Below are 60948 nucleotides of genomic sequence, written 5' to 3' on the forward strand. Positions count from 1 at the left end.
AATTAAAAATACAATATTTTTACATTAAAACATTTTACAGCAACATACACATTGGTGAGCAGGATTATGGATAGCACTGGCTGTAACCTGAGTTCATTTGAACATGATCTCATGCCTGCAAGTTAACAGTGACAGAATTACCATCACTGCAAGCTGTTATTTCTATGATTGACAAGCAGTGGTATTTGTGGTATTTTTTTGAACACTCTGGCAGGAGATGCCTGTTCACTTCTAAAGAGATGTGACATGCTGCTGGGCAGTTCATAGAATTACACTTGGAAAATGATAGCTTTTAGGATAGTCATCTGGTCACACAGACTTGGCATTTTTGAAAGACAACAATGCAGAGTTTGTGATGTGTTTAAATGTTGAGGTCTTGTCATATGGGTCCATGTGTGGTTTTTTACTATTTGGGAAACTTAGCAGTTTCTTTCCTGGCAAGCAGGACTTCAGAGTTTAGAGCATGGCTGCCTGTGGCCATGGGAAACCTTTTGCAGGTCTTGAGGGATGTGTGGTCAAATATGGGAAGTTATTTCATTTGGTGAATTCATTTGGAAGTTTCTCATAATAATTCTCTACATTGTGTGGGATGTTCTAGTTGTCATTAGAATGTATCAGCTGTAACTCCAAAAGTTGTGAATTCTCAGAATTAATGGGAACTGGCAAATGCAACTTTGCTGTTCCAAAGTTCCATTACTCAAGATAAAATCTCAAGGGAAGAAGACCTGGTAAGGATAACCCAGTGTGTATTTCATGTTTGGAACTATAGAGCTTTTAGGGTGCTGCAGAGCTGACCTATGTAGGTGGTACTCACATCTGCATTATTCCAGGCTCAAATCTAGTGAATGATGGAAAAATCAGTGTTGGACTTAGTCATGAGTATGAAGTAAACAGTTGTACTTTGTTTCCAGCTATCTGTATAAGAAAAAAATGATTTTGCTGGCAACAGGGAGAGAAGTGTGAAAGGACAAAACCCCAGAACTTTTGGGAAAATTATTTAGAAGATAAGCACAGATGTTTTTGCACAAGACAGGTCCCTGGAAAACATGGCTTTGTAGATTGAGTCCAAATGTTGTGAACTAACAGCACAGCACGTTAAGAGTGCTAAGCTTAACTTTACTATCCTGACTGGGAAGAATAGGTAAACAATTGTGAGGTAAAATATTAAAAAGAGGTAAAGTGTTAATAACTAAAATAATTTTTTCCTCTTAGGAACTGAGAACAGCTTTATAACAAGACACTGTAACTGTATGGCTTGTCACTGTTAGTGCCCCCACTCCCTGGTCTCATTCAAACAACAGTGCTCAAATTTTGGTTTAATCAGTGGGACTTTGGATACTAACCATGATACTCAAGCCATCATCATTTTTAGTACAGTTTGATGACACAGAATTGGACTTCAAGCAATTTTAAGCCTGTGAGGGGAAGGAGAATAGTGAAAGCTGAAATTACATTCTGATCCTACAGATTGATGGTCCTCCTTTACTCTGCAAGTTTTGAGTGTGTATGTATAACCTCCCTGATGGTAGGGAATTTTTGGGATCTGGAATTTTTATTCAAGGGCTAATTTGTTGTTACTTTGTATAATTATTTGCTTTCAATAATGCATCTCCTTTGGTTGAAATGGAAGTAAATTATTTTGCTTCTTAACTTTTTTTAAAGAATAAACTTTGAATTCTTTGGTTGTTTCTTTCGTGGTAGTGATCTGGGCATGGGATCCATAAGTGGTTTAAGGAAAGTTTATAATAGTGGTACATGATTTCTCTACAGGATCTAGTTCAGCTCAACTGGAGCAAAAAACTAGTATCAACAGGGGTCTGGCATGCATCACTCACTTTCCAGCTGAAAAACAGTGGGAAGGGAGGGTGTTTGTATCCAGAACTTAAGTTTAAAGAGGCTATAGATCTAATGTTGTCACAGTGTACACAAGCTTTACTCATATTTCTACTATGAACATGTGACCTAAAGCCTAAGTTAACTACGCAATTTAAAAAGCCAGGGATCAAGAGATCTCTTGAGGAAGGTGACCTCTGTGCCCTAAGGGTTATTTTTGGTTTCACATAGATCTCGGTATATCCAGAAAGGTTAGAGTTCAATAGGAGAGAGCAAACAAACATGACCCAGTTTCTTACTGACCATAAATTAAATGTTTAAGCAATAGTGTGGTGTGGAAATTCAACAAAATGAAGTAAGAAAAAGAATAATTCAGAAACTGAAGACATCAACAGTAGAGAGGAGATTAAGTGTTAGATCAAGACTGTACCAGTGTCCTAGCTTTGCCCTGTTGACTGCACCCCAGCATTTTTGGGGAGGGACTCAATTTATATTCTTGCAGAATATCTGGAAGTGGGACTGAAATTCCCTGAGTTTTGGAGAATCTAATTGTAACCCAGCATCTTCTGAAGTTTTGCACATCCTGTGGTGCTCTGGATGCTCTGCAGCAAGAGGCTCATCTGACTTCACTTAGTTGTGCTATGGGCTTGCTGTGCACCTATGGACAAAATCTATGACTTGTTCATAGTTCTGTATGTTACACAATTAACTCACTTATTCCAGCTGCTTTCTGGGGAAGGCCTTTTCTTAGCTGTTCCTACAAAATATAGCTCAGGAAGCTGTTACATGTGTGTATAATTCCAGACAATGTTGTCTTTTCCAGGGGTTCTCCTTTTTCTGTTCCCTTCAGTGTTATGACCAAAGTACTCTCTTAAACAGACAGCAAAGCTATAGCCTGAACGCTTTGCTTGTCTTGCCCTGAGTTCAGTGCAGCTTTTTCAGTTGGTGAAAAAGTGAAATACAAACAGGAAAAGACTTTCAAATCAAAACTATTGTATCCTTCTGACCTGTTTAGGCTTTACACTTCCCACCAGGAAGCTGAGTCAGAAGCTCAGTTATCCTGGCAATGTGCAGTGCTCATTTTCTTCAGACAGGAGCTGTTTTCTGACTTCCTGTAAGAGATCTGAAGTAGATTTGAGGAGACTCTAAAGGGAGGGGTACAGCCCTCAATACCTGTATGCTAGGAAGCATTAAACAGGCAGAAAAGTACTTCCAAACTGATAACCTGCTCTGCCAGATCCAAGACACTGTGTATAGCTTATGGGAGGAGTTTATTGCCACACCTCAGTTTGTACTAAGTGCTGGGCTCTGTAAAATATGCCTTGAGTATGGCTCACCACATACAGAACTGAGTACCACCTTACTGTTTTGATGCAAAGTTTTATAAAGACAGTTCCTGAAAGCCTTAGAAATAAAATATAGCTTCCTGATCTTTCTTTTGTTGTTGTTGTTGCTGCTGTTATTGTTTGATTGATTTGGGAAGATATGAGGAGATCTGTGCAACTCCTGTAGCTAAAATCCAGTCTTTCAAGTAGATCTCTCAGGAAAAATCTTCTCTGAATAGTACACTGGTGAGAGCACATAATTTGTACTTATCCACAACTCCTGTTCTGATGAAAACGTTAGCCCTGTGCCTTTGTGTTTTGCTTTAAACCATTAGTTCAGCACAGAAGACCTCTGCCTGAGTCTCTCTTAAGCCAGACTTCTGCTGTCCACTTCACAAAGGTGCAGCTGTCTGGGAAGCAGCAACCTGAGCAGATGACAGGTGAAACTAATAAACGTAAAGTGAAAGCCTAACTTAAAAAAGAAATTAAATACGAGCCCTGGTTTCACCTGTTTCTGTGCAAGTGCTTGTGGTTGCACTTTAAATAGTCTTAGTTGTACTTTAAATAGTCCTATAGTTGATCTCAATTCTCCTTTTAGACTAGAAGAGTCTAATTACGGGGGAGGGAAAGCAGTAAAGTTAGTGTTAGGTTGTGGTGCCATCACTCAGCCACTTGTGCTCTGTTACAGTAGGGTGTTACCTGAGGCTCCGCAAACTTGCTGCAAAGATGTCACGAATTTCAGGTAGGTCTGAAAGCAAATAGTGAGAGAAGAAGCCACAGGGCAGGCTTGTTAGCCAGCAGCCTCTGGGATTTTGATGGTATGGTATCTTGGCAGTCCAGGGGACCTCCTGGGGTTTGAGCAGATTTCTTCCTGCTTGCAGACATTCTTGATAGTGTGGCAAAGACATAGCATTATTGTTTAAGTCTTGCTCTGCTTGCACTGAAGAAAAATACCATCCCTCCCACAGTGTAATGGATTGTGTAAATATATCCTGTAATTATAGCCATGAAATCACACTGGAATTGGTCAGATGGAATTTCAGGAGTCTCTGGTCAGCACTAAGCTTAGAAAAAGTGAGGTGCTGCCACCCTGAAGGGATGGGGAACACAGAATGGCTAAGCAGCAGGAGTAGGGCCAGCCAGGCTTTACAGAACAGTATAGACAGAGATGAGACTGCCATTACAGAGGCCTGAAGAATACTGGCACCAGACAGTTCTGATAAGAGCATGTTCAGAATTGCAGTGCTGTGTGCGATAGGTAGTGTCATAGAACATGAAACGTGGCCCTCCAACATCAGTGGGAGTTTGTTTGCCTTCATGAGTGTAACTTGCATCCACTAAAAAGAGGAAAGGTCAAACTTGGCATTTCTGAGATGCTTAGTTTGCAAATGAATCTGTGGAGTTCAAATACCAGAAGAGCATGTTTTGCAGGCTGGGCTTTAGGAAGTCAGCAGCTGGTGACTTGTGATGCCAGAGCTCTAGCCTAAATTTTCTGGATGGAAGGGGCATGAGTTGTACCCCCAAAATGTTGATGCCACACTGTCTAACCAGGAGTGAAGATCTGTGGAACTGCAGTGTCTCAGCTGTGTGATCCTGTTAGTGAACAAGAGACTTGACCATAGGGAGCAGGAGGATTAAACTTGGTGTATCTGAAACGCCCATCCATCCTGACCTTCGCAAGAGATAGGGAGTCACGGACAAAAAACCATGAAAGTAGTTCCAGTGTTACAAGTCAGTAAAATATTTGCTCTTTTATTAAAGCAGAAGAATGCTCTTCTGCCCGATTAAGTTGTTCCTGTGTGCTTCTGATCCGTGCACATGGACATAGCTTCCAAGACAGCTCGGTTTTATTGAATTACTAGGTATCTGTTAGTTGCTTGCACTGTTAACTGAGGTGATCTAGGTTCTTGCAAATGCTGTTCCCCTTGGACAGCAGCATGGAAACCCAGAGACTGCTGTAAGGCAGAACCTCTGCCAAAGAGTCTCAGGTTGGGTGGCACCTGCTATGTGTTTGATTTATGTGTGCACCACTGACACAGAATCATGGAACAGTCAGCCCTGAACTTAACATCTTTATATTGTGCAAAGTGACAGGTACTGTTCTTTCTTCTGAAAGTGGAAGGCTTTGACTAAACTTGTACCTTACTAGTCTCTTTTTAATTACTGATGATTAGTCAAAAATAACTTAGATTTTGGAGGGCTGATTATATTTTAATTTTGTTTTATCTCAGTAGGATACAAAGGTGAGTACTGCTAGGCATTTTATTTGGTCTGCTGTGTTACTGCTAGATATAATTATTGGAAACAAAGAGCAGTAACAGGAGCATGGTGATATTTCAGTAGTTTGACAAGATGGTTTTTTTCTCAGCAGTCCCATCTGTGCCCCTCCTTGTTTTGTGGAATGGTTCTAGCTTTTTGGTCCCTTGATAAGAAGCCCACTTCTGCCATGCATGTCAGTTCTTTCTGCTTTGGTCCTCATCTGCTGACCACGTTCTTTCTGAAAAGTTGTTGGTGTGGTCTATCTTTCAGCACTGATCCTCACTACAGTTCATGCTGCACTGCCAGCTGCTGGCAAAACCTAACTGATTAGTGTCACCATGTTGCTATGCAAATGATTTTTTTTCTGGGAGGTGTTGCTAGAAGACTTCTTGTTTTATGGTATTTTGTTGGAAGCCAATCTTGTGTCAATGGCAGCTTACATAGGGCTGTATTCAGCATGCTACATGTATGTGATGGGCTGGGAGGGGTGCAGTCCATCAGTCCCTAGCTCAGAGCTCTTCAGCTGCACTGTAATGGTGGCAACTCAGCACATGGGCTGCCAGCTCTGTATCTGTCTATACCTCTGCTTTTGTCCTGTCTGCATGTCTGGTGGAGCAACTGGGTCGTGGGCTTCTTAGAGCTGTAAGGGTTCTGCTAATCTTCCCCTCTGATGCATGGTCTCATAAGTGCCCTTCCCAAGGACCCTCTTCTTCCTGCCTTTTTGTGCTACTCTTGGACTAGGTTGTATTTACCTTTTCTGGTGTTCTGGGGGTATCTAGTTATGTTTCCAGTCCACTGTGTGTGGCTCAGGCTCTTTAAGCTTGTTGCAAATTTTGGAGGTTGTTCAGAGCCTTCCAGGCAGTGTAGAGATGTAAAGAAATGAGAGCTGAGCATTGAGCTGGCAAGGAGCACCTGGCCATCCAGGTGGCTGGGGACCAGATGCCTGTGTGACCTTGCACTCTGCTCCTGCTTCTTGCAGAGGTGGATGAGGCACTGCGCTCCTTCGCAGAGAAGGTCTTTGCTTCTGAGGTGAAAGATGAGGAGACCAGGCGAGAGTTCTCTCCTTTTGATGTGGAAGAGATCTGCCCCATCTCACGTGAGGAAATGAGAGTGCACATGATGCTTCGGGAGACCTCTGCCACAGCAGAAAAGCGGTGAGCAACACCCAGGGCAGTTGGGGGAAGGGGAGAAGCACTGTCTGCACACACCCAGCCAGGGATGGAAGAAAGCAGGGGCAACATGAGCCTTTCATGAGCATAAATGTCATGATATTTGGCCTGAGAAAACAGCTCACCACACCCATGGGATAAGTCCTTGGTAATCCCAGGGCATCTGTCAGGTACTTCAGGGTTTCCTCTCCAACTGTTCCCACTCCTGGACAGAAATACACCATTGGCCTGTTCCCTGGGTTACAGAATGCTGATGGCTTCAGAGGTCTTGGAGAGGCAGACTTGGAGACCTTTCTCTGGAGAGGTGTGACTTCCAAAGCCCATGCTTAAAAGTCTGGGGCTACTTTGTGTGTTATGGCCTCTACTCTTGGCAGTGTCTGTTTAAGGTGCTCAGAAAGCACCAGTGAGATGATTCACATACTGCTCAGTTGGACTGTGTCTATGGTAAGTACCCCTGACCCTGCAACCTTGTGTGGCTGTGGAGTTGAGGCTGTTTGCCTGAGGCTTTCCTCCCTGCAGGAGGAAGCGCCTGTTTCACTTGAAGACAATTGCACTGGCAATCCCTGTGGCTCAGAAATCCACAACCAGACTGTCTGATATTGATGAGGTTATCTCTACCTCCCCCGTGTATCAGACTGTACCTCACTTCCAACGGGTACAGATCACAGGGGATTATGCCTCTGGGGTAGGTACTTGCATGACTATACCTTTCATGTGCTGACTATCACTCACCTAGCCACTGCCTATCCCCCCAGTAGTGCCCAGTGTCATGCGAATCAGTACTGGGTGCAGTGGAGATAGCCTGTGTCTTCCAACTCAGTCTGTGTCTCCTGAACATCTGCTGGTGCTCTTCTGCATCCCTAGAGTGGGGTGGGGTGCTGTATGCTTCCCATAGGATTCTTTGAACAGGGCAGAGGGAAGGGCAGAGCAGGACAGGCTACGCTTATTCTGTCACAAGCTGCTTCTGCTTGCACACAGCTGTATGTCTGAGATCTGTGCACAGCACAGGATGGTGGAGGTTGGCAGGGACAGTCTTCTATTACATTTGTGCTGCTTCTGAGATGCTGCTGGCAGGTTGCTCCCTCCTGGGCTGGAGCAGGCTGCTCAGCTTGGAGCTGCATCGCAGAAGAGCAGTTATGGCACAAGTCACTCTGTGCACAGATACATCCCTTCTGCCATGACTAGCTGCATAGTATTCTCCCATGCTGCTCCAGTCTCATCTCTCAACTTCCTTTTGCCATGGTTATGACTTTGCCAATCACCCCTTCATTGCCCTGCTCAGGCTGAGCATTGGGAGGGAGGGGATTATAAGGTGAACAAAATTGTCCTCTTTACATCTTAGTACACCAGGGTATCTCTCAAACAGCTAGGTTCCAGTTGTGTGGTTGTGTTCAGCAACAGTCCTCTTGCAGGTGGCAGTTGAAGATTTTGAAGCTGTCTGCAAAGGGCTGTACCGTGCCCTCTGCATCCGGGAAAAATACATGCAGCAGTGTTTGCAGAGGTTTCCCAGGACCCCATCTCAGTACCTGAGTGCTATTGAAGGCAAAGTCTGGAGGGCGAGTGACACTGGCCCAGGTACATCTAACCACCTGGAGGGTATTCCTCTCTGGCTTCAGTGTGGGGTGGTGGGGTTCAGAAAAGGGTTGCAGAAGCACTCCAGAGGGGAGTTGGAGTTGCTTTCCCTGGCCTCCTCTTTAGCATCACATCCATGGGTCTGTCCTTGTCCCCTGCCTGGAGTGGAGGAGCATAGCAGGTTTATGGGGTTTTGCCTGGCATCCTATGCCTCACAGTGTTTTTCCTTTTGGTCTAGTGTTCACCCCACCAGTGAAGGATGGACAGGATCCCTTTGAAACTGGGAATCTTGCTGAGGACCTGGGATACCACCTCCAGATGAAGGATGGGGTGGTGTACATCTACGAAGATAAAGCAGCAGCTGACAGAAACGAACCAAAGGACCTGCCCTACCCCAGCCTTGAGTCCTTCATTGCTGACATGAACTTTCTGTTGGCTCTGATAGCACAGGGGCCTGTGTAAGTGCACAGCCCAGCACTGTTGGTGCAGCCAAGCAGCTCCTTTGGGGGGTCAGGGCAAGCCAGGGTTGCCCCCTCCTTTTCCTGGGAGGAACCTGCTGATGACATACCTGTAGCCTGCTGGCTACCAAAGTGTCCTTGGCCTTTGCCAGCTATTTTGACTGGGGGCTTAAGCAAAGTCAGCATTCAGGGATTGGGAACATAACCTGCTGGTATGCTTACACCTGGCCAGGCCTTCCTTTGAGGCTTTGTCATAGAGCCAGGAGAAGCACCTTAGGGAAGCAGGATAGGCCAGCATGAGCTGCTCCACTCAAGGTGAAAGCTGCATCCCTGTGTTTGATGGGCCATGTCTCTGTATTGTGTAGGGAGCCCAGTCACTGTTCCATCTTTCCTTTTCTCTAGTAAGACCTATGCCCATCGGCGCCTGAAGTTCCTCTTATCCAAATTCCAAGTGCATGAAATGCTAAATGAGATGGAGGAGATGAAAGAGCTGAAGAACAACCCCCATCGGGACTTCTACAACTGCCGGAAGGTAAATGGCAAGGTTTACAGCCCTAGTGGCTCTGAAGATGAGCTGTCTTGGTGCCTTCCCCTCCCTGAGAATTGGGTATTAGAGTCAAGATCTGTGGCACCTACATTGTTCCTGCTAATGGGATGGTGCTGACTGGGCTGCCCTTGACCCAGTCCTATTGTGTTCATCTGCAGGGCTGAGCTCCCCACACAACTCGGGCTGACCTAAGGGGTTTATTAGCCTCCCTGTGACAGTACCTGAGCATTCCAACTTGAAGCTATATAGCTGTCCCTCTGGTTTCTCAGGTGGACACACACATCCATGCTGCAGCCTGCATGAACCAGAACCATCTTCTGCGTTTCATCAAGAACTCGTACTGTGTGGATGCTGACCGTGTAGTTTACGATGCCACAGGCAAACAGCTCACCCTGAAACAGCTTTTCAATAAGCTCAATATGCACCCCTACGACCTGACAGTGGATTCCCTGGATGTCCATGCTGTAAGTAGTAGGACATTTACCATAGGACCACTTTTTTTGTGACTCTCATCCACCTCTGTAAGCGTGGCTTTTCCCCTTCCTGTGTACCCATGTCGTGTTGTGCAACTTTGTGTTTGTGGCAGGATGCAGCAGCTCCTGGCTTTCTCATTTTTGATTGTGCCCTCACTCAGCAGTTGTACTTGGGCCCAGTGTGTGTGTGTGTCTGTGTGTTGTATTTGCCCCTGATCCTCCCTCCTCCAGGGCCGGCAGACATTCCAGCGCTTTGACAAATTCAATGACAAGTACAACCCTGTGGGTGCCAGCGAACTGCGTGACCTCTACCTGAAGACAGACAATGCAATAAATGGCGAGTACTTTGCTACCATCATCAAGGTGAGAACACAGGGAAGGAGAGCTCTGTTCATCTGTGGTGCTGTTGTGCCCAGCGGCTAGAGGGCCCCTGTGCATCTCTCTGTTCTGGTGTGCAGGAGGTTGGCTCTGATCTGGAGAAAGCCAAATACCAGTATGCCGAACCTCGTCTCTCAATCTATGGGCGATCAGCTGAGGAGTGGCACAAGCTTGCCACTTGGTTCAACAAACATCGGATCTATTCCCCCAACATGAAGTGGATGATCCAAGTACCCAGGATTTAGTATGTGCTGTGGGTCTGGGAGAGCACTGTGCCTTATAGTGCACAGTACCTCATTTTTTATTCTGATGAGATTATGGGGACAGTGGACTATGTTGTTCCTGTTAGAAGCTAATCCCCATCTCTGTCCATAGTGATGTGTTCAGGTCTAGGAATTTCCTCCCACACTTTGGGAAGATGCTGGAAAATCTATTTATTCCTGTGTTTGAGGCAACTATCAATCCTCAAGCCCACAAAGAGCTGAGTGTCTTTCTACGCCATGTAAGTATCACTTGATAACTTGTCATGGTGTGGTGACCACTCATGTTCCTGTTTGTGCAAAGGAAATGGAAAATGTCATCAGTGGACTAGTCCTACTGCCATGCTCTGGGATAGGGCGTGTGTCCAGAAGTGCTGGGAGGGGTCAGACTCCCTGAGATGGCTGCTGTGGGGCTGTGAGAAATGCTGTCTGTTCATCTTCTGGAGAAGTGGTTTGGCGTGCGCCCTTGATAGAGCCTGGGGGTTTCTGAGGAGCAAGGTCTGCAGCCTTGCCACAGTCCCTGATTTTGGGTTGGGCAGGGGTTCAGGCTACAGCTTGGCTATGGCAGGCTGCAGTGGGCAGGACAATCCAGTCTGCCTGGGCATGATGAGGTGCACATCTTTGAGATGCATCTCTTTTGTTACCTTGTCAAACAGATCACTGGCTTTGACAGCGTGGATGATGAATCAAAGCACAGTGGACACATGTTCTGCACTAAAAGCCCAAAGCCAGAGCAGTGGACTTCTCAGAAGAACCCATCCTACAGCTACTATTTATATTACATGTATGCCAACATCCTAGTGCTTAACAACCTACGCAGGTGAGGCCCGGGATTTGTTAAGGGACCTGTGATGGGCTGTCAAAAGGGGGTTTGCTTCATGACCTGTCTCAGGTCTTTGTTGGTGTGGAAGAAGTGGGGCCCTCCTTGCTCTGCCACCAGTGTAGTTTGGCTCGTGTCCCAGAGCAATCCAAACACTCCTTGGTAGAAAGTGTAGGGTTTAGGATTCCAGGGAGGCATCTACTGCGTGCACAGAGGAGAAAAGAGAACAAGAAATGTGCTCCTAGGTCAAGCTGGATTATTGGGGATCACTTGTGGGCACAGAGCTGGACATGAAGTGAAGGAATTTTGCATCCTGTGCTACCTAACCCTGTACCTTGCCTGCTCTGAGTCCTTCTTCCTTGTACCTAGGCAGCGTGGAATGAACACGTTCCTCTTCCGTCCACACTGTGGAGAAGCTGGGGCCATCACACATCTCCTGACAGCTTTTATGACAGCAGATAATATCTCCCATGGTCTGAACCTCAAGCAGGTAATAGGGGTGGTCTGACCCAGAGCAGCCCAGGGGTGGCAGAGGAGGAGAACATGTTCACAGCTGGCCTCCACCGTAGCTGTTAATGGTGCCTCTGCTCTAGACTGACATGAACAGCCTGGGGAATGTCACATTAGCCTCTGGGTTTATCCAGGAATGTTTGGGGATGTAGATGAAAAACATTCAGACTTCAGGGGTTCAGTCTCACTATCACTAGATAGGCCTGTTATCACTGGAGCCAGCAGAGTTCTGAAATCAGACAGGTTTGAACTCACTTGGCCTCTTTTGTTCCATGTGGGCCCTGGAGGACTGCTAGCTTGCCCAGTTATTTTCTTGCACGCATGAGCTCTGCGCACCAGGCTTCCTGGCTAGGGCACTGCGTTGATCTGAGGAGTGACCCAGAGAGATGGAGACTTTATCTCTAACCTTACAACCTTGCTTGTCTTTGCAGAGCCCAGTGTTGCAATATCTGTACTTCCTTGCCCAAATTCCCATTGCTATGTCCCCGCTCAGCAACAACAGCCTCTTCCTGGAGTATGCAAAGAATCCATTCCTTGACTTCCATCAGAAGGGCCTCATGTTGTCCCTTTCTACAGATGACCCCATGCAGTTTCATTACACCAAGGTACGGTGCAAGCTTATCACCTGCTGTCAAAGCACTGAGGTGGGACTGTGTGTGCCTCTTATTTCAGGGAAGCCAGCAGCATCTGTAGAGGGCTCGGCATGCTGGGTCATCTCTGTACAGCCCTTCCAGCACGGGCTATACCGCAAAAGCTGCTGGCTTCTAACACAGCCTGTGGCTCTAGGAACCCCTGATGGAGGAGTATGCCATCGCTGCCCAGGTCTTCAAGCTCAGCACCTGTGACATGTGTGAAATTGCCAGAAACAGTGTCCTACAGAGTGGCATGTCCCATGAGGTGGGTGTGCTGGGTCCTACCAGCCGAAGAAGGGACCAGGGCAGCAGCTGTGTCTGTGTGCTCAGGGCTGGGTGAGACCTCGAGGAAGCCCGGCACAGCCAGCGCTTCCCCCGGGTGCTGCCCGCGGGGTCTCCGAGGTTTTCACCGCTGCTCTTGTCTGTGGCAGGAGAAACTCAAGATCCTGGGCGAAAACTACCAGGAGGAGGGGCCCCAAGGCAACGACATCCGGAAGACAAACGTGGCGCAGATCCGCGTGGCTTACCGCTACGAGACCTGGTGCTACGAACTCAATCTCATCGCTGAGGGCCTCAAAGCCGACTAGGCGTGCGGCCGAGCTCCTGGGCTTGAACCGCGGATGGGAGGAGCGCCCGGGCAGCGGGGCCGGAGCCGCTCGGACTGGGGATGACCGGGTGGTGTGGGTGCCTCGGGGTCGTGGCGGCCGCGCAGTAAAAGCGTCTGTGAGAGCAACGTGCCCCTGGGCCAGGCCCCGCCTGAGTGACCGCAGCGCCAGCCACGGGGCGGAGCGAGACCGGGAGCGTCCTGCGGGGCGGGGCGCGGGGCGGGTCCGGGCAGGTCTCCCGCTCCCGTCGTACCGGCGTCGGGTACGCAGCGCGGCCAGGGGGTGACTTTGGGGCTTCCCACGAGGACGAGGCCGGGCTCGGGGCTTCTAGCCGGGCTCGGTGCTGCTGGGGAGCCCGGTACTGCCCTGCTTCCGGGATCCGGTAAGAAAGCGCTGCGGAGGCGTTTACCGGCTCTGGGCGCGGGGGCGAGCGGTGCCGCGGAGCTCTCGGGCGCCCGTGGCGGAGCGGGCAGCCCGGTCCTCAGCGGGCTCCGCGACCCGGCCTCCGGCGGGGGGGAGCAGCGGCGGGGCCCTGTGCCCGCTGGGGCGGGAGGCGGGCGGCAGCTCCATCCCACCGGCTGCCCGCGGTGAGTCACCGGCCTGGGATGCTGCCACCGTCCCGCCTGCCCGGTCCGGAGAGAAGGCGCAGGGGGGTCTGATGGGTACGCGCAGATGCCGGCAGGGAGATGCTGCAGATGCCGGCTGACCCTGCCAGGTTCGACCCAGTGAGGGGACCTGAGGCCGAGGACACAGAGTGACACACGGGAGGTTCCCCCTGACAATCAGGAAACACTTTTTCACTCTGAGGGTGACTGAGCACCTGGACATGATCCTGGGTAACCAGCTGCGGGGGGCTTCTGGTGGGTGGGCTTGACCTCAGCATTTTAATCTCCAGCAGCATTGACAGCTTTCTCTCCTTGAACATGTGGCCTCAGGAAATGGAATTTTCTTCAGACTTGTCATGGAAAATACTTAGTGTACTCCCTGGCTTTCAGAAATAGAAGAAGAGTCAGGCCTGCACTCTCTGAGAATGGACCTAACTGGAAAGATGAGCAGGGCTACTCAGTCTGCTCTGTGCAGTAGTTTGTTTTCTCTGGTGGATGCTGCAGGTGGATGTTCTGCTAGACTGCTGGTCTCAGCCCAGGGGAGCTGATAGCTGGGGTACTCTAATGCCAGGGCTGTTGGGAAACAAGGGAGGCTTTGGTGCTATCTGGGGGCTTGCTGTCAGTGTCAGTGTGTGCTCCATGAATGCATAAGCTGGTGCTGAAGTGTTCAGTTCTGTGCATAAGCCCATTGCTTTACTCTGTGAGGTTCTTCAGGGGCCTGTCTTTGTGCAAGTGCTGCATCCAGTGGTCCTGAGTTTGAAGACCTGGCAGGGAGTAAAGGTGCCTCATCTGAAGCTGTAGTGGCTGAGAAGAGGCTGTTTCACCCCTGGCTTTTCCCATCAGAGCTTTTGCTTCTCTGCCAGCTGGTGTTTCAGGTCCCTAGGAGTGGCCCTGAGCTCTTTTGCTGTGGATAAGTCATAGTGGCACAGGAAAGGGGAAAGTTGCTTTCCTGTCTGCTAATCAGGGCTATGCAGACAGGGGCTGAGGAAGGATGGCTGTGCTCTGGCTCAGGATGTGTTGGAAACTATGCCTATTAATAGGAGTGGGCAGGAGCCCTGGCTGCCTGTGTCAGACGGGCTGTACAGCAGAGGGTCTGGCATGGGGTACTGTGGAGGCTACTTTCTGTCTTCGCTGTCATTCTCAACCTATTCTGCTGTCTCCCTGCCCTGTGAGGGGATCAGCAGCTCTCTTCTGTGTGCTCATCCCCTGCCTGCACCTTGCTGCTGGCCAGAGTGGGAGAGATGATGTGCTGTAGCTTCACCCCCAGCTGCACAGGGGTAGCTTCACCTCACTGGCCTGCATGGGCACCAATGAGCAGCAGAGGGGCTGGCTGAGAGCTCTCCTGCAGACAGGCCACACTGCCATATTCCTGTGCCATTAAATAATTTCCTTGAGTTTGGGCCCTTGGGATCCCTGGCTCTCCATTGTTTCTGTTGTGCTTTGTTTGGTTTTTAAGCCAGTGAGACCTCTTCTTCCTTTGTTAGCCCTCCCAGATGTGTACTACAGAAACAGACTTTGTGGAGTGTGCCCTGGGAGCCAGTTTTGAACATGTGATGTGGGGAGGGACGTTCTTCAGCAACGGCCAGAGAGCAGCTCGGAGTTCCTGGCCATCTGTGTGGTTGGAGTGCAGCTGATGGGTCTTTTCTTTTTGTCTGCAGGTTGTGCTAGCTGGCAGTCCTTGCAGAGCTGACACGCTGGGGCTCTTGGACACCACTGAGTGCTTTGGAGTCTTATGCCAACTTGATGTGTGCAGGACAGAAGTGGACCTGGATGCAGCTGGAGATGGAGTGTTTGTAAGCACATTGTCACTTGCCATGCACCCAACAGGGTCAGCAGACAGCAGCTTCTCCCGCTCTGCTGTGCAGACCCTCTCCCGCAGCCACTGCCGCAACATCAAACAGAAGATATCCCAGTGGGAGGGGAGGACACAAGGGTGCTCCAGCAAGGAGAAACAGCAGCTGAAGGACTTTGGGGTAAAGTATGATCCCAGCTGCAATGCTCTACCCAAAGTGAAGCCAGAACACACAGAGAAGAGCAGAAAGAATGGGTCCAAAGATCCAAAGAGCCTGGGTTTGGACTTCAGGGAAGATGCACAGATCTGCTTACAGACTGCAGACAGTGATGATGTCAAGCCCTGTACATGCAGCCCAGCTTCCCAAGCCAAGGAGAAAGGAGAGTGCCAAGCAGGCTCTCTGGACCCAGGGGCACCACTGCCTCCAGAGAACTTCTATACCTTTCAAGCTCCATGGAGGAGAGTAGTTCCCCTTCTGACTGGCAAATCCCCGCCAGTTCCCTCAAATCTTCAGCTGAAGTGTAGGAACTGTGGTTCTACAGAAAGAGAACTTAAAGGAGTGGACTCTCTCTGCAGGACAGAGAGGAACTTGAAAAACATTTACTCAGAGGCTGAGGGGCAAGAGGAGGAACCAGCTTCTGTCCCACCACCCAAGCCCCGTAGGACCTTCCGCTATCTTGCAGAAAAGGGTACTAGTAGCTGTAACAATGAAAGTACTACCAGGGAAGCTCCCCTGCAAAAGCAGCATGGAGGAGACATGTTGTCATCCTCCAACAATCCTGAGAAGAGAACAGTCAGCAGGAGAATCAAAGGGAGAGCTCAGAGGTACATAAAGTCATCTCTTGTGTCTGAAATGTGTTTCCTTAAATCAGTTTCTAGATGGGTTTAAACAGCTTGCCTGCCATGATATCCTTGTGGAGGTGGTAGTACTGATTATGCCTCTGTTGATGGAGAGAGGATATTTCTGGATAAAAGTATCCCCTTTCCAGCTTTGTATATACACTGTTTTTGCTGATGATAGTCTTGCAGAGAAGGATAGAGTTGCAAACAGATGTCAGTCCCAAACCTTAAAACAGAGATGAGTGACAATAAGCTAGCCCAAGGGAGAGTGCTGTCTCCATCTTGTCCTGAGCTTCTCCTGAGCTGCAATTTGTGTGTTACAGAATAGCTGTCTCTTGGGACAGTATGGATGCTAAGTGTTCCAGCTATCCTATGAACAAAAGATTCTCTTGTTGCTTAAAGCCGGTGTCTGTCAGCTGGGGGTACCCCTGTTACAGTAGGTTTGGCTATTCTTCCCTCTTTCCTGTATGTAGGCCTCTGTTACAGAGTAAAAAATCTCTCAACAAGCTTGATGCTAGCTCTGCTTGCAGCTGAGTTGCTTTGGGCTGCTGTGCTAGAGGGTGGTGTGAACATTACAGGTGGAGATGTGGCTAAGAGTCCTGAAACGTTCTGTCACTGTGGCAAAGCATGCAACAGCAAATTTCCTGATGACAGGCTAAAGCACTCCCAGCTCCTTTGTGATCTCTGTATTGTAATTTTTAAATAGAGACCAAGTGTATGAAAATACAAACTCACAAATGCCTTAATACCCTTAGCAAGAACAGTAGAGGAGGTTGATTATAAAGCAGTGCCCTAATTCTGAGTACTGCTGCAAGAGCTAAGTCTGCAAAACGTGTTTTGGGTTCTTGCCTCTGTGACAGGATGGGACTCACCATATCTGCTTGGAGTGTGCTTGGCCATGGAGCCTCCAGCTTCATTTGTAGTTTAACAATCTTCTAGAGTAAAGTGAGTAGGACTCTCTTCGTGTGCTGGCTTTGGCTGGGATAGAGTTAATTGTCTTCATAGTACCTTGTGTGGTGCTGTTTTGGATTTGCCATGAAAATAATACTGATAACACACCAGTGTTTTTACACAGCTCAGGCTTTTTCTGCTTCTTGCACCACCCCACCAGTGAGCAGATTGGGGGGCACAAGGAGCTGGGAGGGGACACAGCCTGGGCAGCTGACCCCAGCTGTCGAAAGCAATATCCCAGACTGTATGATGTCATGCATGGCACTAAAACTGGGGAAAGAAGGTTGGGGGGCATTTGGAGTGATAGCATTTGTCTTTCCAAGTCACCATTACATGTGGCAGAGCCTGCTTTCTTGCAGATGGCTGAGCACCTATCTACCCATGGGAAGTGATGAATGAATCCCTTGTTTGGCTTTGCTTGTGCATGCAGCTTTTAGTTTGCCTGTTAAACCATCTTTACCTTGACCCCTGCATTTTCTCACTTTTACCCTTCTGATTCTCTTCCCCATTCCCCTCGGGGGGAGCGAGAGGCTGGTGTTAAATCTCAACATTTGGAAATCAGAGTCCAGAGTGGATCGTTCATATGCTTGATGGCCCCAAGGAGGACCATACTCTGTGTGGACTGGAGACAGCAACTCAGTGGTACCTGTAGGTGCCTTTAGAAGAAGTTACACTGGTTTTCCTCTAGGAAATCTTTTGAGTTTGAGGACATCCAGGGCTTCCGCAATCGGATGGCAACCAGCAACTCCCACAGACTGCGAGAAGAGACAAATGGCACCACAGGATCCAGGCTCATCTACACACAGTCAGAAGACAACATCTACGAGGACATTATCTGTATGTGCCTGTGCTTCTGGGGGATGCACTTACTTTGTATCAGGGCAGCAGATTTGCTGGGGAGGGAGGACTGAAGAAGAGAATACACTGAGGCCCTTTCCAGCTCTGTGACTTTTCAGGTCCTCCCCATCTGAGGTTCTTTGTTGATGCTGTAGCTATCTGCATGTGAACAGCCCAATTTCAGGTGTCTTGGAAAGTCCCTAGAATTGGCATGTGCTAAACTGATTTCTACATTAGCTCTTCAAATGCTTTGCTCAAGTGCTGCACAAAGATCAGTGTGAACACTGACAAGATCAGCTGCTTTGCAATAGTGCTACTTTCTCTGCAGTTGTAGAAATGTTTTGTTTTGCTGTGTCTGTGTACAGTTTGCCAAGTTGATGGTACTGGGTTAGAAGGATCTTTGAGTGGAGGGAACTTTATCTTAAAACAGCTCCCTCTCAGACTCTGTTAAAGCTTGGCAGATAACTGTGCACGCTCTCTGCTTACATCCCATGCAAGAATGCAGGGCTTCATCTCCTTTCAGAAAACCTCCATCTAATGCTTTTTCCAGGTCCTGCAAAAGAGAACCACTATGAAGATATTAGAGCACTGCCTTTGCCCCTGTGGAAGGTCCCATCTGTCTGGAAGCTTCCACCCTCCCAGAGCACCAGTAGGGCTCCCAAGGTAGGGTGAGGGACTGAACTGTCACACTCTTACAGAGAGTCATCCTCCCAAGGGCCCTATCTTGTGCTCTGGTTGTCCTTATTTTTTATTGTTTGTTATTAGTGTAAATGCTAATGAACAGTCCTGGCAGTGGCAGATGATTTGGCTGCTAAGGAGCAAAAAAGAAGGAGCAAGAAAGTATTGATGAGATGTTTGAGTATGTTAGGGTGGGGAACTTGGTATGACAGGAGGCTTCAGTAATTTTGTCATTTGTAATGTGGCTCTTTTGACTCTGAGCTTGGGTTAAAACTTAACCATCTCTTCTGACTCTTGTTTTATAGCCTCCCCCTAAACCTCCCTTCCTCAGTTTCAAGTCTCTTGAGCTAAAGCCCTCCCAGACAAGTTTCCAAAGGAAGATGGTGAAGGACACTGCCCTGCCTGTCACACTGAATGAGTGGAAGCTGTTCCAAGCAGTAGAGGCTGCCAGCAGGAGAAAGAACTTGCCTGGGGTGAGATTTAAGCATGAAACATTCCTTCTTGCATGGTATTTCAAAATCTTGCTGCTTTGTCGAGCATCTTCTAAGTGAAATAAATTGAAATAAAACTGAGATAGAGTTGAGCAGCTGGAAATTGCTTTTCAATGTTAAGTACTTTAGAAAAACAAGCAACTTCAGTTTTGTTTTGTTTTTTACAGTTTTTAAACAAATTGTGGCCTGATGTAAAACCAGGAAGGTGATAGTAAGATTATAAAAATGCTGTTGTGGGGAGTATCTTTCATTTGGAGAGGAAAAATAAAACATTCTCCAAAAGCAAACCTGTTCCAAAAATCTGGTAACAATTTACATGCAGGAAGAATGCTTTATTCTTTTTGCTTATAAGGAACTGAGCCAACATTGCTTGAGTGATTGAGAAAAGAACTGAAGACTAAAAAGAAAAAAAAATTAATGCTTAAGAATCACATAGCTGCCTTAAACACACCCAACATCTTCCACTGGTGACTCAACTGCACAAAAATCAGAACAGAAATGGAAGTCCTCTAGGCAGTGCTGGATGACAGAGGGCAAAGAAGGCAGATTGTGCAGAAGAAGCAGTGCTTCCTGCTGCAGGCTGTTTTCTGCCTTTTGGCCTCATCTTGCTGGGAGAACTGGCTAACCCAGAAAATGAGGAGAAATAGATCTGAAAAGGAGAAGAGCCTGTGTATAGTTTTCTGAGTTGTGGATAAAGGCTTGAGATGAAAAACAGGTTCTCTTGCTGGATATCTTCCTTTTTATGCAATATTTGTGGTGACAAATGGCTGAGCCCCACCCTCCTACATTCAGTAGTAGATTTTAATGAATTCTTAACTGGAGACAAGAATGAACTTGACCTGCTCAATGCATTGAGCATAAATCCCTCTTCATGATGAAGTGATAGCTGTCTTGGACATGTGAAATCAAGGGGTCACCTGCAGCATTGTACCTGGCAGCTGTGGAGAGTGGCAGGGGTAACAGAGAGCATCAGGACTTGGGTGTCAGAGCCTTTCACAAGTGGTGTGGTGCTAGATGAGTTGGCTGCAGTCCTGTTGGCACCTGGACCCCTACATTAACCTCTGCTTCTGCTTTGGATTCCAGCTGGTGCTAAAAATACGAGATATCTTTGATTCTAAGCGTGGAAAAAAGAGGGTGAAGTTGCTCAGTCCTGCTGGGAGAGAAGCATCTCCAATGAAAGGTAAGGAGGTCCCTGGCACCCTTCTCTCTGCTGGAAACCTCTTGAGCAGCACAGCCCTGTCCATCACAGGGCTCTGCTAGCGGGCCAGGCACCAACACCTCCCACAGCTCCTGACTCAGCACTACAAAGCTTCCTGTCTGGGAGCAGGAATTGTTGAACTTCCAGCAGCACTAGGATGGGGAACACTTGCATAACCTGAGTTTAACCCTGTCACAGAACGGGAGATTCTGCTATGATCTGAGTGTGAAGAGCTGGGCTACTGCTTATAGTGGTGCTTTTTCTAAATATCAGGAAAAAACCCCAAATTCCCAGCAAAACCACTTGACACAAGATCTACCTCTGACTAGTCCACTCATCACTTTTGTGCCTCTTGAGTGATATTCTTCCATTCTTCTGATTCTGTAGCTGTGGTATGCTCTTTATTTATAGTATATTCTGTTTAGCAACTTGGTTAACTTTTATTGCAACATCAAATAACAACCAGATTTCTATTTGCCTGTGTTCAGCTGACCTAGAGGTGATGTACTGGAAACAATGACTTGATATTGGTTCCACTTCTTGAAATTTACTCTTGTAGCATGTTTTTCTGTCTGTCTGTTCTTTACTGATGCTTTGAGGAGGATGGGTGTACAGCCCTGAGTGATGATGGTCTGATGAGTCTAGAGTTCTCTCTCTTTCCCAACTTTGGGTGTTACCCTTCTTCCTTCTGCATGGCTAATAAGTGAAAACTATGTGTATTTCAGGTGAAACCAGTGGGAATGAAAGTGATACGGAAAATCAGCCAAAAAGTGAGTGAGTCACAGGGGCTGGTCCTGTTTCAGTAGTACTGTGCATTTGGCTAAGGCTCTGATGGGATAAGCACGCTGACTACTTGTGGCTTCTGCTGAGGTGGAGAAAGAGAACATCTAAAAGGCAGCATGGCTAAGGCTAGGAGCTGTTGCTGTGACAAATCCACCTCTATTTCTGCCACTTCTCCTGAGCTCTCAAGGTTTAATACCATTAATCTGCCAGTTGCTAGAATTAGATTAATTTTTGGTTGGTAGAGTCATGCTTAACTAAAATAGGTCTTGCAGGAGATCGTCCCTGGATCATCTTTGCTGCTAAAACTTGAGGTTATTTTCCCCCTTCCCTTGGTTGTGTTTTATGTTTATTGTTGTGAAATACCCTTTCCTCTGTGGAGAAATTACTTGGTTACTTGTATAGTTCCACAGTTCTGAGTCTGATGAACTACAGATTTGAAATCCTGACTTGGTTTTAGCTGGTGTGGGAAGGACCAAATGGGTCTTGGTGTCAGTGCTGGAGCAGTTTGAATATGAAATGGTAATGGTTGGCCTTGGTGAGTGACTCTGTCCTGCCTCAAAGCAAGCATCGAGCAAAAAGGGAAGCATAAAGAAGGCCTTAACTTGAAAAAGTAGTGAGGAAATTATATGTATTAAGGAAAGAAATGGAGAGTGGAGAGTCTCTGCAGAAATACAGTGATTGACTCTGCCTGATTTAAGAGTTTTTTCCGAAGTGTCCGGAATGTGTCATGGTGCCTGGGCCACAGGAATTTTTTACATCAGAGTGCTGTGCCTGTGCTTGTGAGTCTGTACTGCCTGTCAGGACATCCCATCTTGGCCAGGAAACCAGCTCTGCCTCTCCTGAATGCTCTACCAGCAGCTATCTGAGCCCTGGCAGCTCCTCAGCTGGTGGAGCTGGTCTGCTTCTCAGGGCTGGGCTTTCCTGAGAAGCCACAGTGTGTCACTCTGAAGTGTGGAAGAAAGGTCTGGACAGCAGGAGATTATGGCTGTCTTGTGGAGCTGTGGCAAGGCTGGCACTGCTCTGCTTGTAGCTCCAGGAGCTGCTGTGGGCATCCAGGCCCTGCAGAGCACAAGCAGTGATGTGGGACAAAAGCATCCATTGCCTTTTCCCCTTCTGAAGGTAGCGATGAGCCCTCTTCTGTGACTTGCAGGTGTGTGGCAGTGGTAGCCACAGGCTGGGTTTGTGTTTGTTCCTTTTTTCAGGTCAACACAGGTGCCTGCTGCAGGTACAGTCAGCCTCCAAGAGGAACCCCCACTACCAGACTCTGGAGAGGGATTTGATAGAGCTCCAGGAACAGCAGCTGTTTGAGCTGTTTGTGGTGGTGTCACTGCACAAGAAGGCATCAGAGGTGGCATACACACCACAGATCATACAGCAGTTTCCCAGCAAGGTAGGAGCTGCATCCTAACGTGCCCACAAAACACACTCAGCAGCTGAGTGTTTCCTCTTGCTGTGTGTATTGCTTCCTAATCTGGCTGGGGCAGCTACTGGTTAGGATACAGGCTTGGAATGTGAAGCACCTTGCTCTATTAAATTGGGTGGATGTTGAATGTCTTTCTTGATAATGAGTTTACTGGTTTACTGTCTTTTTTTGGAACTAGGGAGGCTCCTGCTCTAATTCTGATTGCCTGGAAATACCATCAAGCCATACTGTATTGTGATATACTGCTGAGGCAGCCTGTAAGGGAGGAAAGGGAGTATAGTGCTCTGTTCCCAAAGCCAGTATGACCTTGTTCTGTAGCCTGTGATTTAGAAACCGAGAATGAAGCAATTTTACTGATGGTGTGAGGGAAACACAACCCCAGAGCTTTTACTCTTGTTTATATTGTTCTGGGGAAAAATGAAAATGGCAAAGTCATGAGTATTAGCTCCCCAAAAAGAGAGAACCATGGAAGTTAAAGTACTGTAAAGTGCTTTTTACAAGACAAGTTCTCGTGCTGGCGTTTTGCAGAAAATATTGTCCAGTAACTATGGAGGTGTTTTGTCTTCCTTCTAAAAATAGTCTTGCTTCCAAGTAATCTGTTTGCTCCCCCTTCTTTGGGCTTAATGCCCAAGGACATCAAAGAGGAAGCTAGGAATCTGTTACCATCAGAATATGTTCTCCTATACCTGAGCATTCTGGTGGTTCAGCATTTGGAAGTGACAGGAAGACACTGTCTCCCATTGTTGTAAATGTTTCAGCTGTGTATCACACTTCAGTGACTTCAAATGCATGTGTTACCCCTCCAGACTGAACATCCCTTCAGACAGTCAAAGGATACTGAGGAGAGGCTAAAGGTCATTCCCAAATTCTGCTTTCCAGATCCCAAAGACTGGTTTCCTGCATCAGACCTTAAAAGGTAAAGACTTATTTTTGAATACTCGTGCCTGAAACAGGCAATGCTGAAACGTTAGGGTTTTTCCCCTTTTCCTGGACCAGAGGAATTGAATTTAACCTTGATTGTTCTTCGGTTTCCCAGTGAAACATTTTCTTTTGTGTTGACGGGTGAGGATGGCAGCCGCTGGTTTGGGTACTGCAAAAAGCTCCTGGTAAGCATCTGTGTATTGGGTGGGGTGTAGAGACTGCATTGATAAGTGCACAGCTGGGTGTGGCTGTGAATCAGCAGCAGTGTCCCATGTGGGTTACATAGTGCCTGTGCTGCTGCTGGGGTCACCCCCTTGGATGCAGGGGGAGGGATGGAGTAGCAAGATGATGCTCAGCAATGCAGTGAAATGGGCTGTGGTGTGAAAGAGCTTCTGGAACTGGTCATTCCTCAGGGGTCTTTTAAGTTCATAGAATCATAGAATTGGCTGGGTTGGAAGGGACCTCAGAGATCATCAAGTCCAACCCTTGAACCACCGTTGCGGTTGCTAGACCATGGCACTGAGTGCCACATCCAGGCTCTTTTTAAATATCTCCAGACACGGAGAATCCACTCCTTCCCTGGGCAGCCCATTCCAATGCCTGATCACTCTCTCCGTAAAGAAATTCTTTCTAATATCTAACCTAAACTTCCCCTGGCACAACTTGAGACCCTGCCCTCTTGTCTTGCTGAGAGTTGCCTGGGAAAAGAGCCCAACCCCCCCCTGGCTCCAACCTCCTTTCAGGGAGTTGGAGAGAGTGATGAGGTCTCCCCTGAGCCGCCTCTTCTTTAGGCTGAACACCCCCAGCTCCCTCAGCCTCTCCTCATAGGGTCTGTGTTCGAGTCCCTTCACCAGCCTGGTTGCCCTCCTTTGGACCTGCTCCAGCACCTCAATCTCCTTCCTGAGCTGAGGGGCCCAGAACTGGACACAGGACTCAAGCTGTGGCCTCACCAGGGCTGAGCACAGGGGCAGAATCCCTTCCCTGGACCTGCTGGTCACGCTGTTCCTGAAACAAGTGTAGAGGGAATAACAGCAGAAGTGTAGAGGGAATAACAGCAGAAGAGAATTCTGTGAATCAGCTACAGTGCAGGTGGTAGGTTCTTTACTGTGCATCCCTACTCCCAGAATAATGTTCTTGTTGCCTTTCAGCCAGAAGGGAAAGGGAAGCGTCTTCCTGAGGTCTACTGCATCATCAGCCGCCTGGGCTGCTTCAACCTCTTCTCCAAGGTGAAGTGGGGAAAGCCTGTTCCTTCTTACTGGGCTTGGGTATCTGACAGCCTACAGGCTTGAGAAAGTAACTGGATGCTTCTGTCCAGATTCTCTGGGGAGAAAGTTGGGGTGTTGCTCTTTTTACTCCTCTAGCTGTGAGAATTTGATTTCCACATACAAGACGTTTCCTGAAATAGCAGGAGACTGCATTGGAGAATGGAGAGTTGTCCTCACAGGTTCCCAGGTGACTGCTCACACATTTGGGAGGAGATTTCACAGGGATCCCAAGGAAGGGGGGAGAGGGCCGTGTAGTGAAACGAGGCAACCAGGTGCCACTAATTGCCAGGGACTGAGCATGAGCTTGTGTCAAGCCCACCTGTGCCTAATTAGGGTTGGTCCCTTGGTCCTGCTCATGCGCAGTGGGGCCCACCCTAATTAGGCACAGGTGGGCTTGACACAAGCTCATGCTCACTCCCTGGCAATTAGTGGCACCTGGTTGCCTCATTTCACTACAGGGCCGAGAGTCTGTGTTGAATCCTTCACACATGGCTGTGGCACACGATGCTCTAGCAGAGGTTTGCATCTCCTCTGGCTGACCAGCAGGCATTGAACCAATGTCTGATGTATTTTCCTGCAGATTTTAGATGAAGTGGAGAAGCGTCGAGAGATGTCCCCAGCCCTAGTGCAGCCGTTCATGCGCAGTGTGATGGAAGCCCCCTTCCCTGCTCCTGGGCGTACCATCACTGTCAGGAGCTTCCTGCCAGGTGCAGGACACAAGGTAATGGGCACCAGGGCTGGCTCCTCTGTGTCTGTGAGGTCTCAGGGGCAGAGAAGCACTTTGCAAACTGCACTGCAGGGTGCTGCTGCCTGTAAATAACTAGTCTCAAGGTAATGTCCTGAAGTTTGAAGGCAGGCTGTTGCAGAAATTGATTTCCTGATGAGTCATCTGCTGTAGAAGTGACTCCCTGCTTCTCCAGGGTGTCCTGTACCGACTTCCCTGGCTGCAGGGTTCCATGTGTGAGGAGCCACCAGCTCTGTTCCCCAGCCAGGCTGTCTCTTGCCTGGCCTGGCTACACTGTGGCCTTCTTCTCCAGCACCTTGCATCTGCTTGCCTCTCAGGTGATGGAACTCCGCCGTCCATTGGATTCTCGACTTGAACACGTTGACTTTGAGTGCCTGTTTAAATGTCTAAGTGTCTCCCACATGATTCGGGTCTTTGCTTCCCTCCTGCTGGAAAGGAGGGTGATCTTTGTTGCTGACAACTTAAGGTAAATATTGATTTTTATGATATTTAATGTCCCTTACAACCCAAACCAGTCTATGATTCATTCTATGGGTCTGAGTGACTATCATTTTCTGGAGGGATATTGTTTTTTCTTCTGCATTTGAGCCTGTTTCATGTGCAAGCTTGTCCAACTTCTTGTAATTCATTAAATTTAGAAGCTTTTTGCAGACTCTGCACATGTTCATGCATAGAATTTGTAGTATGCTCTTCATCCAAGAGGAGGTAGGGGAAGGTTTCCTGTTCCTCTTCATTCTGGGTTGATTCTGACTGCAAAGGTGAATGCATGGGGCTTCAGATGATGCATAAACAATGTTATATGAACTACATGTTCCCTGAGCACTTATAACCTGTGTCTGTAGCTAAGTACTGAACAAGACATTGACACTCTGTGCTTCTCTTACCTTTCTAGCACTCTGTCTAAATGTGGCCATGCTGCAGTTGCAACGCTTTATCCCTTCACTTGGCAACACACCTACATACCAGTCCTGCCATCTTCTATGATTGATATTGTGTGCTCTCCGACCCCATTCTTAATTGGCATTCTCTCCTGCTCCTTACCACAGCTCCGGGACCTGCCCATAGAAGAGGTGAGAATTGGGTGAGATGATGTCTATTGTGTGAAGCTGACATCTCTGGAACAATCTCTGTGGATTCTGTCTTAATGTAAACTCTTAAACCTTTCTGAGACAGTTGGTGAACTTGCCAGATATGTGTCAGGTTGTTCTAAAGAATATTCCCTGCTCTTACAGACACACTGCAGTGATGCAAAACTTGTGTTTTGTGTGTGATGTGTCCTGCCATTGAGATCTTTTTTTTTAAGAAAAAAAAAGTGTTTTTTTTCTGTACAGCAACATATCTGGTTATGACTGAGTGTGTTTTGTACATCTTTCCCCAGGTCCTGATTGTTGATCTTTGTGCTGACAAATTCTTGCAAGAGGTGAGTGGAATAATAGTATTAGTGACTTGTCATTCTATGCCAGGAAAAGGCATCAGTGAAAGCAAGAAATGAGCGAGTATTTCTGGTGTGTTCACAGTGAAAAGCTTCTACTGATGACAGATACAACACAAAAATGCTTTTGTGTCCATTTTGCTCTTTAGGTATCAGATGAAGATGACATCCTGCCTCATAAACTCCAGGCTGCGCTTGTACAGATCTTGGAAGAGCGAAGTGAGATCTTGTCACACGAGCAGAGTGACACACAAGGTACTGCTATGGAAAAGTGTTTTTACATTAGCAAACCTCCACAGCTTCCGTGTAGTTCATATAAAAATGAATGAATGGAAATAAACAGTAGGAAGTGACATGCTTTAACTACTGGAAAAGCTTTAGAAGGGAGCCTGTCTCAGATGCAGCAGAAAGTTGACAAGGCAGAGAAATCTTAATATTTGAGCTATGACTTCTTTGTTATCAAACATCTGAAACTTCATGGTCTGTCAGCCATCTTAAGAAGTAATGGCTGCTCCTCTATTAGAAGAGGAGTGTGCAAGGGGGTTGATGTGTAGAGGGAGACATCTCCTCTGTTCTCCTCTTCCCAGGTGACATGCCTCTGAACTCCCTGGTCTCTGAAGCTTTTGTGCAGTTCTTTGTGGAGATTGTTGGACACTACTCCCTGCACGTGACTGTCACAGAAAAGGGGGAGCGGGTGTTCCAGTGGGAACCATTCAGAAAATCTCACGTGTCACGCAACGTGCGTCATTTCTTGCACTTCTTCATGGAAACACAGATGTTTGCAGGGTTCGTACAGGACCGGGAGCTAAGAAAGAACATGGTTAAAGGTGAGGTTTGACCTTATTTTCTTCTTTTACAAATTCACTTTCAAAGGATAAAGCTGTGTGAATTTGACTCTTAGGAAACCTTTTGTTCTGGCAAGTTATTCTGTTGGAGTTTTGGTGCATGGAATATCTGCATGCCCTTCTAATTACTCAACAGAACTCATCTTATGAAGCTGAGGTTTTTTTCAACACTCCTTTCTGGGCTTGATCCTCCAGTCTGCATTGCATGCATTGATTCCTTTTAATAATCTCCTTGTTAATGATTGTAAGAAGCCACGTGCTAAAAGACAGAATAGCTCATCTAGCCGAGTGATTCTTGTTTTCTCCTTAGGTCTTTTTGAGGTCCGTGCCTTGGAGTATTTGGAGAGTATTTCAGAGACAGAACAGCCTGGGATGAACAAAATCCTCCGCAGTCTAGGTAAAGGGACACCCTTGCGTTTTGCATCATCAGATGAAGTTTGTGAAAGTCTCAGAGCTATGTAAACTTGTTTCCCAGCTTTGTTCTTGGCTGACAGCAAGGGGCTAGGGGGGTTTGGTCCAGCGTGGGTTCTACCAGCAGCCGGTGGCTGACGGCCTCTGTCCTTGATCCTTCTCCATAGGCAACAAAATGAAGTTTCTTCGGAAGCGATGAAGACCGATGCGGGCCGGAGGTGCCGGCCTGCTCCACCTGCGGGGTGCGGGGGGTGTGCGGGGCGCGTGTGCGGCGGTCACCAAGAACCAGCGATGTCCCCAGCGTGTGTCCAGCTCCTTCTTCGGGGGGGACGGGAGGGGAAACCGGGGGGGCGGTGCCGGTGCCGGGGGGGGGGGGCGGTGCCGGTGCCGGGGGGGGGCGGTGCCGGTGCCGGGGGGGGGGCGGTGCCGGTGGGGGGCGGTGCCCGAGAGGGCGGGGCATGGAAAGGGCGTGGTCCCATCTGTGCGTCACGTGCGCGGTCTGGCAGGGTAGGGGGGGGCGGTGGCGCCTGCGTACTGCCGGCTCGTTCCCGTGCGGCGCAGGCGCAGTTCGCGCGGTGCGGGCGGCATGGCGGGCCCGGGGCTGGTGGCAGGGGACGTGGTGGTGGACGCGCTCCCCTACTTCGACCAGGGCTACGAGGCGCCGGGCGTTCGGGAGGCGGTGAGTGCGGGCCGGGGAAGGGGGTTGGGTAACGGGTCTGCCTGCCTGTCTGCCTGCGTGACGCTCCGTGTGCGCTAGGCCGCGGCGCTGGTAGAGGAGGAGACGCGGCGGTACCGGCCCACCAAGAACTACCTCAGCTACCTGCCGGCGCACGACTACAGCGCCTTTGAGGTGAGCGGTCCCGTCCCCGCGTTCCCGCGCCGGCCTCCCCTTCCCCAAAGACCCCGTCCGGCCTCCCTTTGCCTCCTCTCCGCTGCCCTCCCGTTGTTCTCCCCGCAGACAGAGATTATGCGGAACGAGTTCGAGCGCCTGGCGGCCCGGCAGCCCCTCGAGCTGCTCAGCATGAAGAGGTGAGCCCAGGCGGCCCGGTCCCCGCCACCCCACAGCTGGCCGCCGCCTACCCAGCTCCTGAGGCCGGGTCGGATGCTCCTGTCGTGGTCCGGGCCCGTTCCTGAGCTGGCGGACACCGCGTTGCAGGTACGAACTGCCGGCCCCTTCCTCCGGCCAGAAAAACGATACCACGGCGTGGCAGGAGTGTGTGAACAACTCCATGGCGCAGCTGGAGCACCAGGCTGTCCGCATCGAGAACCTGGAGCTGATGTCGCAGCACGGCTGTAACGCCTGGAAGGTGTACAACGAGTAAGGGCAGGGGCTGCTTTGCTGCAGTGCTGGGTGCAGTCTCTGTTCTTCTCATGTCTCTTAGGTTAGGGGGAAGGAGGGAAGCCTGAGGGGCTCTGTTAGCTCGCACAGATGTCAGGAAATTAAAAGAGTGGGTTGTGTTAAATGAAGGAAATGAGAATAAAATACTGTTACAGGTAATTCTAGAATTAAAATTAGAAGATGAGTGATAACTTGTTACATTGTACAGTACACTTGATCAGCTAATGGAGATGGTTTTATGAATCTAAGAGTGTGGGCTGGACACAGTGATTCCATCTTAAAACTGCTTGTATTAAAATAGGGTTGTTTTGTTTTTATGTTATTCCCATGACATAGGTGGCACTGAGAACAAGTTGTCTGATGTTTGAGTTCAGGTGGCTTGGTCTGTTCTCAGCTCTAGAGTTCAGTGACAGGTTAAATGAGGCTGCCCTGGAATGTTTTCCTGACACTGCTTGCATTCTGCTTTCAGACATCTGGTTCATATGATAGAACAAGCCCAGAAAGAGCTTCAGAAATTGAGGTTAGTCATTTGTTTTTTCCATAATGAAGTTGGACGAAAAGTAAAACACATACACACTCCCCATACAAAACCTGTGTAAATGCTGCTGCCCTGGTTGCAGGAAAAAAAAGACCTTGTAATAATAATGAAATATGGCCCTCCTCTCCCCCCATGGTTTCAGTCATAATGCCTGTTCCACTCAAACTATGTTTTTTTCTGTTTAGAGACCAAAGTATTTTAAGTATTCTGCACTTTGCTGGTGCTTCACTGAATTACTGATTATTATAAACGATTTAGTTGTTCATCTTTGCTTTACCTGACTTTTTTTCCAGAGTAAGCAAAATATTTTCTCTGTTCTTTTCTTGTCCAGGAGCAGTAAGCTTGAATGTTTGAAATTTTACTTCTTGTAGTAGTTTTGTAGTATAGAAGGTTTTGGATTTTTTTGTGTGTGTGTGTGTTGTTGGTTTGTTTTTGTTGTTGGTGTTTTTTTTATGTTTTTGAGGTATATTTTTTCAGATTTCTCTTAGGATTCTGTGTACTGGGATTTGCCCATCTGTGTGTTTTAGTTGCCATCCTGGCTGCAGAAGTGCTTCTAGGGGTTAGGTGTCTTTTGAAGTTAAGAGCAGACAATACAAATTTTAAAGGAGACAGAAAACAACATAGATTTTTTTTTTTTTTCTCCCCAGGAAAAATATTCAAGATCTGAACTGGCAGAGAAAGAACATGCAGCTCACAGCTGGGGCTAAGCTACGAGAAATGGAATCTACGTGAGTACAGGGGGTTTCTTTGTTACTTCCCCGGGTACTCATCCTTGGAGCTCTGCTGGGTGGAGCATCTGTTGGTGCTCTGTGTGGTTTTGTTGGTGTGCACTGAAGCTGAAAAAGGCCAAGCAAAACTTTTTAGAGACAGAGTTTTGAGTCTTTAAACAGCAAAAGTATTTATTTTCGGATCCGGGGAACTCCCAGCTTGCACTGGAGAAAGAGTTCCAAGGGCTAAGGGAAAAGGAGTTAGGGTATTTCTAGGTTATTTTCTCTCAGCTCTGGTGAGGCCACAGCTTGAGTCCTGTGTCCAGTTCTGGGCCCCCCAGTTCAGGAAGGAGATTGAGGTCCTGGAGCAGGTCCAAAGGAGGGCAACCAGGCTGGTGAAGGGACTCGAGCACAGACCCTATGAGGAGAGGCTGAGGGAGCTGGGGGTGTTGAGGCTGGAGAAGAGGAGGCTCAGGGGAGACCTCATCACTCTCTCCAACTCCCTGAAAGGAGGTTGGAGCCAGGGGGGGGTTGGGCTCTTTTCCCAGGCAACTCTCAGCAAGACAAGAGGGCAGGGTCTCAAGTTGTGCCAGGGGAGGTTTAGGTTGGAGATTCGAAAGAATTTCTTTCTGGAGAGGGTGATCAGGCATTGGAATGGGCTGCCCAGGAAAGTAGTGGATTCTCCGTGTCTGGAGATCTTTCCAAAGAGCCTGGATGTGGCACTGAGTGCCATGGGCTGGGAACCACGGGGGGAGTGGAGCAAGGGTTGGACTTGATGAGCTCTGAGGTCCCTTCCAACCCAGCCAATTCTATGATTCTGTGATTCTCATTGTTCACTCAGCTTCAGTAACCATTAAGCAGACCTGCATCACAAGTGTTAAGGTTGGTTTTTTTCTCATTTCCTTCCTAGATGGGTCTCTCTTGTCAGCAAGAATTACGAGATTGAACGAACGATCGTGCAGCTGGAAAACGAAATCTCACAAATCAAACAGCAGCACGGGGTGGCAAACAAAGAGAACATCCAGCAGGATTTGCAGTGACTCAGAGGTTACAGAAACAGAAGGCAAAGAACTTGGGAGTCGCGCTGTGTTTGCAGGCGCCGTGTCTGTGGGTGCTGGGTCCCGCGTGGTGCGGCACCTGCTTGGGATGGAGCAGCGGCCGCAGGACCCCGGCACCCGCTGCCCTCAATAAACGCTGTTTTCCTCAGGGCGGCTCCTGTAACCCGGGTGCGCGGAGGGGCGGGCACTGCCGCGAGGCTTTGCCTCATTAACGCGCTTAATTAGCGCAGCGCGCGTTGGGGTGTGGCCGGCCCGAAGCGGCCCCGCCCCTTCTCCCTCCCTCCGAGGGGCGGGGACAGCGGCGCCGGCGGCCAATGGGGATTCCCCGCGAGGCGTCCTGGCGGGGCACGTGCGCAGTGCCGCCGCGTGACGTCACCACGGCCAGGGAGGGCGCTCCCTTGACGACGGAGCACGCGCCGCTGCGGACAGCTCTCGCTCTGCGCTTGCGCGGGCCCGGGCTCCGCCTCTTTGCTGGGGCGCGCGCGCGGCGCGTGGTGACGCGGCGCGTGCGCGTTTCTGGGTTCAAAGGAGGAAACATGGCGGAAAACAAAGGAGGAGGCGGCGGCGGGGAGGGGGCTGCCGAGGCCGCGCCGGGCGGCGGTGGCGTCCCGGAGCCTGTGGCCGCCTCCCCCTCCGGCCCTGCGCCCCCCGCGCCCGTCGCCGCGCCCCCCGAGGAGCGGGAGAGCCCGGGCGTGGCAGCGGCGGAGCGCGGTCTGGGGGAGGCTGAGGCCGAGGCGGCGGCGGGGCCCGGCGCCGCGCCGGGGCTGGGTCCGGGGCCCAGCCCGGTTCCCCCGCTGACGCCTGCGGCGCCGGGGCCCTTCTCGCTGCTGGACACCTGCGCTGTCTGCGCGCAGAGCCTGCAGAGCCGGCGGGAGGCCGAACCCAAGCTACTGCCCTGCCTGCACTCCTTCTGCCGGCGCTGCCTGCCCGAGCCCGAGCGGCAGCTCAGCGTCCCCGTGCCCGGCGGCGCCAACGGTGACGTCCAGCAAGGTGAGCGGGGGGCGGCGGCCGGGCGAGCTGCCCCGATCCGGCGGGCTTCCCCGCGATCCGGCGGGCTTCCCCACGGTGCTCGCTGCGTTGTCGTTGCCGGGAGCGGGCGAGCGATCGCTCCGGTTCCTCTGGTTTCGGCCCCGGCGCTTGTCCCGGCCCTGTTGGATCGCTGCGTACGTGACCGGCAGTGTCTGAGTGTCTGCTGCCCCGATCCAGGCGGCGGCAGGAACTTGGGAGTTGTTGGAATTTCGGTGTAAACCGCGTTGTGCGTTTTGTTTGCTTTGGCTTCCAGGGATGCTGTAGTAGAGGCGTGTCTGTGAGGAGGATGTCCAGCTGCTCAGTTCTACACCACTCGGGGGAAAAAAAATGTAAAATTTGATTTACTGTTGCTGCAGTGTCACATGCTCGGTTGGAGATGTGTGCGGTACACCTGCCCTGGGAGACACATGGACACATGAGGGGAAATACTGTAGAGCTGATTGTTAGCTGACTGGCTGGGTAACTTCAGTGCCATGGAACAGGAGTTGGCTTCTCCTTCCAAGTGTCTTACTAAAATCAGAGCTTGGTTTTTAAATTTTATTTTATATATTCAGGGATGAAATTGAAAAGCTTCTGGAGCTTTTAATGGAGTGACTTACATGCTGTGGTCTGCAGGCCAAGCTAGGGCCCTGGTAAGTGGTTCTGCAGGTCTTAACTGGATCTTGTGATCAAAGAGACCTGGTTTGGTGACATCTCTCGGGTTTGATCAAGGACTCAAGGCTTTCCCGTGTTGCATAGTGAAGAAATTAGCCTGGCTTGGTAGTGGTTCTTTCATACAAACTGTCCAGAAGTGGCTCATCTAGGTTGTGGTCTTAGAAAGTCTGTCATTTTAAAAAAGGTGATGCCTTAAATGTAGTTCATTAATTACTAATAAAACACTAAATTGGTCTTGTGATTTTTTTATGTTACATTCTAGGTGTTGTATTTTACCTTAGATACGGAGGTGAAGGATACAGGGCTTGGAAAGTGAGGTTTATTTTACTAGTCATTAGCATCATGATCTGAATGCTGCTGTGTCTGTTAGAATTCAAGTATGGGAACAACATGAAGCCTGGTTTCTGAAGTCCATATAAACTGGCATATCAGTTCTTGTAATATACATTTTAAAAAAAGCTTGATTTTATGCTTTGTTAAAATAAGAATTCACCAAAAACTTCTAGATGATGTGAACAAGATGTGCATATAGGGTTCCAGAGAGTATGCTGGGAAAGATGTGCATGATCCATCTGTAGTGATCTCTTCAGTGATGAAGAGATGCATTATCCCAGCAGGTCAGTTCAGAAGGAAACATGGAGCAGCCAGAGGTGCAGTTTTGTGGACAGCTCTCTCTGCACATTGTAACAGTTGCATGCACATGAAACGCCAGCAAATCAGGTACAAAATGGGCATTTTCAGCATACAGAGAAGCATCACATTGCTCAGTGTGCAGTTTCCTTCCCTCTTGGTTGGGTTGTGGGAGTTGTGAAGTGTTACTTCCACTTTTGCTGCTTCTCTAGTTTCGTTTTTTTCTTGAAGTAAGAATTAATGGGAAATGGTACCCATAGCTATACCTGCTGCTGAAAGCACTGAACTGCAGCCTCTTGCTGCTGAAAAGATACTTCTTGTGAATTCAGAGATTTAGGATGGTTACAGATACTGCAAAACAGCTTCTCATGTGTCTGCTTCTGGAAAGATAGGCTGTTTGGGATTTGAGTGCTTCACCAAGATACTCACTGGCAGAGATATTCTCTGCTCAATGGAGTAGAGATAAAGTGTGGCTCTCCTGGATCCTTGTGAATGGCACAATCTTCATTAGGCTAAAAAATTAAAAAAAAAAACCCTGCAAGACACTTTTGGAGAGTTTGAGGGATACATATACATTTGGTGTGCATGTAGGTATGATTTGAGGAACAATATTCTTACTACTGTATGCTATAATATATAGTATTGTAAACTGTTTTGAGGTTTCTATACCCAGTGTCTGTCTTTAGGAACTGGGTATTAATTGCATCTTAAATGACATAGTAACTATTTTTAGTTTGCTTTTGAAGAGAGACATGGAAAAGCTATACTGTCTATGAGACTGTGACATGCTACTTAAACTGGGTTTAGTAGTAGTTAGTATGTTTTCATTCTAGAAACTTGAATTTTCCTGCATCAAATAGACTACTTAAGCTATATAAATGCACTCCATCTTGCTTTCAGTGCTAAAAATCTTGGTCTGAAACTTAAATTTCAGTCTGAAGTAATAGTGTATTTGCAAATATTGCATTTGTCTGAGAACATTCTAGGTGTGTGTTATTTTTATAAGAACTGATCATAGAATCATAGAACTGGCTGGGTTGGAAGGGACCTCAGAGCTCATCAAGTCCAACCCTTGATCCACTCCCCCCGTGGTTCTCAGCCCATGGCACTCAGTGCCACATCCAGGCTCTTTGGAAAGATCTCCAGACACGGAGAATCCCCTACTTCCCTGGGCAGCCCATTCCAATGCCTGATCACCCTCTCCAGAAAGAAATTCTTTCTCATCTCCAACCTAAACCTCCCCTGGCACAACTTGAGACCCTGCCCTCTTGTCTTGCTGAGAGTTGCCTGGGAAAAGAGCCCAACCCCCCCCTGGCTCCAACCTCCTTTCAGGGAGTTGGAGAGAGTGATGAGGTCTCCCCTGAGCCTCCTCTTCTTTAGGCTGAACAGCCCCAGCTCCCTCAGCCTCTCCTCATAGGGTCTGTGCTCGAGTCGCTTCCCCAGCCTGGTTGCCTCCTTTGGACCTGCTCCAGCACCTCAATCTCCTTCCTGAGCTGAGGGGCCCAGAACTGGACACAGGACCCGAGGTGTGGCCTCACCAGGGCTGAGCACAGGGGCAGTGTCTGCTATAAATTGATTTCCTGGTTACAATTAATGGGTTGTCAGTTCAATGTGTGATGTGTGGCAGTTGTAATATAAGCAAGGATTCAAGGATTCTTTATATTCCAATCCCCATCCAAAAAAAAAAGTCTTAGGATTGGACCTTGAATGCTAAATTTTTTTAAACACGTATTTGTGTTCTGATAGATTTTGGTCTGGTTGTGGAACTTGTTTGGCCTGTGAGGATTTATTTTAAGGTTTGAATAGTGAAACTAGAACAGGGGTTTTGATGTATTGCTACACAGAAAAATGTGTTTGGACCCTTGCAGTTCCAAGAGAAGTAAATATTATGCACAAGTAGTAACTACTCTTGGTGTTCTCAGCCAATAAGTCAAACCTGTCAGAGATTCATTCCTTAGAGGATTGCATATGTGCCAAGTTTGAACTTAAAATGGAAGTTTAAGTTATCAGAGTAATGGCAAATATTTCCTGAACTGTGAAGCTTTATCATCATTACAACAATGTAAACATTTGAAAGGATCCTGAGGTTTTTTTATATTCACTCAGTGCTTTTGTTTTGGGAATCAGCCTGGCACATTTCAACCCAAAGCAAATGTGTGTGTTTCAAACCCTGTGTCTACAACAAGGCTGTTCACTCAGCAGTAATGAGGAGTGTAGAAGTTTGATGACCTGAATGTCAGTGGATGGCACGGTGGAGTTCTAGGCTGATTGATGTCTCTTAAGGATCAACAGGAAACCTAAGCTGTTCCTTTGAAAAGACCATTGGTGAAGAGCACAACATGGTGTAGTTTAGTTGCAGCTTTAGGTGTTGGTTGGCAATGGTAGTGTAAAATAATCTTAAATTCTTTGCAGTGTTCCATTGTGATTTGCTGCTGGATTATATTGCAGGTTTTTAGCAGTCTTTCTGTTTTTATGAAAACAACATTACTTTTTTTCCCCATTTGACATCAGTCTTGTGCTTTCTGACAGCCTTTGATGTTTGTGGTCTAATTTAGTGTGCTCTATCTATTTAGGAGTTAAAAGGATTACCTAGATGCTATTCTCATTAGTGTTCTTAATAAAGTCATTGACAAACATCTAATGTGTAATGTGAAAAAGATGAGAATTCCAGCAGCTGTATAACTAATGGCCCAATGTGTTTTATGGTACTTCTTGCCTCTCTTGCTCTGACAAAACTCTTCACCTGAGATACTATTCTGTGTTGGGCTTTCATTAGTAGTGTAGGTGATAGCCTTATCTGGAGCTGTACCAGCTTGTTCTCATTGCACAGGGTTTGCTTGGTTTCACAGAGGGGATGCAGCTGCTCAGGAGCTCCCCAGGGCTGGTTCCTGCTGTAGTTCATAGAATCATAGAAGTGTCTGGGTTGGAAGGGACCTCAGAGATCATCGAGTCCAACCCTTGAACCACCGTTGCGGTTGCTAGACCATGGCACTGAGTGCCACATCCAGGCTCTTTGGAAAGATCTCCAGACACGGAGAATCCACTACTTCCCTGGGCAGCCCATTCCAATGCCTGATCACCCTCTCCAGAAAGAAATTCTTTCTAATATCTAACCTAAACTTCCCCTGGCACAACTTGAGACCCTGCCCTCTTGTCTTGTTGAAAGTCGTCTGGCAAAAGAGCCCAACCCCCCCCTGGCTCCAGCCTCCTTTCAGGGAGTTGTAGAGAGTGATGAGGTCTCCCCTGAGCCTCCTCTTCTTTAGGCTGAACAGCCCCAGCTCCCTCAGCCTCTCCTCATAGGGTCTGTGCTCGAGTCCCTTCACCAGCCTGGTTGCCCTCCTTTGGACCTGCTCCAGCACCTCAATATATATATAATATAATATATATATAATATAATATAATATAATATAATATAATATAATATAATATAATATAATATAATATGATATATAATGTTCTTACAGCTCTGTCCCTGATGATGGTACTCTGGGGTTCTCCTGCAATCAGAAGTGTGCTGGGATAACTGCTCTGTCTGACCCAGTCAGGAGACTCTTTAGTGTGTCACCAGGATTATGGGGAGTTTCTTCTCTTCCTTTGTTGCAGGTTTTGGAAACTTGTCGTTCTGTAGCAGAAAAATATCAAGGTGCTGTGTATGGTTGGGGCTTTGTTGTGTAGAGGAAAGCTCTTTTACTTATAGGTACTGAAATACTGGTTGCTTTTCACATCCTGTTCTTGAAGCGTGTTTGATTTGATGAGACAGAATTTATCAGTTACTGATGTTGCTCTGCAGTGAGTCTTCTGTGTTCTGAAGCCATCATTAATTTTGGCACTTGAAATAATTAATGCTAATTTAATAGTAAGGTAATTATTCTGCCTGAAATTACTCGTACTGTTTTAATTGAGTATCCACAAAGGAGTTGAGCATCGTTTAGTTACACTTAGTTACACTTTTCATAGTTATTTCTAACATCCTAGTGTATAAAAATACCCAATTGCTTTGAAAGTTTCTCTTTGAAAATCATATTTATGATACATTTTGTATAGAAACTTGGTCTAAGCTTAGGTGACACTTCTGGGAGGAGGATGTTTACTACAGGGGCAGCTGGCATGAGAGGATTTTTTGCTGTCAGCTCAAGTGTTTTTGTCAGTTGTGGAATATGTCCATTTCCCCTAAATGAAATGAGCAGTCATGGGATTTTGTGTTCATCCTTACCTTATTTTGATGATGAGCACATTGGTTTTCACATTCTTTTTCTTCAAACTGGCAAACTTTTTCTGTTTTGCAGTTGGTGTAATTAGATGTCCAGTATGCCGCCAAGAATGCAGACAGATAGATCTGGTAGATAATTACTTTGTAAAAGACACATCAGAAACACCAAGCAGCTCTGATGAGAAGTCAGAACAGGTATGGCACTAAATTCACATGCTGGTTTTGTTCCTGTGCATGTTCATGCTTTCCAGGAAAATGATGGCAGCTGTTTCCCTTTGCAGGTGTGTACAAGCTGTGAAGATAATGCCAGTGCTGTTGGATTTTGTGTCGAGTGTGGGGAATGGTTGTGCAAGACTTGCATAGAAGCTCATCAGCGAGTAAAGTTTACTAAAGATCATATGATCAGAAAAAAAGAAGATGTATCTTCAGGTGAGTGCTTGCATGTAATTTAGTCCTGCTTGTAGTAAAAATGTCTCCTCTTGGCAGGTGTAAAGGGACAGGGAGGATTATTTAGGTATCAAACAGGTATATAGCTTTCCCCAAAGATTTGGGAAATTTAGTAAAAAGGTGCCAGTGCAAAGGTGGTGTCTGTAAAAACAGAGGGAAAATGAAACTTTGTACAGATTGGTGTCCAATGTAAAAAATATCTTTGGTACTGGAGAAATAGAACGAGAATAAAGCTTTTGGAAAGGATTTAGATCCACTCTTAATAATAACTTAATAATTTAATTTAGTAGAATGTGAAATCTGAAGAGCACTGACATTTTGGTGACCTAATACATTGGCTGAGGAATTAAATTACATGTTTTGCTGTACTTGCTTATAAGAAGCAATTACAGGTCTCCCAGTAGGGAAGCATTTACAGATAAGCTTGAACTCATATTCAGTATGATGTTACTTTTGTGTTGACATTGATGAGTAAATGTGGACTTTGAATTAATTTTCATGTTCAGTGTCTTTCAGTTAGCAAAATTCAGTATGTGAAGTGTGTTTACAGTTTGTTTGGAAGCTAATAATAATTGTATAGCAATTTATGTGGTTGTTTATTGAAGATGGTGGCTCCTGTGTAGTGGGTATGCTGGTGTATGGCTGGAGTGCAGCCTTACCTTGACCTGCCTTACAGCAGTCCTTAGCAAACCTCTTGATTGTGGGGAATGGCTATTCATTATTTTCCCAGAACTTGTTCCCCTTCTTTCTTATTAGACTCTAAAATATGCCTTGGAGACTTCAGCTTTCTATTAATGAGTGTCAGAGCAGATTCTTGAGCTTTCTTTTCTTTACCATAACTTGCATGACATAACAAGCTTCAGAAATGCTGGGAGACTGAGGAACACATTGATGTTTTAAACCTTACCTGCTGTATCTTCCAAAGCCTGCTTTCCTCTGTGCTAAACTCAAAATATCTTTAGAAAACTGTGCAGTACTTTTTGGTAAACTCAAACCTATTTTTTGACACTGTTATTTGCTTAAGTGGAATGATTAAGCAGTTTAGCTGGGGTTTAACTGGCAATGTTTGCTTTTGCATTTACCTTTTCAGTAGCATATGAGGTTTACAAAAGTTTTGTGGTAGTAATTTGGAAAGCCTGTGGTTGCTTGACACTACAAAAGTTTTCAAGGTTTGATCTGACCATCAGTGTGTCAGAGGTGAAATTGTGTGGAATTTAATCTTTAAACACAAGCACACAATCCTAATGTTTGTGTGCTAAGTAAAAGAGGATATTCCTCCTCCTTCTCGAATACAGTAAATCAGGAACAGCTATAAACTACCATGGTTGTAACTTGAGAGTGAGAACAGGTCTGTAGTTGCCTTTGTCCAAATTCTTGGTTGTTGCATTAGTTTGGAAGTTAGTTGTTTTGCACTTGAGACTGTCAAAATTTTATTTTAAAATGCAAAAAATGGTTTATTTTTAAAAACAGAGGCCGTGGGAGCATCTGGTCAACGTCCTGTTTTCTGTCCTGTCCACAAACAAGAGCAGTTAAAACTTTTCTGTGAAACATGTGACAGGCTGACATGCAGAGACTGTCAGTTACTGGAACACAAAGAACACAGGTACAAATATTACCATGTCTCCATTCCTGTGGTGTACATTCTCAGAGGATGAAAACATTGATTTAAAACAGTTGTGTCATGAAATACTGTTGCATAACTCTTTGTTGTACTGAAATGATCCTGTGTGGAGTGCTGATAACTTCAGTGATCAGTTGGTTGAGCTTTGTCAAGTACTCTGAGAAGATTCAAAACATGATCTGAGGCGATTTGTTGTGATTAAGGTGTTAACTTGCCTGGCATTTGGCAGTGCTGTAACTGGCCAGGGCTTGAGTAGAAATGCTGCAGCCCTTAACACCTGGTGCTGTCAAGAAGCAAACGTGATATAGAGAGTCATGGATGAGGTAACATCTTGAAAAGACATATTTAATTGTGCAACAGTCTTTCAATTAAAGAGAGTTTTGTAAAAGGAAGTATGAATTTTGTCTCATAGATTAATATATTTCTTTTGTTCAGAGGGGAAATTGTTTGATTTTAGTTGGTTGAAAGTTGCCTTATTCTAAGTAAAAAAGGAATGGTTTCTATCTCTGGAACTTGCTTTTCTTCTAGCTGCTAAAAAAAAAAGTTGAAGCCTCTTAAGGTACATTAAAACTTCCTGCTCCTTAGCAGCTCTGCAATATAGTAACTTGAATGTTTGAAAAAGTATTTTGCAGTGCTGTAATTGAGAATCTGTGGATAAATGTACATTTATCAGCCACTGCAACACTGCTTTTCCTAATCAGTCAACAAATAATACTTCTCTCTCAGGGTGCTTACATTGCATTATTGAAGTTAGTGGATTTTTTTTCCAGAGTACTGATTACTCTCTCAAACTGGAACAGCAGCCTAATGAAGAACTTTTACTTTTGCAATTAGTTCTAGTAAAATTTTAACAACCTCAAATATTCCTGCTGTTTTTTCATAGGCTTGATCATAAATATCCTGAAAGACACACTTGTCCAGAAAGCATGGTTTCCTAGGATATCTTAACAAACTTTTCTAGTTGGTTTCTTTGCATCTGTTTTGAGCATGATGCTAACTAATTAACACTTGTATCTTGTTCTGCTTACTTGTCTTCCAGTAAGAGAATACTTTGCTATTAACAGGCTTTGTTGTACAATATTCTTTAAAAGTTGTTCTATCTGCAGATGTGAATTACAGATGATTAGGGCAACTGCTTCATCTGCCATTTTTATGAAGCTCACTAAATCATTGAAGGAAAATAATGCCAAATGAAAACAGGAATTGATTTTAATATCCTTTTTACCTGAAATCCTGGTGGTTTGCACCAAATTAAGATTAACCACCATTTCAGTAGCAACATGGTGCAGAGTTCTGTTCAGAATATCAAGTGAAAGAATTGCTGGTGACTCTGTAGAGAGCTAACATTCTTTTAGTAGCCTAATGCTGTGCTATTACTCTAGTTTAGGTAGGTCTTAGTCCATAAACTTTGGAAGCTAGAAGTACAACACAATATGTATTTTAAAAACAAGTTTCTATAGCAGGAGATACAGCAAGATTTTAGCAGTACTAGGTGAGTGTAGAATTTTTTTTTTCTCCTTAAAATGGAAATCTGTTTTTCAATTTAATGAAAGTATTTTTAATAGAAAATTTGCAGCTCTCCAGACATTTCAAATTTCATGGCCTTTGGGCTTTAGTTATGCTACTTCTTGCTTTATAGTACCTGAAATCTTGTGAGGCTGTTAATCTGCAAGAATTTTGGACATTTCTTAGAAAAAGCAACATTGTAGTATTGTGGCTGAGAAATCTAAATTCTGGTTGTTGAAACTTGTCTGTTGCTGGTACAAACTGAGTGAACACCTAAGTCCTTGTTATACTAGTTGTAATTTGAGTCAATAAGCAGTATTACTGTCAATTTGATCATGCCTCAAAATGGTCTTTTTCTAGTGGATTGATTATATTGTAATCTTCTCTTAGATTTTGGCAAAAGGTGATGCTACATTGCTTAGTTGGGGTTGGTTTCTAATGCAGCTTACAAAATCCTTCATTTTAATTGTAGGAGTACTTAGATAGTTTGACTCCTAGGATTTAGTATGGTGAAGAGGGGAAGATATTCTGGGAACCTAAGCTTTTCCCATTATTAACAAATATTATTTCAGAAGCATGGAATTTACTTACTGCAAAGACAAGAATTGACAAATGACTGATGGGAATCCTGAGTTTTGGGGGCAATCTTTTGACAGTTGAGCAGTCAATCAGAAAATATGAAAACTCCTGGAGCTACTTAATTCCCCTTGCCATTTTCAGCAAGTTAATAGTTTGTGGGCTTTCAGCACAATGCAGTGAATTGTCACACTGTGTAGTTGGAAATAAAAAGTGACTCATTGAGATTGTCTTCTGGACACTTAGGTGTTTTATCTGTACTGAAACACTTTCATGCTGATCAGCATAGGTAAAGTTTGATTTTTCTTTGTTTTATAATTTATTTTTTTCTTCCAAAAATTTGTAGCTTTACGTTTAAATTAGGAGGAACACTTAATTTCAGCACAGTGCTCCTTGGTAATCGATACCTTCTTTTGCATGTTGAAAAGGTATCAGTTTCTGGAAGAAGCTTTTCAGAACCAGAAGGGTGCAATTGAGAACCTATTGGTCAAACTTCTTGAGAAAAAGAATTATGTAAATTTTGCAGCTGCCCAAGTTCAGAACAGGTAAGTAGTCCATAATGATTAACTGTTGCTAGTATATTGCCTTCTTAATAAATCACAGTAGTGTGAATGGTGGGACAAGAATAATTCTTACATTTTAGTTGCTTCTATATCTTCAGTTTTATTGGACTGAATTACTTTTTGGAATGTTTTCTTCCCTACAATGCTGTGCATCTGTAGGAAATTGTTAAAAGAAACAAACATCAAAGATGATGTCTTATGGCTACCTTGAGCAGAACTTTGGAGAGGAAGGAGAGAAAAAGAAAAAGGCAATAAAAAAGGCAAGGCAAATCTGTCTTGTAATTTCTGCTAAGTTCAGCTCTAAGTGACAGAAGTGTTGGCTGTAGAGATTAACAAATTTTTCTTGAAATGCTTTTATGTTTCATGTGAATGCCTCTCATAACTGTAACAAAAAGTTGCTTTGAAATTGAATAGGAAATTGTTTTTGTTTTTAATTAGGCAAGCAAGACTTAGTATAATAACCTGAAAGGAAGAGAAGCATTCCCTTAGGTAATTTAAGATTCTACATTTAGTTTAAATTCAACATCATATAGAATATTGAATACAGAGACAGAGGGAGCACATGATTACTTCTGGCTTTTCACCTGCTTGTGCTGTTGTGATGTGCTGAAGGTCAGAGAATTCCACTGTGATTCTTGGTGGTTTTGTGAGCCTTCTGAAACTTTTAAGTCACTTGCAAAATGACAGATCATCTGAAGATGGGAAGTAAAAGGGTAGAAGAAAGTGTACCAAAGACACAAGGAGAAGTTCTGGCACAAATTTTTAAATCCTGGTGGTACCCTGTAAAAAAACCAAACCGAAGCAAAATAGCCCCACAAGAGAAGCTCTACATCTTGCACTCGTGGGAACTTCTTCAATACAGAAATTGTTCCTTCACTCTTTAAGGAGAAGAGGATGCCTATGGTGTTTTAGTGTTTGGTGGCATAGTATAAAGTGACTGCCTGACAATACATTTTTCTTTTTTTAGGATAAAAGAAGTAAATGAAACTAACAAACGAGTAGAGCAGGAGATCAAAGTGGCTATATTCACCCTCATCAATGAAATCAATAAAAAGGGAAAATCTCTCTTACAGCACCTTGAGGTACAGTTAAGAAAAATAATAGTAGTGTTGTTCACTGCTTGCAGTCTCCTAGTGTTTGGCATGACTGCAGGTGCTGCAGTACTAATATTGACTATGACTGGTGTGCTGGAGTTAAATATCTTGTTTATCCTTTCACTGGCTAGAACCTGTGGCTCCTTTAGTTTTCTCTGTGCCTCAGATTCAATAAAACTCATAGTCCTCATAAAAGATTGTCTGAACATCTCCTTTCCATGTTCTGTTAGACATATTTCTGTGTTAGAACATAATTTTACCATATGTATAATCTGTTCTTTTCCTCAAGCTGCTTTTTAATGTTCCACTAGTTTTTTGGCATGCTACTCCATGTCTCAGGCAATATGAGGAAGAGAACAAACATCAGTAGTTGTTTCAGTAGTTGATATTTTCCTGGGGTAAAGCAGAGACTCAGTTCTCTGAGCCCGCTATTTGCCCTGCTTTTTGATACCTCTGAATGGTAGAATGAAACAATAGAGAAATACTATTTAATGGTTTTAGCCACTCTCAGTATGAGCATTAGTATAAGGTGCTTTGCATGTGACATTTTTCTTTTGCTACAAGAATGGTGATTTCAATTTACATTTTCTCTTAAATCTTAAGTCCCCGTTGTAGTAAAGTTTTTGTTTCTTTGTAGAATGTAACAAAGGAGAGACAGATGAAATTAATGCAACAGCAAAATGACATCACTGGTCTTTCTCGACAAGTGAAGCATGTGATGAACTTTACTAATTGGGCTATTGCAAGTGGCAGCAGTACTGCTTTGCTGTACAGTAAGCGGCTGGTAAGGAAGCATCCTCTAACTTGTCTGTACAAACCAGAGAATTTTCCAAGTATCCTGTAGCAATCCAAGGAAGGGACTGTGAATTGTTCATGCTTAATTTGAAAAAACAAAACAAACCCTTCTGTAACATGGGGTACATTTCCTGACTTCTGCAACACTTTTAACTCATAAATTGAGGACTTAACAATTTTGTCATACAAGGAATTGAGGTCGAGCTCTGTAAAAGCACCTCAGTGTTTCACTTGAGTGATTGCAGGTACAGTATTATTGTGTAACACTACTTCTCTCTAATCAATGGAGTGCTTTCTAGGGCACTAACCAAACTTGCTACTGACAACCCTTGATGGTGATCCAGCAGACTAAAATTGCTGCACATACGCGTATTTCTTCATGTTCTCATTCTTTATTTCATTGTTAGTAAGTCTTGTTTTTTTCTTTCCATAAGATAACGTTCCAGTTACGCCATATTTTAAAGGCACGTTGTGATCCTGTTCCAGCTGCCAATGGAGCAATACGCTTCCATTGTGACCCAACCTTCTGGGCAAAGAACGTCGTCAATTTAGGTGAGAAAATTGTGTTTGTTTATTTTGTGTTACTTAAAAAACTAGACTGAGTTGGGAGTGTTAATCCAACACGAGTGAGTTGGAGTGCAGTGCATCTCTTAATGCAGAAGACCAAGGCTCCCTTGGCATAACTCATCCAGTCCTGATGTAGACTGGAGGTATCCAGCGAGGCCATCGCTGTGCATCGAGGCAGCACTTGCTTCTAGCAGTGTTTTGTGCCTCACTTGTTCTTAGTCATTCAGTGATGGAACATGCTTAGCTGTTAAGTATCTGTTTCCAGGATTTGCTTCCTTGGGCATAGAAACTTTATGCTCAACATGGTTTTTTTCACTTTTTTATTTCTCATCTTGTCCATTTGATGTGAATACAGAGAGCAGTCATCTCTGTCTTGTCTTTCCATTTCTTTTGCTCTTTCCTGACAAATCATGTTTTCAGTTTTGCAATTTCTCCTTCTTTAAGTTTCCTTTTTGCTTCTCTCACGTGGTTATGGAGACTTAAAAAGAAAATGTCAAACTTGAATTGCATTGTTACTGCCCCTGAGTAAACTCAATTAGAAACATATTCTGCATTTATCAGCCTTTGGATGATGATGAAGATTTAACTGTTTACTAGTTCTTGTTTTGTTTTGTTTAGGTAACCTTGTTATTGAAAATAAACCAACTCCTAGTTACACTCCTAATGTAGTGGTTGGACAGACTCCTCCAGGAACAAACCACGTCAGCAAAGCTCCAGGACAAATCAATCTTGCACAGCTTCGACTTCAGCACATGCAGCAGCAAGTGTATGCACAGAAGCATCAGCAGCTGCAGCAGCAGATGAGGGTGGGACAGCCAGCTGCCTCAGTTCCCAGGCAGAGCAGTCCACAAGTCTTACAGCAGCAGGTATCTTTTGTGTTCTTGTTTCAGCTTTTACCATAATACTGAGGCTAAAGTTACAATAACACTGAGACTTAAAATTGGCCTATCAAATAGAAACTTACGAAGCAGTTTATAAACATGAAAGTCTTTTGAAATGTGACATACTATAAATATGACAACTATTGGCCTTTTCTTAACGTTATGTAACTAGTAAACCTACTACTGTGGGAGGAGATTGGCTCTTTTTTCCATGTTAAAAGCAAAAATGTTAAAAAACAAAAACCCTTGCAGCCTCCCAGGTTGATCAGCATGCAGACCATGCAGAGGGGTAACATGAACTGTGGGGCTTTCCAAGCACATCAGATGAGAATGGCTCAGAATGCTGCTCGTATACCAGGAATACCACGCCACAATGGACCACAGTACTCCATGATGCAACCTCACCTTCAAAGACAAGTATATCCTGTGTACATGCTTCATTTGTGCCATTGTGCCAGACTTTAATTACAGTAGATGATACCTCCAGCTGTAAACGTGCTTGTAACACTTAGAATTCACAGCTGCAGACATTTATTTGCTTTTTCATCTTGCATACTGTTCCGTGACATTTTTGAACATAAATTTTAAACCTTAAGAGTGAAAATGAATGCTAATGTTTATATTTCATTTTGTATCTGGGAAACAAAACATTTCCATTTTTCACTTTTCAGTGATGTTCAGCTTTTGTGTTTCTTAAAGAATGGTCAGGAATCATGAAATTCAAAGTGATCTAGTTAGGAGATTTTAATTACATCAAATTCTAAAGTTTTTTAAATTCAAACCTGAAGCATGATACAGAACTCTGAATACCATTAAGAATAAAATTACAGAAATGGTAATGTAACTAGAAAAAACAAAATTACTTTGTACTTGAAACAATTACTCATTGTTTTGTATAAAAAAGTTTGTAGACAGACATGTAGACTCTGAAGTTTCTTTGGAGGAAGTAATTGCTTTAAGAAGTTATCTAGCAACATAGTGGTCTGTGGGTTTTGGGTTTTTTTTTTCCCAATAAAATAAAAACAGCAGTTGCTTTGCATTCAGTGCTATCAGGTTATACTGATAAAAATGTGAGATTGTACATTCTCCTCCCCTTGCCCTTCCCAGTATTTTGTTGAGGACTATCACTATTTTGTTGAGTATATGTGTTGCAGTTGCTGTCTGATTTGTCTCTAATGCAGTCATGGTCTCTTCCCTTTTCCTACAGCATTCTAACCCTGGGCATGCGGGGCCATTTCCAGTTGTTTCTGTGCACAACACCACTATTAATCCAACTAGTCCAACTACAGCAACAATGGCAAATGCAAACCGTGGTCCAACAAGTCCATCTGTTACATCAATCGAACTCATTCCTTCTGTAACAAACCCAGAGAATTTACCTTCACTGCCAGATATCCCACCTATCCAGGTCAGTGTGGGAGATTAGGTATTTATGCTGTGGATAAAGTAATGAACTGCTTTCCTTTCTGTATCTTTTTAAGTTTAGATACCAGTACTCATCTGTGGGATGGTATAGTTAGTTACAAGTCAAAGAATTGAAATCTTCAACCCTTGACTTGGGTAGTTTGCATGCCTTGACTAGGGCATGCAACTATTTTAATTATATGGGGCTGACCTGCTTGTCCTGTATTAATGTTTAGATTAATCAGTATTTAATGGCTGTCCTATAATAAAATTGATACTTAGGTGAGTTAATCCCAAGTACTGTGTTCACTTCTTTCTTCCACAAAATCACTGTATGGGAAAATATCACTAAAATAGTTGAATGGTTACATAGGTTGGAAGCACTTTATGCCCTGACTGGTGATTTATTCAGTTACAGTTGCCTGGCACTTACTCTGTGATTTTCCTAAACGTGTTAGTTGTAATTATGCTGTATTGCAGTTGATAGTTTTTAGCAATTAAAGTAATAGGGTACCTGTTTCTTTGTTTTTTTGTAGATACTAATGTCTGTAAAAAGTGACTAGGAGGGAGATTTCACATCATGCTAAGAAAAAACAAGTTTGTGGTTTCCCATAGTGTCTTCATTGTGGAATTAGTTTTGCAACATTAGTAATCTGGTAGTTCATGTGACTAATGCTGTTTGTATGACTAACTCACTGAACATGTGGAGACCAAAAAGTTTGTCATGACCTAGGATAAGTTCAGCCTATCACTGTACTGACAGAACTCAGATTAGGAGCATTTGAAAAATCTTACTTTGATCTGACTGTAGGTTTCTGTTTTGAAAGACTGATCTCTGTGTGAAACTGATAAAAGTGTTTACTATGTCCTGAATCCTTGAATGGACAGTGAATAATTCTGATAAAGATACTGATCACAGTTTAAAGGTGTGGAACTACCAAGAACTTTAATTAGGTCTCTCTGATTCAGACTGTTGTTTTTGCTTCTTAGCTTGAAGATGCTGGTTCAAGTAATTTAGATAATCTTCTAAGCAGATACATTACAGGCAGCCACCTACCCCCACAACCTACAAGTACCATGAATCCCTCCCCAGGACCTTCAGCTCTGTCTCCAGGGTCATCAGGTAAATATGATGGGAATTTCTAGTGATTCTAGGAAGGGATAGGTATTTCTGCTTCTTAAGTTGAAAGTAATTACCTAGCATTTCCTTTGAAAAAGGAAGTGATATTTGTTAGTGTACAATTTATTTTGTTTAGAAATAAGTTCTTCTGGATATTTGTTGAGTTCTTTAAACATAGGAAATGTGTATTTCTACTAGTAAGAAGCCAATTTCACTCGTTTGATATGTGCTTCTTTTAGTCTTCTCCCTGCAAGAAGAGAATGTTTCTCAAAACCTGCATGCAAAACATACAGAATCTTCTTGACTTTCTTGGTGGATGTCAGTTGATATAATTTGAGGTCTTAATGGTCTCAGAGCTGCAGCACGGTTTGGATTGTGTGAAATAATTATTTGGACTCTTATCAAGTGTATTATCTGTGTTTTATTTCATTTGTGTAGTGGTCTAATGTACTAGACCCTTGTTCTGATTAAACAACTGAGAGAGCAACTGACTTATGTGAATTATTAAATTAGGGTATTCTAGCAGTACTTCTGGTGTTACTCAACACTAGTCATTTATGCTATTGTAGAAAATAAATTTGTACCAAGTCAACTTCTACACTTCTTTGCAGGTTTACCCAACTCCCACACTCCTGTGAGACCACCTAGTACCTCCAGCACAGGTAGCAGAGGAAGGTGAGTGTGTATTATTAACATTGACAGGCTGAAAATACAGACAAGAACTCAAAACATGAATTGGCAGGGTGTCAGTAGGACTTTGATGTAACTGAGACTCAGTAAGGGAAGAATGCTTACAAGATTTTTGTTCTTTACTGTGATTCTCTGCTGTCTAAGTAAACTTGAGCTATCTTGTAAATGGTCTGGCATGCTTTGTGTTTGAAATTTTTTAGGAAGCAATCACTGAAATGTCTTTGCTCTCATGAGTTTTCCTCTTATGGTGGTTTCTTTCTAGCTGTGGCTCCTCGGGCAGAACTGCTGAGAAAACTAGCATTAATTTCAAGTCTGACCAAGTGAAAGTCAAACAAGAACCAGGGACAGAGGAAGAAATATGCAGTTTCTCAGGAACAGTAAAACAGGAAAAAACAGAGGATGGCAGAAGAAGTGCTTGCATGGTAAAGTTAGTTTGTGCAACAGTATCTTATGGTCTTTTCTTATCAGTATGTGTAAGAATTTGGAAATAACAAAGCAGTTTTACTGTTAAACCTTATATTCCATTAACAGCCATGAAGACTGAGAGGTGTTTTGCTCTCTGGCAGATTCAAGTGATGAGCTATATGTTTTTATAGTATTTCTGAGCCTGATCATGACTGAGGGTTTTTGATATAGGTACCAATAAGCTGGCAGTGAGACTCAGGCAGTAGCTTGCTGGCTTACATTTAACACATAAACATTAAATTATGTCTGACAATTCCCTTCGTGTTTTGAACAGGTCTTGAATTAGTGATGTAGATGCAAAACACACACAGTTCTTGCCAATTTTGTGCATTATGATAGGTAGTTGCATGTTGAAAGTTATTTGATAGAAAACAAAATTTAATCTGTTTGGTCCATGCTGAGGACTTTACTGTATCCTATACTGTGCTCTGCCAGAGAGAGGATAGTCTGTTATGTAAACTTGAGGTATTAAAACAGAATACACCCAGCAGTGTGGTGTGTTTACTGCTTTTAATCTCTGTCTAATAAAAGCTGAAGTTAACCCATTGGTAGTAGTTCCTGAACATCTACATGTAATTACATTGAGAAATCTTCCCATCAGTCAAAAGTTCTTATGCCAGAGCATGAATGATGTATTTATGCAAGTGAATATATTTCAGCATTGATCACAGCTCTGCTTGATTTAATAGAATTATTTACTAGGACCAGAGTGGTGTATTTGAGAATTTTTTTCTTAATGAAGGTATAGTTAAACAATCTATCAGTGTTATGTATCATTAGAAATGAGTTTGTCCTTGAAAGGAAAAAGTATTTTTCAGTACTGCATGCAAATCAGGTCTTCTTAATGATCTGCCATTTATTTTGGGAAATGTGTATAGTACCTTTAAATAGTGGATGGCTTTTGACTTTACAAAATGTGAAGAAAGTTCCCTTTGTAAAATTGACTTTGATTTCCATGTGCTCCTCTGATTTCAGCTTAGCAGTCCTGAGAGCAGCTTGACACCACCACTATCTACTAACTTGCATCTGGAAAGTGAATTAGATACATTAGGAAATCTTGAAAATCATGTGAAAACTGAGCCAACAGATTTAAGTGAAAGTTGCAAACAGTCTGGCCATAGCCTTTTAAATGGAAAATCCCCAGTGCGGAGCCTCATGCACCGGTCAGCTAGAATTGGAGGAGAAGGCATTAACAAAGATGATGACCCCAACGAAGACTGGTGTGCTGTATGCCAAAATGGAGGGGATCTGTTGTGTTGTGAGAAGTGCCCAAAAGTGTTTCACCTGACTTGTCATGTACCGACACTCCTCAGCTTTCCAAGGTACCAGAAACAGCGTAATGGTTCCTGAGAACAGTTTGGTGGTCCTCATTTCAACACAGAACCAAAACCAGTGTCTCATCCTCAGTCAGTAAACAACACATTTCAGAGGCCTGCAGATTTGTGTCCAGTGTAACTGTCAGTGTTTATCTGATAAAGAGTCTCTCAAAGTGTCATTCTGTTATGTAAGGTTCATTTTAAATTCATGGTGAGAAAGATGCTATAAATTAGAACATGCTTGGGAAAAATGGGGTGGGAAAAATGGCCTTGACTGGCACAATTATCTTGAGTATTAAGAGTTATTCCTTATCTTTAGATGTCTAAGTCTTTACTACAGTACGTGTGAATTTGTAAGAGCTAATGACAGTTTCTGTAGTTGTTGCTGGTGAGACTCTGTCCCTGGATATCTAGAATAATTGTGTTTATTTCTGTTTAGTGGAGAGTGGATATGTACGTTCTGCAGAGATCTGAGCAAGCCAGAGGTAGAATATGACTGTGACAATTCACAACACAGCAAGAAAGGGAAAACAGCACAAGGCCTGAGTCCTGTGGACCAAAGGGTATGTCTCAGATCTATAGGAATCTGTTCTCTATAAGAAAGTGCTTTCTCACATTAGCTTTCCCCCTCTGTTCCTTGAAGATTTTTTTGCTGGAGCTGCAGCAAAGTAAATACAGTTATGCCTTTTGCAGCAAAGCCCCAAACCAAACAAACAAAGAATCAAAACAACCAAATCAAATCCAGAATAAGTTATAAAATTTTTCTTCCTGAGACCACATGACCAGGTGTTGGCTACCATGTGGGTGTGCTCCATCATATTGGGCCTCTGATTATCTGGTAGCTAAAACCTGCATGTAAATACATATTCTGAATTTAAATGCATCCTTTAACATGCATTAATATCTTCAGTGTTCTTAATTAGAAGTTCTTTGCATTTAACATTGATGAAGCCTTCATAAAAATAGTTATGCAAGTTTGGTGTGTTAAGTTCATGTTGTGAGAGGTGCTAGAATTATTTAGGTGTGTTCTTGTGAAAGGTGTAATGACCTTGACAGAATTATTTTCAACTTTATCAGTTAGTGTTAGATAAAGTGTTAGAATATTATCAATTAAAAATCCTCCAAAGGAATTACAAGCAAAAGAAGGAAAAATATCTTGGCAGGGAATTCATAGAAACACTCTGGCTTTTGTTCCAAATTTTATCTTGTGTGGAAAAGAGAAAAAAGTCTGCAGCTCAGTTCTTTCCTGTTACATGCACTTAACAGCTGGAGAAAAGCAGTTCTTGTGGGTTTTTTGTTTGTTTGTTTGCTTTTTTTGGTTTTAATTTGACTGTACATTAGTGTATCTTTCCATGTTTGACTTTAGCCCTAGGCTTTTGTTTAGGAAGAAGCAAAAAGAGAATTTACATTTTATAATAAAGCTTGTGGGGATTGCCTTTCAATTTTCCAGTACTAAGCTGCTAAAGTAGAAACCTATTTAAAAGCAGGAAATATGAACTTGGCTGAAAATAAATTAAGGATATTAATATGAAGCTGTTTATTTCTTTGTAAGAAATGTGAACGTCTCCTGCTTTACCTGTATTGTCATGAGCTGAGCATTGAATTTCAAGAGCCAGTCCCAGCCTCGGTGAGTCTCCTGAAAAAATAGTTTGTGATTTCTTTTTGGTGTAACATGTCTAAAAGTTTAGAGTGGAGTTTGAGAAGAAACTGACTGCTTTTTCTTGAAGCATGTCCCCTTGATCAGTCTAAAAGTTCTGGTGGTTATACAGTATTTAATGATTTGGAAAGAGACAAGCTGATTCTGTAGCTTCTCCATGCAGAGGCTTTACTCCCAGTATCAAACCCAGGTATTTAAAAAAACCTTGGTTTTTTGTATAAACTTGAAAATGAACTACTTTTGACTCCTGTTTTCAGCTGTAAAATAAGTAATTATGATAAAAAGCACTCGTGCTATGGTAGCACTGAAGGTTAGAAAGAACTTAATTTGGAAGGGAAACGTGGAGGAAGGGCAATTGTTCTCACTGGCTGAATGGGCATACAAGATTAGCTGATTGATACTCTGAGAACTGAAGAAACTCAACTGCTTCTGTGAACTATGTAGTCATAAATCACTGGTTTTTTACAGATACCAAACTACTATAAGATTATAAAGAAACCAATGGATTTGTCTACGGTGAAAAAGAAACTGCAAAAGAAGCATTCCCAACACTACCAGACTCCTGAGGATTTTGTGGCAGATGTTCGGTTGATCTTCAAGAACTGTGAAAGGTTTAATGAAGTATGTTAACTTCCAATCTGTATACTTTTTTATTTTTAGATTAAGATTTATTTCAACATGACTGTGTGGCTTGTCCAGTTAAAGGCTCTGCTTCCACTTGTAACTTCTGGTTATGGAGCAGGTGCTGAATCAGACACTTAAAAACACAAAACAAAACAAATGCAATTACAGAGCTACTTCTCAATTTTAGCTAAATGGGGAGATGAAGCTTTAACAGAGGGAAATTTAACAAAGTGCATTCACTGGGATGAATATATGACTGAGGAGCAGGGTGACATTATTTCTGTATATTGCATAGACTGTGCAAGTGATTAGGAAGTGTGGCAGTAAAGTTTTAAGCAGTCCTTAAAACAGTCTCAAGCTATACAGATAGTTGTTATTCTCATGAAGCATGGCAGAGCTCAGCTGAGGAAACTTTCTCTACTGAGAAAAAGTGCTATTCTGAAGAATATTTTTACTGGTTCTAGTACCTCGTGCTGGCTGAATCCAAAAAACCAGTGTGTTCACTCTGGCTGGTATTAAGCTTAGTGCCCATGGGTATTGGGCTCTTGCAGAAAGCAGTTTTCAGTAATTAATTTTTGTATAGAGTCTTATTTTCTATGAACATGGAAAGTTGCCTTGCTTTGCAATGAACCCATCTGCAAATTAAATCATTTGCACCTCACATATGAAATATGGTTTGGGGAGATAATTACCTAGGTGTTATTACCAGATGGGACAATGTAAAAGATTTTCTGAATCTCAAAAAAAATTGTGGTATTGTGCTGAAAACAGTAGGAGGTGAGGTAAGAGGGTATCCTCATTTCTGTGATGCTGTAAAGCAAGGATGACAGAAAGCCCTGGGACAAAGACATCCCAGGGAATGGCTTTCTTCTGATCTTAGAAATGCATAAAACAGCCAGTATTTTTCTGTAGGATGTAATCTGAGTTTTGCAATGTTTAGGCTTCATTTCTGGCTCTGTGAAGAAGTAAAATGAAGGAAGTACACAAACCTACAATTAAAATCTCAACTGTTTCACAAGTACACTAGTCAAAATCAAGGTTAATGATGTAATGCTATAAATGCTCACAAGCATTTGGGACTTTTGACACCCCCAACTCCCTTATGTCTCTGTATTAGGTGGAGGTTAATGAGCACTGTGGAAGAAGTTGCAATTATGTGAACTTCTCAATCAAGGGAATTAATGAAGCATCTACTGTAGAGGAAAACATGCTGCAGCTCTTAGGGACAAGTGTAAAAAAAAAAAGAGCAAGGACTGAATGTGGTGGTGTTTGGTTTTTTTTTCTGTTGGTTGGGGGTTTTTTTTGGTTTTGTTTAAAAGAAGTGTGTTTTGGTCTTGTCTCACTGTTTGAAATGCTGGCTCTTGGAAAAGATTTTCCACCTGACCACGCATAATAACATCATGTCTGGTGCCTCTAAGCCATATGCTTTTAAAAAATAGAAATTGAAGTGGTAAGACCCCCAAGAAAGTAGTCTCATGGAGCCCTTCTCTCTAAAGTGAGACTGTCCCACAATACTGTCCAGACAACTAAAATTTATAATAGAGAAAACAGTCACAAGTAGATTGTGGTTTTGAAAATGACTGGGAGACACTTATGTGTTCAAAGGTTGTGTGTTTCTTTGAAGGTTTGTTTACCTCTTGTCACCACTGTTTTAAACCTACTGCCACTAAGTGTGAGAGCTAGAGGTGTGGTCCATAACAAACTGTTTTGTTGTTATGGCTGACTTAAGTCATCCAATCCTATGCAATCTCATAACTTTAGAAAGGATTATAATTTCATTTTTTTTGACTCTGGTATCCTTTTTAGATGATGAAAGTTGTTCAAGTTTATGCAGAAACACAAGAGATTAATTTGAAGGTAAGCGTTTCAGACCATGCACACTTGGTGAAGGGATGTGCATTTCCAACAGGTGAATATTCCTGTCTTCTTTTATTTACAGGCTGATTCAGAAGTAGCACAGGCAGGGAAGGCAGTTGCATTATACTTTGAAGATAAACTTACAGAGATCTACCCAGACAGGACCTTCCAGCCTTTGCCTGAATTTGAGCAGGAAGAGGATGATGGTGAAATAACTGAGGACTCCGATGAAGATTTTATACAGCCACGTAGAAAACGCCTAAAATCAGATGAGAGACCAGTACATATAAAGTAATCTAATGACATGGACCTAAAATTTATTGTAAAAACTGTTATTTAAGTGTTCCTGGAATATTATCATGCCTACAGTGGCCATCTTGAAGAAGCTGATAGCTTTCTAAACAGTATTAGATTACAAAAAACACTTGTACAGAATAGCATTCTCATCAAAAGGGGAAAAAATGTATTGTAAATTTTTGGTAGTTTGTTTTTTTTTATTTTTCCTTGATTATTTGCTATATTCTTTATTCTCCCAATGGAGGGGACACACTCGCTTACCTTGGGCTCACAGATAGATGTGGATGAATGTTGAAGGGAAGCAGAATTAATAGATGTTCCAAGTACAGAAGAGACTGCTTAGTAAAATGCTCTGCAGGACTGGACCAAGGCAGTTACTGTATCTTGCATTCATGCTGGACAGCAGCATTAACTGTAAGCAGTGTTCCTGAAACCCCCTCTTTGTATGAACAGTTAGTCATTGGTCATTGCTTTTATCATCTCATTTAAGCAGTATTGTGAATAACTGATCTTCTGTGTTGATCCAGTTATCTAAATTTGACTTTATCCATTTTATGTACAGCAAAAGGAAAAAAAAAAAAATCATTAAACTGTTCTGAATTGGCAAGTGCAGGAGTGTGAATTCTTGACAGGTGAAAGACTCAAATGGTTGCACCACTCCCTTTCCAGTAGGGCTGTGTATATTTAGGGTGAATCCTCTACACAGAATGTTTTAGTGGCATTCATGGCAAAATCTTAGCATTGTGTCATCTGTTCCTGATTCCCCCTATTGAGGCAGAATGTTATCTCCAGTATTCATTGTCTAATTTTCTGTACTGCAAATATAGACTGAAGAGATAGTAACTTGTTGCAGTGTTTTTCCAGTCTTCCTAAGTATCAGTTTCTAATAGGCCACTTGGCAAACAATAACCTACTAACTACCAAATGTGTAAAATTTCCTGTATTCACTTTGTCTTATTTGTAAATAGTGAATTGAGATATCTTGCAGATCAGCAACATTTGCTGAACTGTTTTTAAGATAATATGTATTCTTATTAATTGTTCCTATCAAGAAAAGATTTGTAATATATGCTATTTCTAACATTGCGTTCATTTTGAGGTTCTGTCTTATTTTTATTAGAGTACTACTTGGAACTTTCTTCAGAAGCAGCTTATGAGCAAAATGTCAAGAAAGATTGGAATAAATCTGTTGAGATTGGCTTACTTGTCCATCCACTGAACAAAGCACTTGCATGGACCAGGATATGGCTTTGAGTGGTTTCTGGTCAAATACTGAAAGCAGAACAATTTTGGGGTTTCCTTGTGTCAGGCATCTCTGCAGTGCCTTTCCATTGCATACTGCCTTCATGCTGGCATCTCTGGTTAGAAAGGAGGTCATTGCAAAGTAATTCTAGTTTGAAGAGTTGTTCCCTTCTTTACTGGCAGAAATACTAGAAGTAATAAATGTAATATCTGGCCTTCATATAGGTCACGTTGGACAGACTAAATTTGCCATAAGATTTTGTGTGAATACAGCAATTCTGTCGTAAATCACTGGGGTTTTGGTGTACTTAGCATGAGCGATTTCTGTGGCATATATGCTTTACCATAATGGTAAAGATAAATATTTTAGCACAGTATCAAATTGAGATATGCTCTCAACCATTTTTATTGAAATACCTTAAGATTTAATTTCTTCTTATAAGAACCAAGTGTATGTACATTGTGACTGTACTTCTTAAATAAGGGGACTAGAGGTATTTATAATTTCAAGCTTGCTCCTTTAGGTTACACAAATGTTACATTTAAAACTCAAACTGGTTTTTTTTTTGTTTCTGATATTAACATAATGCCAGTCTAAATTTTTTTGGCCGGTTCATAAGTGAAAGGAGAAGTAATTCTACCCAAACATACTAAATAGACAAATAGCAAAAACTTTGCCTGTAGAAAAGAATGTGTGTGAATAGGACACTAATAGTAACAAGGGATCATTTAATGCCTCTGTGTGTTGCCTATTTATGCATTTCTAGTTTCTCAGCTCCATTTTGCAAAGGAATATTATTAAAATTATCACGAAAAGAAGATTCTGTGAATTCTCTTCAATTGGGGTTACAATTTTTATGGCACTGAAGAGCTCTAGGTTTCCCTGCCTTCAGGCCTCACCTTTTTAACTGTTCCTATTCTAAGGCACAAGTCGTGGGTTCAAGTACTGCAGATATGTGCTGCCTGAGTTGGAGCACAGGACAACCTTGATGGCATCCTAGGCTGGTCATGGAGCTGAGAAAGGACCATGCTGCAGAGCTGTGGTCCCAGGGTGGCACAAGCTCCCTGGCTGCTGCAAGGACCATGCCATCGTTTTCTACCCAGACCCCAGAGCAGATGACTGAAGTGTTTTGGGACAGCTTCTCCTTAGGATGAGGTAGAAAAAAATTGCCAAACTTTGTAGGCTTGTGACAGCCTGTGTTCTGGTGGTTTGTCTGCAAACCACAAGTGGTGCTAAGCTTAGACCATGATTGAGAGTTCAAGCTCTTTTCATGCACATAACCCACTGAACTTCAAGAGTTGCTCCTTCCATTCAGCTCAGGAGTGTTCATTAGTAGTATGGGGAATTTTGTGTGCAAGAAATCTGACCTGTTCTTTAGATAAACAAAACTTTATTTCCCCCATCTTCCTTTTGGAACTCCCAATACAACAATTCGATGATTAGTTTGACATTAGCTAAGTTCTATTAAAAAATATTTGGAGTGTTAGGTAAGCTCTGCTAATACATTTCCTGAATCTGTAGCCTGTAAATATTCATCACAGAACAGATAAAAGTTTTTCTCAATCAAAAAAGCTTTTTGATGCCACACTCTATGTAACTTGTCCAAGAGCAAATTGATAGGGCTTAACAGCCCACTGTGGTTCTCAGAGCATCTTCTCAGTGCTGGATGGTGTGTGTGCAATATGTGCAAGGGAGAGTGTGCTTTACCCTGGGAATCAGGGCATAGCTTACATCAGTAAAACTTGAGCAGAGAGGAGCTGTGGTGGGTGCTCTGTGTGCCAGCTCCTTGGTCTGCATGATTCAGTGTTCCAGCAGGAGAGCAGGGAGACAGCCCAGCACTTGATGTAGCTGCATGCTCTCAGTTAAATACTTGTGAAAAAGACTGTTCATGTCTCAAATTTTGTGGTAAATGACCCTGAAGTTCTAAGTTAATCCAAAGAAGTAAAAGGCTACTTGCTTTTGAAAGAAGAGTGGAAAGTGTACGGGATCTGACTTGTGGACTTCCAATTACCTCAGCAGGTATCCTGCCATATAATTACTAGTGATTAGTGATAACCAGCTGAATAGGTTCAGGTCTCTTATTTAACTGCCCTGGCATTAGGTGGCCTATAGTATTGTAAGGCAGAGTTACTATCCAAAAAAGGATGTTCCCCAAACTTCAGCAAATAGAAATGCCCTGTTAAACGTGGAGAGGTTTGTGCTTTTGTGTGGAATGTCACCATTGCTGTTACAACATTTGACTGTCAGAACATTTAACACTGGGTCACTGAAGTGTTTTATAAACATTTCTCCAAGCCACTGGAACAGAAGTCCTTAAAATTAGTCCAAATTTATCATTCTGTTGTTTAACCTGGTTTATTGGCTGACCTCTAAAAGCTTAGGCAAAGGCAACAGTATTTTAAAGCCATGTGTGTGATATACTGGAAGCTGGCTTTTTCTTGTTTTTCTTACTCTCTTCCTTGGAAAAAGCAATAAAAGTGCTTTGCCTGTTGCCTATTCACATGACAGGAATCCTTTTCTTTGGATAGTGATTTTATAGGCAAGTTTGTATGCATATCACCAAGTCTAGCTTTTAAAAACAAAAGTGCGCAGGAGTCACTCACAATATAGTGTGGCATTTTATTTTAAAAATTGGGGAAAGTTACATATTTTTTTAAAAAGTAGGTGTTTGAGTAAATAACGAAGGTACTTTTTTAAAAAAAAAATTTATATGCCACAGTTTACATAGACATATTTCATATTGAACATATGCATTGTATCTTTATTTTGTCAAAGTGTGTGTGTACAATAACTCTTTCATCTAGTTCCTATGTTTGCTTGTGGGGCTTCTACTTTATATGCTTTCTAATATATCTGAATTGAATGAGTTTTAAAAAAATGAGGTTAATTTGGGTATCTTTACTAGAAGTGAACTATTAAATGTATGAAATACAGTTTTGGCCTTTTCTATTGAGTGATCTTACAGCTCAAGGCTGCTTTCTTTAGAATTTATTGAATTTATACAAGGAGAGGTACTAAAATATTTTATAAGTTTGACTTGTTGCAGCATTCACTCGAGTGTGAGCTACATTTTAAAAAAAAAAACAAAGTGCATGTCTGCTAATGGTCTGCAAATGGGATATTTCTTAGGTTCAGAACACCATGAAACTTGTATATAAGCCTATGAAGATTTGTGCAGTTGAAAGCCTGTTTTACATGTAAATGTATTCATGGAAGGGTTAAATTCATGGCATTCTTTGATTATTTCTCGCTTCCAGTAATTGAACTGGTTCTTTTTTGCACATAGTAAACTCCTCTCATCTTTTACTATGATTCTTCAAGAAGTGCTGTTTCTGTGGTATTGTATTATCTGAATAATCATATTTAACTTTTTTAAAACAAAGTTACCGTTTCTAATTGTTCTGTTCCTGTGTTTTTTGCTGATGTGTAAGAAAAATGTTTTCTTTACATGGTTATTTAATACATTAGCTGCCTGTAAATATTTCTTGTCAAGTGCTCTGGAATGTGCTGTAGAAGTTGTATTAGATCACTTTAAAGCATTGTTTGAAAGCCATTTTGTTTTTGTTATTTCTATTAAATCAGAAAAATTACTCTTTCCATTTGAGTCTCTTTTTTGCACATCTGCATTAGGTCTGAGTTCATGTCTGGTAAGAGATTTTTCTGATATTTGCAGTGTGGAAGTACCTTGATGAATTTTAACTGCAGCAGTTAGGTGTGTCCACTTGGAGCTGCCTTACATGCAGCCATCAGCAGTTCCAGCATGGAAAATACTGGCATCTAAACTCGATTCCAAGTTTTGGTTGGAGATGCTGTGAATCCATTGCTCTGCACTTTTTCTTACAGTTATTTGTCACGTTTATCTACACCTAGTACACGAAATACAGATATTTTAAGGATTTCTCTGGTTACTTTGTGATGCTGGCAACCTTAATTGTGGTGCAGACTTGCAGGAGATGGTTTGAGGTGTGCAGCTCCTGTGTATTCCATTCCCGGAGCTTTCCC

At 43.9% G+C, this 60948-nt stretch overlaps 4 protein-coding genes across 6 annotated transcripts; all 4 read left to right on the forward strand.

Moving 5' to 3' along the window:
* The first annotated feature begins 3835 nt into the window (after positions 1 to 3835).
* AMPD1 (adenosine monophosphate deaminase 1) lies at positions 3836 to 12843 on the forward strand. The gene is made up of 15 exons (XM_008490569.2): positions 3836 to 3900; positions 6397 to 6571; positions 7106 to 7271; positions 7999 to 8161; positions 8397 to 8616; positions 9019 to 9148; positions 9433 to 9627; positions 9868 to 9999; positions 10095 to 10258; positions 10390 to 10516; positions 10931 to 11094; positions 11464 to 11584; positions 12036 to 12209; positions 12391 to 12501; positions 12668 to 12843. The coding sequence occupies exons 1-15, from the start codon at positions 3885 to 3887 to the stop codon at positions 12821 to 12823; spliced, it is 2214 nt and encodes a 737-aa protein (XP_008488791.2). The 5' UTR covers positions 3836 to 3884; the 3' UTR covers positions 12824 to 12843.
* Positions 12844 to 13036: 193 nt separating this feature from the next.
* DENND2C (DENN domain containing 2C) lies at positions 13037 to 28370 on the forward strand. 3 transcript variants are annotated; one of them, XM_030465409.1, is made up of 20 exons: positions 13038 to 13223; positions 15105 to 16063; positions 17718 to 17866; positions 18417 to 18529; positions 18850 to 19017; positions 20119 to 20215; positions 20959 to 21003; positions 22219 to 22406; positions 23246 to 23355; positions 23476 to 23545; positions 24513 to 24586; positions 24722 to 24812; positions 25206 to 25346; positions 25688 to 25836; positions 26263 to 26440; positions 26749 to 26790; positions 26952 to 27057; positions 27390 to 27629; positions 27958 to 28044; positions 28226 to 28370. In XM_030465409.1, exons 2-20 carry the CDS (start codon positions 15261 to 15263, stop codon positions 28255 to 28257), a joined length of 2883 nt encoding a protein of 960 aa, XP_030321269.1. In that variant the 5' UTR covers positions 13038 to 13223; positions 15105 to 15260; the 3' UTR covers positions 28258 to 28370. The 3 variants fall into 3 exon arrangements, with proteins under 3 accessions (XP_030321270.1, XP_030321269.1, XP_030321271.1); XM_030465410.1 differs by lacking the exon at positions 20959 to 21003 and having other exon boundaries at positions 13037 to 13223; XM_030465411.1 differs by lacking the exon at positions 24722 to 24812 and having other exon boundaries at positions 13096 to 13223; positions 24509 to 24586; positions 28226 to 28355.
* A 219-nt stretch (positions 28371 to 28589) lies between these two features.
* On the forward strand, positions 28590 to 31720 carry BCAS2 (BCAS2 pre-mRNA processing factor). The gene is made up of 7 exons (XM_030465450.1): positions 28590 to 28737; positions 28816 to 28908; positions 29017 to 29087; positions 29215 to 29376; positions 29867 to 29917; positions 30583 to 30663; positions 31553 to 31720. Exons 1-7 carry the CDS (start codon positions 28645 to 28647, stop codon positions 31680 to 31682), a joined length of 681 nt encoding a protein of 226 aa, XP_030321310.1. The 5' UTR covers positions 28590 to 28644; the 3' UTR covers positions 31683 to 31720.
* A 516-nt stretch (positions 31721 to 32236) lies between these two features.
* Positions 32237 to 60536, forward strand: TRIM33 (tripartite motif containing 33). The gene is made up of 20 exons (XM_030465455.1): positions 32237 to 32690; positions 38300 to 38418; positions 38505 to 38652; positions 40141 to 40273; positions 42802 to 42918; positions 43904 to 44018; positions 44668 to 44814; positions 45260 to 45377; positions 46011 to 46258; positions 46526 to 46690; positions 47481 to 47681; positions 48668 to 48800; positions 49409 to 49472; positions 49750 to 49909; positions 50928 to 51274; positions 51708 to 51831; positions 52821 to 52895; positions 53394 to 53546; positions 55356 to 55406; positions 55489 to 60536. Exons 1-20 carry the CDS (start codon positions 32237 to 32239, stop codon positions 55699 to 55701), a joined length of 3285 nt encoding a protein of 1094 aa, XP_030321315.1. The 3' UTR covers positions 55702 to 60536.
* The last annotated feature ends 412 nt before the right edge of the window (positions 60537 to 60948 follow it).

Source organism: Calypte anna, chromosome 26 (genome assembly GCF_003957555.1).
Source record: "Calypte anna isolate BGI_N300 chromosome 26, bCalAnn1_v1.p, whole genome shotgun sequence".
NCBI lineage: Eukaryota > Metazoa > Chordata > Aves > Apodiformes > Trochilidae > Calypte > Calypte anna.

Excerpts from the sequence above, each read along its gene's own strand:
- DENND2C (XM_030465409.1), top strand. The coding sequence starts at position 15,261 with ATGCACCCAACAGGGTCAGCAGACAGCAGCTTCTCCCGCTCTGCTGTG. Across the intron at positions 21,004-22,218 it reads TACGGAAAATCAGCCAAAAA|GTCAACACAGGTGCCTGCTG; the intron begins GTGAGTGAGTCA and ends TCCTTTTTTCAG. Across the intron at positions 26,441-26,748 it reads GGGACCTGCCCATAGAAGAG|GTCCTGATTGTTGATCTTTG; the intron begins GTGAGAATTGGG and ends ATCTTTCCCCAG.
- AMPD1 (XM_008490569.2), top strand. Across the intron at positions 9,628-9,867 it reads ATTCCCTGGATGTCCATGCT|GGCCGGCAGACATTCCAGCG; the intron begins GTAAGTAGTAGG and ends TCCCTCCTCCAG. Across the intron at positions 10,259-10,389 it reads ATCCAAGTACCCAGGATTTA|TGATGTGTTCAGGTCTAGGA; the intron begins GTATGTGCTGTG and ends CTCTGTCCATAG.
- BCAS2 (XM_030465450.1), top strand. The coding sequence starts at position 28,645 with ATGGCGGGCCCGGGGCTGGTGGCAGGGGACGTGGTGGTGGACGCGCTC. Across the intron at positions 28,738-28,815 it reads CGCCGGGCGTTCGGGAGGCG|GCCGCGGCGCTGGTAGAGGA; the intron begins GTGAGTGCGGGC and ends CGTGTGCGCTAG. Across the intron at positions 28,909-29,016 it reads ACGACTACAGCGCCTTTGAG|ACAGAGATTATGCGGAACGA; the intron begins GTGAGCGGTCCC and ends TTCTCCCCGCAG.
- TRIM33 (XM_030465455.1), top strand. The coding sequence starts at position 32,237 with ATGGCGGAAAACAAAGGAGGAGGCGGCGGCGGGGAGGGGGCTGCCGAG. Across the intron at positions 38,419-38,504 it reads CTGATGAGAAGTCAGAACAG|GTGTGTACAAGCTGTGAAGA; the intron begins GTATGGCACTAA and ends TTCCCTTTGCAG. Across the intron at positions 46,691-47,480 it reads AACCTCACCTTCAAAGACAA|CATTCTAACCCTGGGCATGC; the intron begins GTATATCCTGTG and ends CTTTTCCTACAG.